Raw genomic sequence first — 72,089 nt, forward strand, 5'->3', positions numbered from 1 at the left:
CTTTTTAAGTCCCCGGTTGTTAACCGTTTTCTTAAGGGCATTACGCATACGTTCCCACCTGTGCCCTTCATAATGCCTCAGTGGGACTTGAATCTTGTATTGGCTTTTCTGATGTGCGCTCCCTTTGAGCCCCTTCATAACTGTCCCTTACGTCTTCTTACTCTCAAGATGGCTTTCCTGGTAGCTATCACCTCTGCCAGGAGAGTGAGTGAGCTCCAGGCTCTTTCTTCCAAACCTCCTTTCCTTTCTGTTCATCCAGACAAGGTGGTTCTGAGGACATGTTCTTCTTTCTTGCCAAAGGTTGTCACGCCCTTCCACATCGGGCAGACCATCACTTTGCCCACCTTTTTTCCGCCTCCGCATCCTTTAAGGGAAGAGGAGCGGCTCCACCGTCTGGACCCAAAACATGCGTTCGCATTCTATCTGCAGCGTACACAGCAGTTCCGGGTGGATGATCATCTCTTTGTTGGCTACGTGGGTGCCAAAAGAGGTTGGGCAGTGCACAAACGGACCATCTCCCGGTAGGTCGTTCTGTGCATCAAAGCCTGTTACTCCTTGGCCAAGAAGGAGCCTCCTGTGAGACTGCGTGCCCATTCGACCAGAGCAAATGCAGCCACTACTGCCTTGGGACGCGGTGTCCCCTTGCAGGATATTTGTCAGGCAGCGATGTGGGTCTTGCTGCACACGTTTACCAACCACTACTGCCTTGACAGTCAGGTCCGTAGAGAAAGCTTCTTTGGCCGTTCTGTGCTCCGTGACTTTCTGATGTAATTTTATTCGCAGACCCACCACCGGGGTTGGTATTGCTTGGGTATCTATTCTAAGGTAAGGAATCTATCACTAACGTGTCTCTTTCAGATGCACAAGTTACTACTTGTGTAACGATATATCTGTAAGAGACATGAGTTAGTGATAGATTCCTTACCGCCCCACCCATCCTCTCCGTTCTGCGAACTGATTACTAGGGTTAAGGTCATCCCCTTTTAGGGCCCTAGTTTTATGCACCAAAGGTCAGTTTCTCGCATGGCTCTGCGTTTCGGCGCGGAAAGTTGTGTACAGAACTGACGTCAGCGTGCATGGGTGGCGCCTAAGTAGCCTCCGTGACGTCATCCCGGCGTGCACGACGCCAGTGACGGGGGCGGAGCCGCACAGCGCCACCTACTGGCGCACAGGGGTACTGCTAAGCAGAAAACTTTCCGGATCCAGACTGACGCCTGGGGAATATTCTAAGATAAGGAATCTTATCACTAACTAATGTCTCTTACAGATATATCGTTACACAAGTAGCAACTTGTGCTTCTGGTGGCTTGTTTGAATTGCAGATTCCTCACCTTGTGGATAACCCCAGCCACCAGACTGCATCAGGAGATTTTTCTCAGCAGTTCCCTAGCATGCAGGCTAGTCGAGATATCAAGGCCAAACTTTTTGTAACTGAGCACTGCAGAAAAGTGCATAAGGCTCTTTGTCGGTCTAAGTTACTATCAAAGTCATTCTCAAGAAAGTTCTTCATCTCACTTCAAGTCATTTGGTAAGTCCCAACAAATCTAAAAAGTCAAAACTAATATTTCCCACCTGTCGAATGTTTCCCAGGTGTCAAACTGGATCTGGAAAAGTTGAAAGCAGAATCTCTGTATGCTTGTGCTGGTAGGTGTCGCTGTGCAGCTCCGCATGGGCGCCTTTTCGCTCCATAAATGATGTGCAGGGCCCATGTAGGCATCACTCCTGCGCATTAACGTCAGTTCCTTTCTTAATATGACCCTAGACAGATCCAGAGCTTCGCCTCGTCTCTTTGGCACAATGTACCTTTAAAAACTACAGGTTTTAAGCTGTATAAGGACTGTTGCAAATAATTGTTTGTGACAGATCCACATCATGTTTGCCTCTGGTGCCTGGGGATCAGGCCATGACTCTTAAGGCCTGCATTGACTGCACGTCTATGAATCTGAAGGCCATATGAGACGACAAAGCAAACTGTCACCAAGCACTGGAAGGCTCTGTGGCAAGACCAGTCCAAGTTGAGTGATTGGTTCCATTCCTGGTCCAGAAGTCGCAGTAGTTGTTCCAGACGTCGGTTATCCCTCTCCCCCCAACTCCAAGTCTTCGGTTAAGTCAGAGAAAAAACCATTCGAGAAATTCGAGCAGGACTTAGCTTCTTCTTGCGACTCAGAATTCTCATTTGAATGCGTGAGAACGTTGACATACCACTTCATCCAGCTCCCAGAGTCTATCAGCCTCGTAGCCCATCCTGCAAATTCTCCCAACATTATCAGAGATTCTGAGGTCACCTGCAACACTGAAGCAGATTGAAGAGTTCTGCAAGCTATGCTTTGGATCCTTACCAACCAATGTGCCCCCAGGAGCAGAGAACCCCTCAATCTGGGATGCCTCCGGCAGGTTCATCTTCGGTGCCAGCTGGACCCTCCAAATCCACCACTGTGCCTCCCACGGCTTTTTCACAACCCCACCTCTGGCGCAACACTCCATGCCAGTCTCCGTAGCATTGGCCCCAATACCAACTCCATCGAAACTGGAGGACGAAGTGACCATTGTGCTCTCTGGCTCAGAGTCGGCGTGGCTATGACCCAAACCAAGGCGGCATTGAATTTCTTTCAAAGTGCAGCCCCCTACTTGTCTTGCCACCTCCACAAGGAGGAACACATATGTTGCATTCCTTATGTTGTTCAAATTTAGACAATGATTATGATTAAGGTCATGGGATCCAGCAACCATATCACTAGGGAAATTGGTATTATGCCCATCAAGAAGCCAGTGGCCTTGACATTTTCCCTCAGTCTGGACTGCTTTCAGCCCCAAGAGCTGCCGCTGAGGAGAGTGCATCTTAGTCAACGTTCAGATGAAGGGCTGCTGAAGTTCATGACCTCCAGCTTCCTACCTTAGAGGTCAAAACCAATGTTTTATTGGATGTACTCCAGCCAGGTCAAACAGCTACTGATGCCTTCCTACCTTTCAATGGGGCACTTACAGATTTCGCTTTTAGTGGCCTGGGCCAAACCTTACTCTGACCCCCATTTAGTCACCAGATTACGAGACTCCACCACCCTGCCCCGGGCGACAGTGCATTTTTGTCTCAGCACCCCTCCCCTAAAAGCTTGGTGGTGCAGGTGTTTACCAATTGAATGAAGCTGAATGCCTTTCTGACTCCTCGCCCCGATAGGGGATCGAAATGCTTAGAGACCTTTGGGAAGAGGATATTTCCTTCCACCAGGTTGGTCCTCGGTTCCATGAATACCAGTTAACTGCTGGGCAGCTATTCTCATGCTTTTTGAGATTCAGTGACTCATGTCCTCCAAGGTGTCTGGAAGATCTCTGACCTATTCTGACACAATCCCTATAGGACTGTCATGATGCAGCAAAGCTCACAATTTGTTGTTGCTTGGATGTCACAGATTCCAATGGGCAAGCCATTAGCAGCAGCATTGCCATTCGTCCCTGCGGTCAATAAATATTTCAGGTGATGTCCAAGCATACCTTCTAGACATGCCCTTTTACTGGAGTCTTCTGTTAAGGGACAAGGCTGACTCCACTCTGGAGTGCTTCAAAGAAAGCAAGACTAAGAGCATGCTGCCTGGGCTTGCCTGCCCCGCTCGCCAACCACAGATTTGCTGTTCCTTTTGTGGTTTTGACAAGACACCTCCTTAGCAATTAAGCCTCAGCAATGTACCCAGCAGTTTTGCGGCCGAGGCAGCTGTGCCCCCTGCCTGCCCCTTTGGTCCAGGTCAGCGAGCCACTCAATCTACTGACCGTAACGCAGCCCATCATACCAAACTTTTAGTGTACTCTTAGTGCTGTTCAGCCACCCGATTAAAGGCAGGATCCAGCAGTTCATGACAGATTAGTAGACCATATCATTGGACAGGTGAGTCCTAGTGATAATTCAGAATGGTTATGCACTGCCCTTCCTGGCCACTTTACTGCACCTTCTCCAGTACATCTGACTGAGGATCACCAGTGCCCCTCGGGTGTTCACGAAAGTGATAGTGGTGGTGGCAGCACATCTTTGGATGCCAGCGGTGCGAGTCTTCCCCTATTGAAGGTAGCGTCAATTAATGCCTTTGACCTTCCACCAGAGGTGGTTGATGTCATTTTAGCAGCCAAGTGTCCTGCAACAAAACTATATACACCTGGTGCTGGGACAAATTTGTGCTTTGGGGCGACACACGTCAGATTGACCCCACTTCAGGCCAAGTTATCTGATGTTCTGATATTTTGTTTGGTCTCCCGCCCAGCAAGCCTTTGCTTTGGGCACAGTTAAAAGGGTACTTTTTGCCCTTTTGACGGTTGCCAGACCAGCACTCATTGTTTAAATCACCAGTCGTAATGCGTTTTTGAAACTTGTTTCCTCTCTTTTCTTTCGACATGCCACAGTGGGACCTTGATTTGATCCTCACATATTTGATGTGTACTCTCTTTGAACAGTTTCACAGCTGTCCTTTGTGACTTCTTACCCTTACGAAAGTGTTCCTCGTCACATAACACCAGTGCAGCGTGTAGCAGACTGTCTGTGCCAATCTGCTGTATACCACCTTCATCCCAGGCAAACTGGCTCTGCGGACACAAGCATCCTTCTTGCTCAAAGTTGTTACGCTGTTCAACGTCAGCCCAGTCATCACCCTGCAGGCATTCTTTGCTCTGCCTCACCCCTCTAAGTAGCAGGAGAGACATCATTGCTTGAAAATGTGATCGTGCCAAAGAGCACAGGGTGGCCAAACAGCTCTTTTGTGGAGTTCACTTGGAGGAAAACCGGCAAGGCTGGCCAGAATAGGATCATCCCCTGGATGAGCATCCAGAAGGTCTGCAAGCTCATTCCACCAGGGCTAATTCGGCTACCACTGCATTAGCACACAGAGTTCCTGTCCTGGACATCTTCAGGTGGCTGTGGATGTTGCTCCTTAAGTTCATGAAGCGCTGCTGTCTTCACAGCCAGATTTTCCAAGAAGGGCATTTTCACCTACTTGGTCTACATTTCTGGAGAGGAATGGGGTCAGTGTACTGCCACATGGCACCACCTACCATCACCTACCATCGTGCAGAGGTACTAATGAAAATGTTTCTGGATCCAGTCTGACTCCTGGGGAATATTCAACAGGTAAGGAATCTGCAGTTAGTGTCTTTCAGTAAGAGTGTTAACAAAGTTTAGTAACTTGTTCATTAGAGTACTTCACTATCTCCATCCCGATCTCCCACCACAGAACCAATCCCTCAGCTCTTCCAGATCCAGGCCAAATCCCCGAGCTACTGGCCATGCAGCAAAAAATCCAGGCCTATAAAGAGGCCATGTAGCATATCCTTGGTATCCTTTCAGCTCCCTCTTGCTCAACTCCAGGCCACAAGGATCTGAGGAGGAATTCAACTATTGTAAGTGGATCTGACTCTGACACTGAATGTGCCTTTCTAATCCGCTTAGACTTTGAGACTGATACCTACGTTGACTTTGTACCCAGCGCTGAGAACTTAGCTGGTTACCCGTACATTGAAGCCACCAACACCAGATGAGTATCCTATTGTACTATTGGAATCGGAAGCAAACCCACCTCAGCCTGTGTTTTGCCCAGCTTGACCTCAATCCCAGATTCAAAAGGTACACTTCCTTCGCTACAATGTTTCTTAGGCCCGTAGCCCCATGATGACGGTGATAGTGATGAGTCCAAGCTGTATGACGAGAAGAATTTATTTTTGGATCTTCAAGATGCCAATAGTCTAGACACATCTCTCAAAACTGGTCTTAACTTGCCACCTGAACCTTCCATGGAAGAATTGGCATCTTTTTCCATGGTTATCAGTAGAACTGTGGAAATCTTTGACCTCCTTGTGCCATCGGTGGAGGTCAAAACAAATGTCCTTACAGAAGTGCTGCAGCTAGACAGAATTCTTCAGGGCCTCGCCTCCTTTTTAACAAGGCCCTTACTGATACCTTATTGGGTACTTAGGCAAAACTAGATCTTGCTCCTCTGTCAACAGACAAATTGTGAAACGACATAAACTGAACCCAGAAGATCAATTTTTCATCCTCCAGCATCTCGCACCAGAGAGTCTTGTGGTATAAGAATCTGTTGCAGGGATTCTGCTCATGCACAGAACTATGCACAGGAAACCAGGACCTCAGTGAATTGTGGTGTACCAAAAACTCACCTCAGCACCCAGAACCCCTATCCGACCAGCATCAGTGTTCCATTCGTTATCCGTATTATCTCGGAGGTCCCAATGTATAGACAACCCAGAACAAGCGACTTAGAGTATTCTCAGGAATGGTGGGAATCAGAAATACCTGTTCGCTATTATTCATATATTTATTTATTTATTTGCTGGTTTATATAGCGCTGGGATCGACTCCAATTGGAGTATCTCTGCGCTTTTCAGGAGCCGGTAAAACAGAGTTATGAAAAAAGGAGCTAGATCTCATTTCTAAACAGTACAGTTTTCAGGAGTTTCCTGAAAGTGAGGTGTTCTTTACACTGTCTGAGAGATAGGGGGAGTTTATTCCACAGTGTAGGACCTGTAAATGATAATGCTTTGTTCCCATATCTAGCTTTATTTGCACGGGGAATCACTAAAAGAAGATTATGGCTAGACCTAAGTGATCGGAGTGGAGTGTAGGCAACAAATTTGTTTTGCAGATAGACGGGTCCATGTCCATTTAGACATTTATGGATCAGGCAGCATATCTTAAATTTCGTTCTCTGGCGGATCGAGAGCCAGTGCAATTGCTCCAGGAGGGGTTTGGAGGCAGTTCTAGGAGGGACATTGAGAACAAGGCGGGCTGCCGTGTTCTGAATGACCTGAAGCTTGGCCAATACGCCTTCGTTGGCAGAGAGCAGCAGGCCATTACAGTAATCGATCCGTCTTAAAACCAAAGTCTGAACCAGAGTTCTCCTAAAGGAGTCGGGTAGAAGAGGGAAAACTTTCCGTAACAGACTGATGGTATGGAAGCACATTCCTGAAGTGTAGTTAATATGCTCTCTGAAAAGCAGATCTTGATCCAAACGGATCCCTAAATTCTTCACGACCTGTTTAGGTTTGGGAACTATTCCTAGGTCGGGTGGCCACCAGTCAGGGGTCCAAAATATTTTAGCCTCACCAAACAGCATTACTTCAGTCTTGCTGACGTTACACTGAAGATAGTTAGAGGACATCCAGTGTGCCACCGCGTTCATGCCTGCAGAGAAGGAGCTTTTTACTTCAGCGGAGAGAGTCTTAAAAGGGAAGAGGAGCTGAGTATCATCAGCGTATGATACTGGGATAAAACCATACCTCCGCATCACTCTTGCCAGGGGCGCCACATAGATGTTGAAAAGAGTTGGGCTTAGACAAGAGCCCTGTGGCACCCCTTTTGAAATCTCGACCTCCGCTGAGCGATAGGTGTCCATGATAACTCTCTGGGAGCGATCGGAAAGAAAGCTCTTTAACCAGTCAATGGCTTTATCCTTGATACCGGCGTTCGACAACCGGTCAATAAGGATGGTATGTGACACGGTGTCGAACGCCACTGATAGGTGTAACAGGACCAGGATCACTGAGAAGCCCTTATCCTGGTACATATGTAGGTCATCAGTGACAGACAGCAGGGTGGACTCAGTGCTGTGTTTGGGCCTGAACCCTGACTGAGAGTAGTCCAGGGCGCCAGCAAGTTCGATGTAATTAGACAGATGGTGGTTAACATGCTTTTCAATCAGTTTCCCTAAAAACGGTAGTAGGGATATGGGCCTAAGATTGGCTAATTCGGTCCATGGAATAGAGGTATTTTTCCTAATGGGTCTGACAAGGGCTCGTTTCCATTCCCTAGGAACAGTACCTGAGCTAAGTGAGAGATACACCAGTCTTTCAAACGTGGGACAGAGCTGTTCAGTCAAGACAGGCATAATCCTAGCTGGAATAATATCGTCTGGACTGCCACTTTTAATCTGTGATATTAGCGAAAATGTTTCAAGTAAAGAAATAGGTGGGAAAGCATTCAGCATGTATTTTTCCTGTTTGGGTTCAGGTCCATCTCAAGCAGCGCTGTATCTATAGAGATACCTCTGTTGGCGCATACTATTTTGTCATGAATTAACTCTATTTTGTTAGTAAAAAAACAAGAAATTTCATCACATAGCTGTTGAGAAGCTAATTCAGAGGATTCACATGCTACAGGCTTAGTAAAGGTTTGTAAAATTTGATATAGGACCCTAGCAGAGTTCCCTGCAGCTGTAATTTGTGAAGTAATATAAGATTTGTGAGCAGTACGAATAGCTTTGTGGTAGATGGATAGTGAGTCCCAATATTTGATCTTATCCTCTGCCAAATGAGAGGTTCTCCACCTTTTTTCTAATTTTCTGGCATTAAGTTTTAATATCCTTAAGTGGTCAGAGAACCAAATTTCTTGCTTGTTGGCTGGTCTGGGTTTGAATAGTTTCAGGGGGGCAATCTTATCTATAGCTTCCTTGGTCGCTCTCTCAAAATTATTGATGGCAGTTTCAATGTTTCCTTGAGGAGAGAAAGAGGGAAAGTCAAACATTTTCTTAAAAGTGGTGTCAGTAATTTTGTGCCATTGTCTACGTATACTCGGTAGTAGAATTGGACGTGTGGGAATATGCTTTAAATAAGGCGTAAAAAATTCTACAATAAAGTGATCAGTCCAATTAACCTGTCTTGCAGGCGGACAGGAGACCGACGAGAAATTAGATATAATCAGGTCCAGGGTGTGACCTGCCTGATGTGTGGGCCCACCGTTACGTTTTAGGAGTCCTAGTGAGGACAGGTCAAGTAGTAAAGATTGTGCCTCGCTACAATCCAACTTATCACTATGTACATTAAAGTCCCCTACTAAGATAAAGTCGCTATCATTGTCGACATGTGGGGCAAGTAGCTCCATCAGCAAGCTAGAAAAGTTATTGCATGGTCTAGGAGGACGATATACAAGAGCACCCTTTTTGTTTTCTTTGGGGGACAATATTATTTTTAAAATTAATAATTCAAGTTCTGGAGTGCTTAATTCTTCTAAAACCAATATGCTGATTTCCTCTTTGTGCACAATAGCAATGCCACCGCCTATTTTCGTCGGGCGGTCTAATCTAACAATTTTATAGTTACTTGGAACTCCCAAGGTAATGGCAGGAGTAGAATGTGGTTTTAACCACGTTTCCGTGAAGTAACACAGATCAGGTTGTTGAGAGGAAATTAGATCCCAAACTTCGGCAGTGTGTTTAGACAATGACCTAATATTACACAAGATTCTTTTCCTCCCCCGAGGGGTATGATTGCTTCCAGCAACCATGTTGATAGCAAGATTGATAGGTTTAGGGCACTGACAGCTCTTCATATCCCGTGTATATAAAGTACACTGAGTGTGACAATGTAGACAAGAGAAAGGCCCTTCCACCTCAGGGAATTCATCACCCCTACAGCCCTTACATGGTCCTGGGTTATATCCCCGCAATACCTGTGAGCTGTAGGTTAACCACCTGTGAGGAGGGCTTAGCATATCTGGGATAGCAGTCTCCATGGCCCCTGGCCACGTACTGTCGCGGACGGGCGCAGACGGGCAGGTCTTTGGCTTGTCTTCGGCACCGTCAATGGCGCCCCCCTGCGCGCAACCGCTGCGCGCTTGGGCCGACGAGTGGCTAAATAGCCCCGTGAGGAGTGCTGCTAGAGCGCTAACCGCTCGACTGTCCCGGGGTTGCTGGGCGTGTCTTGCTCTTGTCTACCCCGCCCTCCGCACAACGGTATTGGATACCGAGTCGGACCAGGGCGGGTAGGCTGGAACACTGAACAAGACAGACACTAGCCCCTAAAGCTCCTAACAATTCGGTAAGATTGTCAGTGCACTTTCAATGATTGTATAACACTAGGCAGTTAATTTCGAAACAACACACCGTAAGTCAATTAGAAATAGGTGGACATTTTAAAATACGCCGCAAGTGACTTTAAAAATATTGATTCAAATCCACAGTGTCACAATTTAACCGGTAGCTGTTCAGAGTGCTCCGCTCTGAAAAGACATCACCTGGCACCAAGCGGGGTCGGGAGACACTGCCACTGTCTTCCCCTTACCGCAATCCACAACAAAGTAATCAGAGACACGGTAAAGTTTAAAAGGTTTATTTTATAAACTACGTGTCATAAGATGCAGTACTTTGGCTAACATAAGCAGACAAATGATTATAATTAAAACCATCAGCATTGTTACAATACCATAGAAAATGAAAGGAGAAATCATAGTATAAATGACAGTGGAACGCAGCCACCTTCCTTTCGCTAGCAAACTAATATTATTAGGCTAATAGAAGGTCTCTAGGCTTGAATGGGGAACCCCATACCGTAAAGATCAGCCTTAGGTGGATCACATCACAGGATCAGCTTTGCTCTGCGCCTGGAAATGTTCTTCTCCAGAATGTCTTTCTAACGCATGCAAACTGTAATATTAAAGGCTCTCGACATTCAGGTATTTGCAGCTGTGTGCATATTATGACTAGAGAGTGGGCCGGTCAAACTGGACTCAAAAACATACATTGTCTGGCGGCTCAGAGTGTTTTGCATACAATGTTCAGACCAAGGTTGCAGTGCACGTCTAGGGATGTGAACAACAGATAGTTCTCATGTGAAGAAAAGGCAAGCAAGCAGTTCTCAAATAATAAAATGTCTCAGCAGTGTTGTGTGCAAAAGCAGCAAAAGTGGCGAGATGGCTTTCTAAAAGCTAACGCGCTTATGCTAACATAGCAATGTGTGTATCTAAATCGCTACCTTCACTACACTCCCCCTTGATCGGACCACGAACAAATAGGGATACAAAAAGGAACGCAGAGTTCAAGTTCGACAGAGCAGAACCAAGTGCATGTTTTGGAAATCGAAATAAAGAGCAGGGAAAGTTCGAAAAAACCCGTAAAAACCCAAATGGAGGGAGGAAAAAAAAAAGAATGGGAAGTCAATACATCATGCAAAAAGCTCAACGAGCCCAGATGTAGGAACACACAAAAAAAATGTGTGGTTTGTGCAAGGGAAGCTGGACGATAATGAAGTTAATCCATAAACGTGTAAGCACAGTATGTAGCAACAGCTTCCAAAAGGAAGTCATTAGAACGAGTTGCAAAAGTGTCCGCCATCCAGTCTAACAAGGTGAACGAACATACATGAGAGCAGAGGTGCGCAGAGGTGCTGCTTCCTTCCATCGTTGCCCTAGGAGGGGCTGCCTGTCATCGTTGCTGTGTCTGGAGGCGCTGCAGAGGGGTAAAGGCACGACTCGGGACTCCGTATCCCAGGAGCCCGTGGTCAGTTGCACCTGTGCTCTTTCCCCGCCCACCCGCCTCGGATCATTGAAAAGACCTCGCGGAACCCGCTGACGCGGGTCCCGCTTCGCTGAGAGTCCTACCTGGCGCAGAGGTGTTGCTTCCTTCCATCGTTGCCCTAGGAGGGGCTGCCTGTCATCGTTGCTGTGTCTGGAGGCGCTGCAGAGGGGTAAAGGCACGACTCGGGACTCCGTATCCCAGGAGCCCGTGGTCAGTTGCACCTGTGCTCTTTCCCCGCCCACCCGCCTTAGTCTTGCAACGCCCTATTTAAGTGGAGACGATAACCGCTACGCGGCACGCGAGCGGGACGCGCCGGACGAAGCCCGGACAAAGGGCGGGCCGTCTGTGGCCGTCTGGGGCTGGCCAAGGCTGGGCTGGGCCATCCCTCTTTCAGTGAGTGTTAGAAGTAAGGTGACGGTGAACAGCTAACTGAACTGCGACGCCCGTGTGGCTCACTGAACAATAATACACGTTAGGAATTTATTAGATCTGCAATACATGGCTGGAAAGGGGAAGCGTGCCACAGCCCCTTCAACAGTGTCTGGTACCATGGACCAATTTATAACCAGAGCAGTCTCGGTAATAGAGCATGAAATCGCCATCACTGAGAGGCGCCTTTCTACTGATCCCATGCTCGCAAGACGCTCCTCATTAGGAATATTGGCCCAGTCTAAATCACCAACTAAATCACCAATCAAATCAAGGGTGAAGACTCGGAGGGATGCACCCCCGTCGGCCGACTCTGAAACGCATTCTAATGTATCAACATCTTCGGATAGGTCGCTTGTAGCTATTGCTTTGACTGATGGAGCATCTGCAGCGTCAGCAACGGCCTCACCCAACGCCAATCCTACTCCCCCTCAGACAAGAGCTGCGACCACATTTTCTAGACCTGTCAATTCTAAAAGGAAAAGGGGTGGAACCATGGAACGCACCAGGCAGGCGAAAATGCCAAAAATATGCAAGAATTCCGCTATCCCCGACACCTCACGTACCCAGGAACGCTTACATGGGGAGGACTCTAGTACAAGTACCCCTTTTTTGCTAGATAGTAGAGACATGATTTCCCAGCTAGAACAGGCTGTTCGATCCTTAATTTTGCCAATTCTAGAAAGGGTCAAATCAGTCATTGAAAAAGTTGATAGGCTGGAACAAACTATTTTGGACAATTTTTGTTCACTAAAGAATGTTGTCAAAATGTCTACTAGAGACAGCGTCAAAGCTAGCTGCCCCCATATTGAAAACTCTTCGACTAGTGTATCGCTCCCACCTGAAAAGCACACCTCATCAACCAACACTGACCTAGGCACTAGCTCTTTTAATTCTGTGACCAATATCCATCAGTTGCCAGGGCGGGAGGGAGGGACACGCAAGGAACCTATGAGTAATAACTCAAAGCATATTGTGGAAGGGAGAGAAGTTGTTAACCTTGGTACCCCCCGCAAAGCCTCCAAGTCCACCCCTAGCCCAAATTCATTTACCACCAGAGTCTCTCCCATATGTAGTAGTTTTAACTGGCGTCCCAGAATTATCCGCAGACAAAACTCAATCTTTCCAGGAACTAAGAAACAAAGTAAGTCATTGGCTAAACATAAATAGGCCAATTCCAAACAACCTGAATGGGAGAATATTATTTGTAAGAAGAGTGAATTGGGTAGGCTCAAGTGTTAAAAATGTAGCGGGTGATTGCATTATTGTTAACTTCGAAGATACTCGAATCCCGATGTTCATCATGGACCACACATCACATAGACTTAGTTCAGGGATAGAGACACACACCCTACACCATTTTTATGATACAGGTCCTCGATATTGACACTCACACCGCAAGACGAACTATACGTTTTCCAAAGTCCAAAGGGCAAATGAATGTGACGCTATTGGCGGCCATGACGTTGTCATCCCTGGTTCACCAGGGGTGCCTACTTCATCCAAGGTTTGTCTAACAGGCCCCCGCAGCGTGAGTGGGAAGTCGAGTGAACCAAGTCAGGCCGTCGCATACCAGGGTCCATTGTTGGGGAAAAGACCAGGCACTTTGTTATCGTGGAATCTAGCAGGTATGAAGACCAAACTAGGTTCCCCTGATTGGGTGGGATTTGTCAATAATTATGATGTCTGCATTCTGCAGGAAACATGGACCTGCGAGCCCCAGTTTCTGATGGGCTATCTGAACTTTTATGTTCCAGCGATTAAGGGCCCAAAAGGCCGACCCATGGGTGGATTAACCATCTGGGCTCGACAAGTTTTATTCTCTAGGGCAGTCACGATTGACACGGGCTCCCCAGACATCAAACTAGTGAGATTAACCTTCGGCTCAATGCACACAATAGACATTTATAATTTATATCTCCGCGGGACGAAAGGGAAAAGGTCACGGGTATTGGACACTCTGACTAGCCTTATTGAAATCAACTCGAGCAATAGGGATATGATTGTCGCGGGTGATTTTAATGTTAATGTTACATTTGAACCCCTTCTAGATCCGGACTCCGAATGGGGCCTTGACCCCGAAGAAGATCGGCTATGGGGAATACCAGTCCTGCCGCTTTGCCCAATTAAAAGGTGGTCTACGACAGCAGTGCAGGTAAATGCACTATGCTACGAGAAAGGCCTAAGGGCCTTAAACGGAAGGACCCCAGGAGAGAAGAATGGTGCATTCATCTTTGACAATGGACGTTCAGCTAGTAGGATCGATTACGTCCTTTGTTGCATGAGGTTGTGGAAGCACATTATCGACATGGTGGTTGTATTAAGAGCCGAGAGCGACCACAACCCTATTTGCGCTACCCATAGATGGTGGGGGGATTGTAGCATGGCGAGAGAGGAACATCAATCGGGTCACCCTGACCGTGTTCCTACTAATGATATGAGAAGACTCAAGTGGCCCCAGGTCAAGATTAATCTCGAGGCCATTGCTAACATCGATGACGAGCTCGCCCAGACTATTGTAAAACTGGAAGAAGTCCTGGTGACCAATCAAGCTAGTGACCAAGTTACCAGACTACATGAGTCCTTCTTTGAGGGACTACATAGTTTTTTCTATAAGCCAATAAGGAAGGGTTCCAAACCACTCTTCAAACGTTTAAGATGGTATGATGAGGAGTGCAGACGAGCCAGAGGCAATCTGGCGCAAGCTCTTTCTAGCAGGAGTAAGACTACTATTCAAATAGCTAGACACCATTATAAGAAGTGTCTCGCCCAAGCCAAAAAAAGATGGGATGAATCGTATTGGTCTGACCTGAAGGAGGCTTGCTACGCCAGGGACTCCAGATTGTTTTGGAATGTGATTAAATGGAATAGAGGCGGCACACCTGATAGCCCATCTAACCATGTCACCCAAGAGGACTGGATAGGTTATTTTAAACCGCAATACGCATGTAACCCCCTATACAAATCTCCAGGGTTGACATCGTATGAATTTTATTTGCATGGTCCCTTTAGCCCAAACGATGTTTTAGTAGCCCTGGCCTGTGTAGCTGCAGGGAGGGCACCGGGTTTGGACGGGGTCCCATCTGATCTCTTCCTTAACAATAAGCCCAGATGGAGCAAATACATCTCACTAGTGGCCAATGCTGTGGCTGAAGGGGCTCCCGTGCCCAAATCATGGGGGGGTGCAATTATAATTCCCATTTTCAAAAAGGGAGACAAATCCCTCCCAGGGAACTATAGACCTATTAGTCTAATAGACACAATCCAGAAGGTCATCGGGAGGATGGCCCTGAATGTGCTATTGGATTGGATCAAAGACAACAGGATACTCTCCTCCTTTCAAGCGGGTTTCCGCAAATTCACCAGTACGGTGGACCAGGTGTTCCGCTTTGTTCAACTGCACTGGAAAGTAGTAACATTAGGCAAAGGCAGTCTCTACGTCGCTTTTGTGGACTTAAGAGCTGCCTTTGACCTTGTCCCCTGAGAGCAGTTGTGGAGGACTCTCGAAAAGCTAGTACTTTCCTTGGAACTTTTGACCCTAATTAGGCGACTACATGAGCCGAATTTTGAAAGAATCCAGTGGGGAGGCCCGGGGGACATTACACCGGAGTTTCCGGTGGAGCGAGGTGTGCGCCAAGGGTGTGCCATGGCACCAACGCTCTTCTCCCTGTACATCAATGGAGTAGTCGACTATATGGCTCGAGTTAACACTGATGCCCCCAAGTTGGCTGGAGTGAGCACTCCAATATTGATGTTTGCTGACGATACTCTTATTGTATCTAAAACACCGAGTGGTATGCAAAGGGCATTGTCAGTTTTTGAAGATTTTTGCAGAAATCATGGCCTAGAGGTCAACGTGACCAAAACCAAACTTATGGCCTTTAATCCTCATCCAAGTTACAGAGCAGGAAAGTTTGTCATGAGTGGCCAGAAACTTGAGGAAGTAAAAAACTTCGTCTATTTGGGCATGCATGTGACACATGATAACAAATGGAATAGACACTTGGAAATGGCCACATTGAAATTCAGGCAGATCACTGGAACCCTGATTGGTGAACACAAAAAATCTTACACTAGGCCTATTAAACCATTGCTCCAAGTATATGAGGCAAAGGCTCTAAGCTCAGTGTTGTACGGGGCCGAGTTATGGGGTTTCGACACATCGTCATCTCTAACAGTCGTTGAAAATAAATTTTACCGTAACATAGTCGGCCTCCCGCAGAGCACGCCCTTGGTCCCATTACGGTACGATCTAGGTAGGAAGGCAATCAAGGACATAGCCAAACTCCGCCCGGTCCTTTACTGGAGGAGACTCTGGACTACTCCAGAGCTTCACTCATACGCTATGGGCCTAATGGATGTAATACAGGCCGACACGTTTCATAAGATTGGGTGGTTAAGGAACCTCCGGGAAACTATGATAGATTTGGGCATGGAGGGACTATGGAGCGATCCGGTGGCCACCGGGTTCCCTTCAAAGAGATCCCTGAAAATGCTATACTGGGAACAGGTAAACCATCGGGTCTGGAATGATTCTGCCTCACCTACAATGACCAGCCGTTTTTTGGAGGCAAAGGTTTCCCCAGCTCTCGAACTTACTGGGATTTGATCACCCAACCCAGAGATCGGAAACTTTATTTCCAATTAAGAGCAGGCTCGCTTCCACTCAGGGTTCTAACTAATCGGTGGGCTGGAGCAAGTGCAGGGACCTGTCCCGTTTGTGGCCTCCATGAGGAAACAATTGCCCATTTTCTGTTTGTTTGCCCCGTATACGCCAACCCTAGAAGGACATGGCTGTCCCCTTTGTGTAAAATCTTAGCCACAAGGAGCTCTGTTGTTGCCTTAAGACTTCTGTGTACAAATACTCTTCCAGTACTATCAATCGCCTTAGCCAAATACCTGGGATGGGCCTGGTCCTTAAGGCATAGGGCTCTTAGGGAACCCGCGGGAGCATCCACCGTAGGGACTCACGGGTAGTTAGCAGTACATCCCCCTCCATGAATAGAAGCATCACTTTGAATTGCATTTTTAAATTTGTTCCCATCTTTAGTCTTTTGCTATGTTTAATTCTCGTCTTAAACTGTAATTTTTCTGTTGATATGTTTGATTTTTTGTCTTAACTGGAATTTTTAGATATTTAAAGGACGATTTTATCTATTTTATAAGGATCAGATTATTGATAATTTTGTTTTTTGTATATGTTTGTGTCTTCTATGAATTTTTTTAAAATTCAAATAAAGACTATGATGATCATACATGTTCTTCGACCATTGGAGCCTTTAGCACCTTCAGAGGACAACTGGCGTGTTCTTCTAAATAACTTCGTGCCAAGAAGTCATACGCTGCCGTTCCGATGTCCCAGTTCCCAAGGACTCCATGTGCTGCTCCACAGGCCATAATCCTAACACCAGAACAGTCCAACTCATGAGCCACTAATGGACTAATTAGTCGATCATAATCCGGGGCAGGAGACACCAAGTTTGACAAGCACAGATCCAGAGCCCATTCGACAGGACAATCTAGGCAATGAAAGACAGGTTGTACGCATGTAAAGTAGGCAAACCAGAAGGATAATCCATAGGCTATGCTCAGGGTTGCCAGTGGTAAAGTGCCATAGTATTCAAGCATCCGGTTACGAAGATGGAGCAGCTGGAACAGGCTGTTGCGTGACACACAGTGTGCAGCCATTGCGCAGTACGCAGACCAACAGCAGCGAGGGCGAGAATCAATGAGAGCCCTCCAAAGACGCTGGAAAAAATAGAATGAAAAAAGGCCGGTATCACACCAAAAATAGTTTGGAAGGAGGTCACGAGGACGGAGCCCACAATTTTGAAAAAATGCACCAAGCAAGTTGTTGACGAGGCGTTAAATATAGTTTGAATCAGGGCACCAAAATGAAGTGGGAGATCAGTATTTAAAAGTGCCTGCACCTCGGTACGGGTGTTGGCTACATGAAGGACAAATGTTTCACGGGACGAAGTCAGAGCGACCTCTTTTTGAGACAATAGAGCCCTTATTCTGTTCATCTTGTTGAACTCTGCCTTCATGGTTGAAATGGAAGGCCAGATGGATACATCCAGCCGCCCATGCGGGGGTGGGAAAAGGACATTTTTACAGCAGACTACTCTCTGTGATACAGTCACAATGTAGGGAATTCCCACTAGCATACCGCAGCAAGCCTCGTTATTCAAAAGCAAATAACTACCGTTAGCTAGCAATTGTTGTTTCTCAGTTAGATTAAAAGGAAGGGATAATGATGAAGTATTCATATAGTCCCAGGGGACTTTCCCAGCTTTTAACGTTTGCAATGTCCATGCAAACTGCATTATAGAACGCAATTGATTCTGACCATGGTATAAAAAAGACACATCATCCTGCACGATATCAACAACAGATGAAACAATATTATCTAATGTGTAAATTCTGGAAGAAAGGGTGTTAATGCTATTATCTATAACAGCTAGCACTTTTTCCATGTTGGCCTGATCAATAGCTCTCAATCTGGAAGCAGCTTCAATTTGTGATAACTTCCAAACCTCGTTATAAATAGCATACACCCATCTCTTGGACCTGCCACCCTCAGGACCCTTAACAAAATCATTCAAATCTATTTTGTCATGTAATTTAGATAAATGAACTTTAACAGATGCCAAGGTGGAGTGTTACAGCCAAGACTGGCATAACTTCCCAAAGGAGCCGGTAGTAACAGAATGAGAAGATTCAAAGCGAGGGTCCACACGATCCTGTGTATACCCAGGCTTCAGACCTAAAAAACGATGTTGACAGGAATCTGAACTCGTCTGCCAAGTCAACCATCCCTCAGAGTGCAACTTAGAAATATTGAAGGACGAATTAGTAATGTACGACTGCAACGCATCAAGGGACAGATCTGTATGATTATCCCAATTTGGATAAGCACCCAGATCTGGAATAGAGGGGGAATTCAGTTTTTTAGAAGTAGCCAATCCAAAGCAGGTGGTCTGAAAAATAGTCGAATTCAAAAATAACATGTGGTTCGGGATGAGGCAGACACGATGCAAAGCTTCTGTTCCTTGTACCTGCCATGGTTTAGAACCCCAGACAGACTTAATATCAATAGTATCTTTCCACAGATCATAACCCCCTGATCGCTAAATCATCCATAAAGGATTTGGAATATAATAATTTAGTGTGTGTCAGCCTAACCTTCGAGCCAGACTCCGCTGCCATTTTAAAATAAAAGGCGGCAAGTTTTGAAACACTGAAATCAGTAAAATAGGCAAATTTGTTCACGAATGTGCTGGAGCTTCCTAACATTGGCGTTGGACAATGTTCCCATTGTGTATAATTCACAAAATTACGATATGTATTTGCTTTATGCAGGAAATGATTGCCATAATGTTGATAACAAAACAACTCCCCGTAGTTAGCAGTGTCTAAATACAAATCTTCAGCATCAAAAGCGGCATAATATTTCAAATCAGAAAACAGTGCTTCTATGGCCTGAACGTCCCAATCATCAGAGCGGATGTTTTTTTGACCCACATCACCCATAGAAACACGAAATACATTAGGTACATTGATAACCTCAGTCGGACCATGAATCTGAAATTTAACAGCATCCCACGCAATCCCATCTAACACAGACCAGGCAGTAATATTCACAAAAGTCTGGTGTCTTTTCATGATGTGTGAGGAGGAGTGAGGGGCCAAAGTTCCATCAATTAGTCTAATTGTAGATCTTTCTTTTAGGTAGTGTCCGTTCACAAGAAGAAAAAATACCACCACAAATCCGATGGACATAAATAAAAAAATACATATGAGCATCAGCCAAATGTAAGTCCAAGGGGGAATCAAAAAATGTCTTTTAAACCAAACAGCAAAAAAAAAAAAACTTTTGATGGGGCCCTGGAAGTCATAGAGTTAGTATCAAAGGAGAAACGTAACTGTGTAACTGCGGTTGATTGTAAAACGGGTAATGTTACATCTGCAGGATAAGCATACTCAGTATCTTCAGGTAGACCACCAGCCGGTGGTAGCAATAAAGGATCAGTAACTGTATGCATCTCGATGGCAACATCAGGCATGGTGGTAGAAGCCGGAGCCAAAACAGAATTTCTCAGCATCGCAGGGCAAGAGACTGCTGGAGTCATACTAAGAAGAATCGGCCACTCGCTGTAGTTTGACATTGTCAATTGAGATGCACCTGTTATCCTTGCGACCAGGAAGTGGAAGTAAAATGACTGTTCTTGTACCCTGCACGGCAAGCACTGGAACCGGGGCATGATAAGAAGGGCCGAACTCCTTCTTGTTCTCCACCTTCTCACGGACCAGGTCACCAACTCGAGGTAGCCAGCCGACTACCGGAATCTGAAGCGCAGCATCAGATGTGGAGGGCAAGTGTTCCTTCGCAAGACTATCTCTAGTCTCTTGTAGAGTCTGTAACACAGCACAATGATCATCTACATCAAAGGGTGCGGCAGACGCCGCCATGTCTAGACCATCAAGGTCCGGGACAAACATTTTTATGCCAAAGAGCATCATGTATGGGGACCGCCCTCCCAGAGACCTTCTAGGGAGATTATTAAGTGCACGTTGGACGTTATACAAATGGGCTAGCCAGTTCCGACCAGTGCCTAAAACCCTAGCTGTCAAGGATTGCTTTAAGTCACGGTTCATCCGCTCCACTACACTATTACCCTCAGGTCGGTATGGAGACGAAAATTTGACTTGGACCCCCAAATTTTTCATGGCTTCTTTGTACGTCTTAGAGGCGAACGCAGGGCCCGGATCAGAATGAAAGGTACCACACGCAAAACTTCCCACAAAGACACGCAAATCCCTGATGACAGTATAGGCATCAGCACTCCTTTGTGGCCATACCCACAGAAAACGTGTGCACGAATCCACTGCAACTAAGATATACTTGTACGCAGTATCAGAGGAGAATGGACCGCAGTGATCCAAATAAACACACCCAAGTGGTTTATTGGATATATACAACTGAGTTTGTGGTGGACGCGCAGCAGTTGAAGGTTTAATCTGCTGGCAAATGTCACAATCAATAATATACGTGCGAGCTTGTTTATATAACCCGCGCCACCAGTAACGTTGTAACAGAGAAACAGGTGCTGCAACGCTGGCATGGGCAGACGCCATACCCTCGTGAGCCGCTGATATCAGAGATGGTCTGCAGTCCGCGTTGGGAATCAATCTGTCACCAACGTCGTTAATTCTCACTAATGGAACTTTATCAGGACTTAAGTGATAATGGTAACGAGAAGGGAACCCTCTCGGGTAATTACTACCCTTCTCTGTAGCAGCAATAGCTGCCAAGATGTCATCATCGATCTTACTTTTGGATCCTGTAACTGCTGCTACTAAATATGTCGCCACTGCTGTTTTTTCTGCTTTGTCAGCTAAGCTGCTACCGACAGCGTGGACACCAACTCGCTGGTGCCCAAGAGTGTGAATTACATTCACGAGAGGCAGATGTTCTTTAAGTTCTGCCACTCGAACCCAAAGCATTGTATGCTTAATTGTGCTACCTTTGGAATCACGATATTCATTTTGAGACCAAAAGAATAGATTGTCGTTGTAGTACTGAACACAAGTCAACCTATCCAGTGAAGCTTTAGGTGTAGTGGGTTCTAGCAGAGCTTCACGATTGTTATTTTCAGCTCGTTTATGTGATTGTCGTATGAGTCTGTGGGGATAGCGTTTAGCCTGGAGATGTACTGTGTCACAATCTCCGGGCTAGATGCTATCGTGAAGCTCTGTTAGAACCCACTGCACCTAAAGCTTCACTGGATAGGTTGACTTTTGTCAACACCATTAGCACCCTATCCAATCAGATTCAAAAGATTGTGCGAAAACATTGGCACATTTTAAATGTTGGACATGTGAAACTACCTCCTCCTCTGTTCTCTTTTAAGAGAGGGACCAATTTGCGCGACACATTGGTCCACACGCGACCAAGGAATTAAGCTATTCCTCTATCTAACACTCTTTGGAATATGCCGCCCGTACATGGACATTTTCCCTGCGTCAGTTGTGCAGTGTGTCCTCAAACTAAACACACAACTGAAATCGAAATTGGGATTGCAAAACCTTGGAGACAAATCAGACACACAAATTGTAACAGTGAGAGAGTTATTTACTTAATCACGTGTCCATGCCAGAAGAAATATGTGCAAAAACAACAGTTGATGGACAGAATGCAGAACAATGTCCTCCATTCACCCCAGTACAGAGATCTGGGCCTAAATCAATCGTTTATTTGCTCACCATGCCGTTCCAGTTTGAACCCAGCCATATGCAAATCAGTCTTGACACTGTGCCTCATGGGAACAGCCCTGCCCGAACTGCCAAGCCAGGTCCTCCCTGGACTGGAAACAAGCATAAAGCTTAACTGTGAGAAGACTGACCTCCTCATCTCCGGTCCATCCACATCCGCATGGGACAACCTCTGGTGGTTGTCTGCCCTTGTGAGCCTGCCCTCACTGGCAGACCATGCACGCAGGTTTGGCATCATCCCAAATCATCCATCATCCTGCCCTGACAGATCTACTCCATTGCGTGCTAAAGCTGTCTACTGATCTAACCTAATCCATCACAATGGATAACCGCAGGATGCATTAAAATTGTCACAAACGCACTCATCCTCAGCAGACTGGACTACTGCAACAAACTCAACGCAGGGATATACAAAACGCCACTACACAAGTTCCAACACAGCCTGAAAGCTCCAGACACCTGTCTTCAGAAACCCACGTCCCAAACACAAGAGGCAACACATACAGAACATCCAATGTAGCACCGACAAGGAGAAAGTAAGCCTCAAACTACTCACACACACCTACAATTCACTACACATCATCAGGCACAAAGACATCCACAAGAGATTCAACCTCAACATCCCCAAGAGGAACTGCTGCTCTGCCAACCTTGCCCTTGCAGACTCGACCAGGATTGGAAAATCACGAGGATGAGGAAGAGCTGCCACCTACGTAGCCAGCAAAGCCATGGACGAGATGAAAGTCAACATCAAACAATCTCACACCCAGCACGCTTACATGCGGAACGACAAGGCATGGCTTTTTGGCTGAGGCGGAGCTGCACTCCCACTCCCCCACAGTGACTTGTGAGCCTCACGTGTGAGTAGGGCACATCATGCCCACACTTATTGTCGGATTGATCTGGGCACATACTCATCACCTACAGACTACCCCAGGTGAGTAGTGCCGTTACAATTCACATCTCTTTTTTGAATGAATGTCTGTCAAATTACCAAAAGAGGTGGGGATCAGTAATGTTACATGCCATTTTGGGTGTCAACTGTCTTGGAACATAAAAGGTAGTCTGTGTATACCCCTGAAGAAGTGTTGCTATGGAACAACAATTCCCATTCTGTTGGGTGCAGGGGGATACACAGTACCTGGGTCTCCAACTGGCTCCAACTCTTGCCTGTACAGTGAAGCTCAAATATTCAACACAGTTGGATGAGACGGCTAAGGCGCTGGACGCCTGCTCAAAACTGTGCCTCACATGGTTTGGATACATAGTGGGAGTGAAAATGTTGATTCTTCCACGCATTCCCTATGTATTTCAATTTGGACACATGGTGTCCCACCCCCGTGCACTCACACAATTGCAAGCCCTCGTTAATAAGTCTGTCAGGGAGGGCAAGCGGCCTTGCCTCTCACTTGTGCAGCTTACACGCCCGAAAATGCAAGGTGGCCTGGGATTGCCCCTCATTGGTGGCTACTACCAAGCCACATGCCTTTGATATATAGTGGAATGGAATAGGCTGCTATTGGAGAAGCACTGGAACTTCATGGACCAGTCGGTGGCGGGCAAAAACATCTGGATATAACTGTGGCTAGCCCATAAGCACTGGCCCTGGGGCTTGTACTCTTTGCCGGTTAGGGCGCCCACCCACAAGGTCTTGGACAGGGTGGCAATACGGAAGGGGTGGACCTCTTTGCCCTCACCGATGAACTCCAGCGTGAAGATCCCGGACTTGCCCCCGGGTCAGGAATCAGCGATATTCAATCGCTGGTGAGAACAGGGCTGCAAGAGCATAGGGTCTATCTTTGATCTAGAAGGGCTTGTGCCATATCTGCTGCCCCTACAGGATTATGATTTGCCCGCTGCTGATGTGTATTCATAACGCCAAATAACACACTGGGTCACGGGACTCGAGCTTGTTTACGTCATATGAGAAGTGGTTAGCGCGTAAGGAGGACAAACATCCCCTCATATCTGAGCTTTACAAAATACTTTTGACCAGTCCGAGTGGTCAGTGCACAAAAGCGCAGGTTTTGTGGGAAATGTAGCTGGGGAGGCCGATTTCCTCCAAGGAATGGGAACGTATCCTGCATCGCGCACACCACACTGCACACAGTGTAGCGGGGGCTGGAACCTCCTTCAAGGTTCGCTCTCATTGGTGTTGCACACCTGTGCAACTACATGTCTGGGATAAAAGCAAGCCAGATCGCTGCTGTCGGGGATGCTGAATGATTGGTACCCTCATGCACTTACTCTGGCATTGTCCAAAATAGAAAAGATATTGGGGTGAGTCCTTAGATAACATAGATACAGCGTGCGACATTGCAATGCCCGGCGCACCAGAGTAAACTCTCCTTGGCCTCTCACATCTGAAGGCCTTCCCACTAACATCCCTCAGGGGTAGGCAAATAGTCCCAGCGTTGCTGGCGGACAGGCAGGTTATCCTAGCACAGTGGGGTACAGTGGCAGTTCCAGGGCTCCTGTCCTGGTTACAACGTCTAAGGAACCTATTAGCTATGGAGCGTCTGTCTCGGGGTGCAGAGGGAAGGGTGAGAGATTGTGCAACTCTGTGTTGCCCCTTTGGGATTTGATTGTCCCGAGATATGAGGGAAGTCACATACCCAAAGTACTTGCAGGTCTGACGATTTCCACCGATGGGGCAATCATCTGCCGCCGCTCACCCAGTGGAGTGACGAGGGGGCTCCCTTCCACACATATTGTGTATGCTTACTAACATCTAGGGAGGCTGCAACCGGTGCGGAAGGTGGGGTTGTGGGGGGGTTATTGGGGGAGGGGTTTCTTTTCTCCCCTGTTCTTGATTGTTTCACTTGTCTGTTTTACATGTTTATTCTTTGGAAAATGGAAGACGTTCTTAGTGGCTTGTTTACTCTTCCGGTATGCGGCCGGCCTCCAGGTTGCGGCTTAAACACTGTGTAAATGCTCACAATGCTTGCCCGGCCGGCCTCCGGACGTAGGCAGCAAGCTGTGTTTGCCAAATATTTGTGCCTTTCTATAAAAATATGTAATCCTAAAATGGAATCTGCCTTCATTGTGCAAACCTATCTTCATATTGTATTATTGTGCTGTGATCAGAGTTTTGGCCTGACTGTCCATCATTGTCTGAAAAATAGCGGGGCGTGATATTTTTATCTCAAACACGATATTTCCCCCGCACATTTGAAAGGACATGGCTGGGCACACTCCACAATACTGTATCAGCATCAGGCCAGTAGGGGCCTCTTACCGTGAAGAAACCCATTGTAATCTATGAAACATGCCGCATACACATTACAGTAAGCCCGAGTACATTAGCGGCTCCTTAGCGTGCAGATTCTGATCGCATGTAACTAAACTGGCCGCATACACATTACAGTAAGCATAAGGACATTAGCGGCCCCTTAGCGTGCAGATTCTGATCGCATTTATTCAGCCTGAGTACATTAGCTGCCCCTTAGTGTGCAGATTATGATCGCATTGAATAAAACTGGCCACATACACATTACAGTAAGCCTAAGGACATTAGCGGCCCCTTAGCGTGCAGATTCTGATCGCATTCATTCAGCCTGAGTACATTAGCGGACCCTTAATGTTCAGATTATGATCGCATTTAATAAAACTGGCAGCATACACATTACAGTAAGCCTAAGGACATTAGCGGCCCCTTAGCGTGCAGATTTTTGTCGCTTTGTACAAAACTGCCTCTAACACACAGGAAGTAATGTATGCCTGCTTCCTGTCTCCCTTGGGTGTGACATTCACTTTCACTTTCTCTTTTGAGCATATTGTGGTTGATTTGGCTGAGTGAAGGAGGTGAATTACAAAAAGGGGGGACAAATTTGGGGCTATTTCCGTTCTCAGGGGAGCGGGAGGTCCAGCAGGAGAAGATGCCCCTGGGGTATACAAGCTCAAAAAGGAAGTTTCCGCTGTTCCTCAAAGTGGAAAGAAGGGAGAAGAGTCAGGTGGAAGGCTAGAACCAATTGTATCCACTTTGTATTGGAAATTGGTAATCCATTTGTCGGATAATAATGCCCTCACACACCCTTGCAGGTGTCATGCTTCATCATATGGGCTGCTCCTCGTCGGGCCGGCGGTGCAATGCCCGACGGGCTCCCTTTATAAGGGGCACTTTGTCGGAGATCTTCAATCCGACTGCCGTATGGTGAAGTGCGGGTGAGGGGGCCTAAGTGGTGTAGATGTGGCTAAGTGGTATAAAACAGGGTAAGAGTGCCAGCTGGGAATCAATTTTATTCTTGGGGCCTCCTTCCCTGATTAAAAACGTGAAAATGTGGCACTCAACGGAGTATAATGTCTCATGTGTGAGTGAACTAAAAAATGGTCAACATGTTTCTCGCTATGAGTGTGTGTACTCGCGATTCTTCAGGACCTTAGAAAAACACTATCTACAAAGGAAAAGAAATGATAACAGTATTCTAAACTGGATCGTGTCACGTCAGTTGGTGACTCTTAATAAAGTACCTGTCAGTGTCTGGTATTACCTGTAAAGGAAATGATGCCAGTTAGAGTAGAACACCGTTGACACATTGGTACAGGAAATTAGCCAAAACGTGACTCTTCAACCATGCTAAAGGTAAAAACTCTGGTGGTTTCCTAGAGCAAAATTTGCAGCTGGACAAATACATTGGTGATGTGTCCCAATGGTGAACTAGAAGTGGCTATTCACCTATGTGGACTATATAAAAATGCAGTAGGAAATATTCGAGAAAGGACTTACCCTATTTGGTATCAGTTAAGACAGCAGCAGTACTCGGTGGGTGTACATAGAGCTAGAATTTTCTCATAGAGTAGAACTGTACACGAAACCAAATAAGGATGTGGGTAAAACAACAATCAAAAACAGGCACTGAGTAAGGCAGTACAGTTATGGTCTAATAGGGAGCCCGTCGGGCATTGCACCGCCGGCCCGACGAGGAGCAGCCCATATGATGAAGCATGACACCTGCAAGGGTGTGTGAGGGCATTATTATCCGACAAATGGATTACCAATTTCCAATACAAAGTGGATACAATTGGTTCTAGCCTTCCACCTGACTCTTCTCCCTTCTTTCCACTTTGAGGAACAGCGGAAACTTCCTTTTTGAGTTAAGGAGGTGTCTTGTGGATTGTGCTGTTGGAGAGTGGATTTTGGAGTGTTGCTGTGCGCCAGTGGAAACACCGCTGGCAGGACATGCTGGCGCTGGAGGCCGACCTGCTGGACTACACAGGAGTCATGCCTGGCATCCAGGGTGGTAAGTACTAATTCCCTTTTTGTCCATGACTAATGTTACGTACATATATGAGTGACGTGTGTGACAAGAAGATATGATGTCTTTATGCTGTCTCAAGACCGTGACACTGTAACAACGTGGTTGGATTGGATTGGATATGGTTTTTGTAGAGCGCGATAGCTACCTGCAGGCATCCTAGCGCTTAGCCAAGTACAGGTGTGTGGGCGGGTCAATTTTATCTGCTGAAGAGAAAGGTTTTTAGTTTTTTCCGGAAGTGCCGAAGGTTGGGTTCTGAACGAATAGAGATTGGGAGGGAGTTCCAAAGCCTTGCCGCGTTTGTTGAGAACATTCTTCCTCCACTCCTTTCTCTTTTGAACCTGGGTCTGATGACTTGAAAGGTATGAGTCGACCTAAGCTGTCTGTTGGGGTGGTAGGGGGTAATCAGGGTATGGTTCAGGATTGCTCCTTTCCTCCAGTAGGCACGGTGGGCAATGCAAATGCTTTTAAAATTGATCCTATCTTTTACTGGCAGCCAATGGAGGGCTTTTAGTTCAGATTTCACTGATTGGCGGCGGGGAATGCGCAGACGCATGCCGGCAGCGCAGTTTTGAATCACCTGGAGTCTTTTCAAGGTTGATTCAGGGGCGCCTAGATAAAGGGCGTTTCCGAAATCCAGCCGGGAGAGGATTAGGCCCTGGACCATGATCTGTCTGGCCTTGTAGGGGAGAAGCGGTAGGATTTTTCGGATGAGTCTTATAATGCCCATGCAGGTGGCAGATAATTTGGTTGCCTGGTGTCCGAAGGATAATGTGCTGTCAAGCCAAATTCCTAAGTTCCTGATGGTGTTCCTGGTTGAGGGTGCTGGGCCTAGATCTAGTGGCCACAGAGACACAATGGATTTTTGAGGGGAGTTACCCAGTACCATAAGCTCTGTTTTGTCGCCGTTTAATTTCAGGTAAGACTGACTCATCCAGGTACTTACTGCTTCCATGCAGCCTCTAAGATCATTAGGACATGAAGAAGGATGATTTATGGTAACCACCAGTTGCGTGTCATCCGCGTAGGACACGACTTGGACGCCGAAAGGGCGAATTATTTCTGCGAGGGGGTGCATGTATATGTTAAACAGTGTGGGGCTCAGGGACGAACCCTGGGGAACCCCACAACTGAGTGGTTTACTGGGCAAGATGGTATCGCCTTCGCAGACTCGGAAGGAGCGTTCTGACAGAAACTTGCTAATAATACTTGCGCATGATGGCCTTGACTTTGGATTTGTATGACTCACTCTTCCCACTACAGTGTGTGCAACAGTAGGGAAGGTGTTGGGATAGTCAATCCAAATATCCATTATTGATGTGTGCCATGCAGTACAAGGTGGAGTGACGATTGGCGTTGCAATGACTGCGTAGATTAAGTTTGCCACTGGAAATTCCACATAAGAATGGAGATCCCCGGTGTTAACCATCCCAAAATACACATGCTTAATGTGAGCTTATACTCAGCAGGAAGGGTTGCAGGTTGTGTGGCGGTGTTTGCATGTTGAAGTATAGCAAGCGGCGTGTCTGTCGAAGAGCAATGTTCAGAGTTAGTGCTTGGAGATGGGGAGCAACGTTGCCTGTCAGAGGTGTAGCGGAAGGTTGCCACAGGCCATGTCTGCAAGGTAGGAACAGGAGCAGACTCACGATCTGGTCTCTCTAGGGCGGGGGAACACGGCATAGGCCAGCTGGCCTGATCGTCGGGTCCTTTGATGTGCCATGGAAAGAGAGTTGGAAGTTAAGGTATGTTGGCCCAGTGTTGCGGATGGCTGTGTGAGCCTGGGTTAACATCTTGAAGGTGACTCTAGCTTTGATGTGGAGACAGTGGAGTGTGCGCAGGTAGTGGGAGGTGTGACAGGGTCCTGGCAGTGTGAGGATCAGTCCTGTGGTTGCATTTGAGATGTCCTGCAGCTTGCGGATGTGGTTCATGTAAATTCTGTCATGGACTGTGGTGCCGTAGTAGGGTGAGCTGTTGCACAGAGCATGAGTGAGTGTCTATGTGTGTTTGCGTAGGAGTCATTTGACTGTCTGACATAGGAGGCAGAGTGTGTGGCAGCAGGATGATGAGACCGGATAGATCTTGCAATTATCTTGAACATCGGAGTCCATGATGGATTCCATGTTGCGTGCCTTGTCCGTGTTGGGGTGTGGGTTCCCCATGCCGTGTGAGGACCCTGTGTAATTACATGCGTGGGGGTTTTGGAGCATGATGGGTACTTATCTTTTGTTGTTGCTCACTTGTATGCAGCTGTTTGACGTTAATTTAGCAAGCTCTGCCATGGCTTCTCAATACTCGTGTTTGCTGGAGTTGTGTTAGTTGGATGTGTCGAGGAGGAGTTGTCAGTCGTATGCCTATGATACAATGTTGAGTCCATAGCTAATCCCGATTGTGGTGTGCGGAGCCATGTAGATGTCGAAGATTGTAGGGCTTAGTGGTTTATTGACTGTGCTCCAACTGTTATGCTATTGACATCCTTAATACATAGTTCATGCTGTACCACAACGGGCGACATGTTCTGTCATTCAGACACTCGGCTACCTCTGTGGGTGCATGCGCAGCACTATTGAGCATGCATTACATGTCCATCTTTTTGAGTCATCTTAGGCTGCTATCCTGCGCTGCACTCGTATTGATGTGTCTGTCTGTCTTTACATATACATCTGGTTATTAGCAGTGGTCTCAGTTGACTACATGTGGTGCTCTTTATGAGTTCATGTCCCTGCAATATCATACACAATATGGGGATCTGTACAAGCGGTGTTAGCATGTCATCTGCGGCATTTTGCGCATGCATTTTGCATGACACCTTCGCTTTTGCTTGACATTTCTGGCCACTTGGCTGAGATTCGCCTTGTTTGTTTCATACGCATTATGGCACATTTCAGTGGGTCTGATTGTTGACAGCCGTTGTCTTATTGTTGGTGTACTTTTGACGCTTTTCACAACAATTTCAATAAATTCTTTATTGGAACTATATTTCCCAGTAGCTTCTGTATTTCGACGCTTTGACACCTACGTATTTACGAGGCAGACGTCTATTTACAAATTATGACGTCATGCGACGCGCGACACGCACGGCGTCAGCAGTGTTCCACAGCTGTGGCCACTTTTCTTCGAGCTTAAATGCCGCGTATTTGCCTGTCCCGTTACCGCTTGGAGCAACCAGGAAGACCTCCCGGGGTAACGACGGACAGGTAAGCAGCTGGCTGGGGAGATACTCCTGTATAGTTTCTTTCAGTTTCCTATACTCAGTCCCCATTGGGTGGGCGCCTGAAGTTGTTTCTAGCACGTGCGTTTGGGTACAAGCAGTTTTTATGCTGTTTTCTCATTTGTCTCTTTATCCACTTTTTTATTCTATTGTGGCTTTTTACACCGCCCACATTGATTCTGGTAATGAGCAGAACATTGTTTAAAAGTACGTAATGACTAATATTGCCACTGTAGTTGGCCACTCTTATTACCCATTATATATTTTACACTCAAATTGGGTAGTATTATTACTGGATTTACCATCTCATTCATTCCCTTCCCACTGCCCACAATTTCTGACGTGGTCCTACAGTTGACAAAGTACATGATGCTATTTACCGTTTTTATAAGTGTTAGCCCACTTAGTGACTACCTTCCAGTCCATTGTTTTTATCAGAGTAGGGGTATTTCTACTGAGAACTATATTATAGCGGAGTATCAGTTCCTTTTTTTCGTTTTCTTTTTTCACAGAGCGTTGCCTCACACCCTGAGTTGTTACCAGAAGCGGTGGGTGGTATCCCCGATTTCATACGGGTAAGAAGGTCTATATTAGGCCTAGTTTATAGTAATTTTCACAGAGTTTGGTTGCTATTACTAACTGATAAGCTACTTTACATGTTGTGAATGTGAGCTTTTTTCTTCTTTTTTTCAACAGGTGATTTCCCAGTATCCCTGTAGTGTTTTCTACAAATAAGTACACAGGGATACAGATGCTTGTATCGCTCCTTTAACATTTTATATGTGATAATTTTCACTCACGGTTGTTTTGTTGCAGTAGTAACACACCTTGGTCCTGAAGAAAGCCTTGATCACAGTTTTGATCTAGTTTGGCTGAAACATGTAGACCGCACACTTCACCAGCGCGATCGTTAATTTGCTTAGACCGCGCTTGTACTGCTTTTTAAACCTTGACACCTAGAGATCTCTAATAAACATTTTTTCTCTAGGTAGCCAATTTTATTATACACTTTTTCCACACTACACTATATACTGTTCACTACACTATAGGTAGCTTCATCGATCTTTAGGAGATCTAGTTCCTCTTTTGCACATCTCAAAACATCCGCGAGCTCCTCCTTTAACACATGCAAGGAATTGTAGCTCCTTAACTGCACTAGGTTGCAGTTAAGAGGAGATCCCATATGATGAAGCATGCCACCTCAGTGGGTGATGGGATTTTGTCCTCTTTAAGAGGATTCCCTCTTTAGTGTTTTGTCCTGTTGTTCAATATCAGCCAGTTTTTGCATACCTTTTCCTTAGAAGACCCGCGGACTCATTGTGTTAATGATTAATAATGTCCAGCTACAGGGAAAGTTTGTAGATATTGTAGAACTAAAGGACATTATGCCAGGATGTGTAAAATTAGGAACAAATTTAGAGATTGGTGTCGCGGTAAATAATGAATGAATTACGTAGAGGAAATTTAGATGTGACTCAGAGTATGGAACAGAGGAAGAATTTGTTTTGGGGATATATGAGAAGAATGAAAATGTTAAATGTGATCTTTTTTGCGTACTTAATATAAGGGGTAAAGAAATAAAAATAATGGCAGATTCAGGTGCTACACATACCTTGATTGGTGATGAATGGATGAAAGAAATTCCTGATGCGAGATTGTCACCACCAGATATCGAATCAGTAGGGTATGGGAACAAACTGATTGAGGTCTTGGGATATTTTGTTTCAGACTTGAGTGTTAAAGGTAACACTATAGAGACAAAGGTTTATGTGGCCACGGAAGGATCTTGTTTGCTAGGTGGGCCTCAGCAGAGAGATCTAATGATCACTCTAAATCCCAAGCATCCAGATGAAGTGCTAGGGTATAATGATCGCCTTCTACATGTTGTAGACAATATGGCAACTGATTGGGAGAAGTTATTTCCTAAGGTTTTTTCCTCACAGCTAGGACTTTTGAAAAACTGTGCACACAAGATTATTTTAAAACAAGTAGCGATACCAAAGGTGCACAAAGCTAGAAATATACCCTTAGCCATGAGAGATGTGTTGAAAAAGTAATTAAAGTAATTGTGCACCATGATGTAGTAGAGGAAATTGAATCCTCTTAGTGGCTATCACCCGTAGTTGTACACAAACCCAATGGAAAAGTCAGATTATGTGTTGACATAAGAGACTTGATTGATTGTCTGTGGGTGGATCGGCATCCCTTACCTAATATAGGGGATATCTTTGCTATGTTGAAAGGAGCAACGGTATTTTCAACATTGGATCTATCCAGTGCATACCATACAATAGAACGGGACAAGGACAGCAAACAGTACACGTCATTCATCACTTCATCACTTCTGAAGAGGCTTGTAGATATAAGAGGATGCCATTTGGCCTGATCTCTGCATCTTCAGTCTTTCAAAGGGTCATGCATAGGCTGTTTAAGGAGCTTAAAAACATCCTGCATTTCCAAGACGATATTTTGGTATTTGAGGACACAGAAGAAGAACATACAGAAACTCTTTATAATGCCTTCAATACTTTGCAGGACAATGGCTTGACTCTAACCAAAGAAAAATGTAAATTTGGAATGGAATCAGTAGATTATTTGGGCCACAGTATTAGTAAAGATGGTGTTGTACCCAAATGTAGTCTTCTAAGAGCGATAGAAGAGGCAACTGAACTTCAAAATAAGGACCAGCTTAGATCATTTCTTGGGCTGGTACAATATGATGACATGTATTCCTTTGTTTTCAGACAAAACTGTCCATGTGAGAAATTTGATGAAGAAAAATCATTTTTTTGTGTGGGATGAGAGTTGAGTGTCCGAATTTAATGCTTTAAAGTTTGAAATCGCTTCGGCCCCTGCAGTGGTGATGATTGACACTAGATGCTATTCTGTCATTGTGTTGTATGCCAGTAATGTTGGCACAGGGGTGGTGTTAATTCAAAATTGTTGGAAAGTGTCCCTTTTTGCATGGTTACCCCCCACTTTTTGCCTGACACATGATGCCCTTTGACTTGTTGTACCCTTTGTACCCCCAATTAGCAAATCTCTGGTCACAGCTAAGTCCCTAGTAAAAGGTGCCATGGGTACCAAGGGCACTGTGACCAGGGGAGGCCTCTAAGGTTCTGCAGCACCTATTGTGCCTTCATTAGGGGCCCTGTACCATAACACCCAGACACAGCCATTGTAGGCTGCATGTTCTGGTGCAGAGAAAAGTGAAGAGTCAACATGGCACACATCCCTGTGTGCCATGCCTGCAGCCCACTGCCTGTGGCCTAGGTAAGCCTCCCCTCCAGCAAGGTACACTAGACCACAGGTGAGGGAACAGTTGCATGAGCACTGTACTCCTACAGTGTCTAAGTCCATCCTTAGACATTGTGGGGCAGATTTACAAGCCCCTTACGACACTTTTGTGGCACAGTTGCGTCACTTTTGTGATTCTGCGGCAGCGTAAACAATGCAGCCAATTTACATCGTGAAGCATCTAGGGAGATGGTCATGTTGTAAAGCCCTGCTCACAGTATACCTGCGTCAGGTATAAGGTATGCAGGGTAGGCGTTCCCATACAGGAGAGCCTCGTAGAAGCGATGCAGGGAAATCTACAAGATTTCACTGCGCCACTTCTAGGATGCCACTGTGTCAATACTCTACGCCTGCTTGAAGCAGGAATAAGGAGTGACGCAGTACAATGAGTATAGGCCTCTGCATGCATTGCTGGAGTTGCATCGTGCTTGCAACTCCAGCAATGCGTGACTTTTGGGCCAACAGATGCGTTAGAATTTCTGACGCATCTGTCAATCCTTCCACACCCACAGAATCTGAATCCAGTCGACTCTACACCCGACGCCCACAGCCCGAGTTCAAGTGGCCCAACATCACTAGGAGGTCTCCCTAGAGATCCTGACCAGGGATCTGTGGATCCCCGACCTCCACAAAGCTTCAAGCCTATGCCTCAACCTGAATGGTCCCCCCCGACCACGAGTAGAGCTGGTAAGAAGAATCCAACGTCAAAACACACCCCTGCACCCGACGCCCCACCGCCTTGGGTGGCCCAACTGACGGTTTCCAGACATCCCTCAAGAACCCAACTTATCTCTCTAACCGGTGGTTGCCTTCAGGAAGCCTCCCTGCCCAACCCTGCAGCATCTTTACTGAACCGGAGATCTCCATTAAAATCCGCAGGGCCCCCAAAGTCACCTAAGCACTCTGCACCCGGCCGCCCCTGTGCGGCTGGTGGTGCAGCTCCTGGCCCCTGAAGTACTGATCCTAACCTCAGGAGCTTTGCTCCCCTAGCCCGATGGCCTGCTCATAAGCAGTCCCAGACCAAAGGCCCCCTTAGCCCCATTGGCTAACATTGGACCCCTGCACTCTGCACCCAGCCGCCCCAGTGCCGCTGGTGGTGCAACTTGAGTGCCCAACTGGACCTAGGGGAACCTTATCCAAACCCCTAAAACTCCCACTCATAAGTTGTTTACTTACCTGAGAAACTTTAATCCTTTTTCTCCCATAGGAACAAATGTTAGGAGTTTTGTTCCTAAAAATGTTCTGTTGAGCTGAACTTTTGTATGAAAGAAAAGTAACTATATTGCAAACCTAAAAAAAGTCTTACATACCTTGTATTGTGGGAACCACAGTGTGGTATCTAGGCATACCACCCAGAATAGTCAATGTAATCCTAAAGTAATCCAAAGGTAATCCAAAAGTAATTATTGTGTAATTAAAACTGTTTTTTAAGCATTTACAAACCTGTAACTATTTCAAATTCAACCACAACTGCATTTCTTTGTAAAGTCTTGCATTTGAGAGTATATTTCACTTACCTGTGCCAATTCCTGCCTGGTTCAGAAATAAAACATAAGTATACCTTTTTTTATACTTACCTAATTGGTCTGGATTCTGTCTCTAAGTGTGTGCCATCAGTCTTGATTGAGTGAATTCAATAAATGCTTAACACATCCTCCTGATAAGCCTAACTGCTTGCCCACACCACCACAAAGAGAGCTGTTAGTACTTGTCTGATTTAGCCTTTGCTATACCTCTGGGTACTCCCTGGACTCTGTGCACACCATACCTTACTTTGGTATAGTATATACAAAGCTAGCTTCCTACAAAAATCACAAGGGTAAATTAGTTACAATCAATTTTGCATCAAGGCCACTATGGGGTGCGGAGGGTGAATACTCAACTTTGAAAAAAAGAAACTCTAGCATGCTGGTGGGGAATTGAATACTTTCGAAAATAGGTTTATGGGACGGAGTTTAGACTAAGATCAGACGATCGGCCATTGTTAGGCTTGATTACCACAAAGGGATGTGGTAAGGCAACACCTAGAATTGCTAGATGGCAATACAAATTGCAAGAATTTCATTTTAAAGTTGAGTACATTCCTGGGGTAAAAATATTTTGGCAGGCTGTTTATCAAGGCTTCCTCTGGCTGAAGAAGAAGTTATGGTTGAGGACAATGATGTGAAAAGGGTGGTATCAATTTGTGAAGTGTCTAAGGGATGTATTAAAGAGAGTTAATGTAAAACAGCTTGTGAAAAGGGTAGTGATTTTCAAAAGGTATTAAAACATCTAAAGTTGATTTGGCCAAGGAAAAAGGATTGGGAAGAACGACAGTTGCCTTTCTTGTATGCAGCTCATGAATTGCCTGACCAAGATAATATTTTGATGCGTGGAGAGCAGCTAATAGTGCTGGAAAGTTTGAGACAAATGGTATTGGATATGGCCCATAAGGGTCTTCCTGGTATGAGCAGAATGAAAAGAAGAGCTGGATGTGAATTTTGGTGGCCAGGCATTGATAGATGTATTCAAAGAAAAGTTAGTTCATGTGTTACCTGTGCCATCAGCGATAAGTCTGAGAAAACTGGAATGTATGAAAAGATGCCAGTGTCAAGACCAACTAGATTGTAGGGGAGGAAATCTCTACACACTGCAGGACCCATGTGTGTTGGTAAGAATCAAATGCATGCTTCAGTTTTGATTGATCAGATGTCCCACTGGGCAGAAGTCAAATTGGTACAACAGGCACTTCAAGGATAGTGATCCAATTTTTGAATGAGATGTTTGAGAGAAGGGTTTAAAAAATGTTTGGTAATGGATAATAGTGTGCAACTAATTTCAAATGGAATGAGGACATTCCTAGAAGGTCATGGAATTAAACATATCTGTACATCTTTTTACTATCCATAGAGTAATCGGATTGGGGGAAGGTGGATTAGAATGTCAAAGGAAGGGTTACAACTTGCTATAGATAATGGAAAGAATTGTCAGGAAATCATGAAGGAATTATTATGGAGTTTTAGGAGCACTCCTAGAAATGAAGGGTATATGTCTCCTTTTGAAAAAATGAGAGGAAGAAAAGTTGTGAGCAATTTGAGTCAAATGTGGATGGTGGAGTTATTAGACAAAGTAAAGGGTAATGTTACAAATCAAATCAGACAAAGATTGACTAATAAGGTTGAAAAGGATGTTATGGAATAAAATGGAAACAAACAATGGCAACCTTTTGGAAAGAATGATTGGGTGTGAGTGAGGAAAGGAAGGACGGTGAAGTCAGGTGAATCAAGATTTTCTGTGCTGAAGAAGATAGTTATAGAAGGTAATCAGGTTGTAGAATTGTCTAATGTGGAAACATTTGGAATATGAGCAAAGCAGTAAAGGTTTCCAGATGGTTATCGCCAAATGTTGACAAGAATCCAAGGGGTATGCAAGAGAATAAAAAATGGCACAGGGAAACTATTGTGTGCGGTAGTAATGTCAAATGGCAAGGGAGGGAGGAAGCTGGTTTGCGAAGTAGACAAAAACCTGTTTGGTGCAAGGATTATCATATGGGCTAGAACATGGAGTATATGCATGATTTGGGTGTGAAAGAGACATGTAGTATGTAACGTATAATGTACATATGATAGTGTTGAAATAGTTTAGGAGGATGTTTGAACATGATAAGGGAGAAATGTATATAGGTTAAGAAATATACATGATGTCATATGAAAATGTTGTTAGTATAAAAATGAATATTTGTGGCTCATTGTATATTTTGTTTGTGTTAATGGAGGGTAATGTGTTACATCCTAGCCAATCCGGTTGGATAGAATCTGAAGTATGAAACACCCCATATACCCAGATTCCTTACATTGACAGTTGGCCCAGGCTTTTCGTTTTGAAAGGATGTTAAATATGGACAAGGAAATAAATCTACTTTGAAGACTTCCAATAATTAATAAAGACAGGACCTTACACTCCCTTGATTGGAACCATGAGTTTTCAACCACTCAAAGGCATCCTGTGGCTGTCGGAGGGGCTTGGCCCTGCTCTCCACCTGTCTTAATTTTAATAGCCACACTACTGATCTATTGGCGCACTATACGTGGCAAACATGTGTTCCCATCCTATCCATTTTCCCTCATCCCTTTAATTCATAATCCAGATTCTCCACCAGAACAGTCGCACCCAAGGTTCCTTCAGTAGAACGGAGGCCAGCCACCATGTTTGATGGAGTTCTATAATGGGAAAGACTTGAGCTTGAGATAGGAGCTAATCAAGCACTTTGCCCTAACTAGGTGGTATACTTATAGACTCACACAAGCTCTGCACTTGGCGGGAAGCGACCAGGCAAAGAGGGCACTTCAGAGGGATGATACACATATTGAACCCTTGTTCTATAATAATGTCAGACGTAAGGACATTTCCTGCCTCTATCGCAGCATTCTGGTGCTCATTCCTCCTAAAAATACGCCTAAGTGGCCCAATGGGAAAAGGAGCTGGCTTCAGAGATACCAGAAGTCACATGGAAAGCTATTTGGGCGAGGGCTGCCAAATTGTCTATGTTATGAAGAAAATGTTTGCAAGCTGGTGACTCGTTGGTACCTCACCCGAGTACTCTTGCATAAGATGTTTGGTGGCTTTACTTTGTGCTGGAAAGGGTGTGGCGACAGGGGTAGTTTCTTGCACACATGGTGGTCCTGCCCCAATATTCAGCATTTTTAGGAGACAGTCCTTCAAATGATAGGAGACATCACAGGTACCACACTACCACGCGATCCGCTCCTTCTTCTGCTGGGAAGCCCTGGGGACCAGAGACTGTACCCCACATCCACCCCAATGGAGAAGCTATACTCTTACTTCCTTTCAGCTGCTTGGCTGTGCATTGCCCAAATGTGGAAGCTACCTCAGACGCCGGTACTCAACCTGTCGTGGGGCAAAATGTGGTCCATTTTCTCGATGGAAAAACTTACGGCCCTAGTCCAAGACTGAGTTGCCAAGTTTTACAAAATTGGTACAAGTTTACAAGTAAAAAGGCTGCTGTGTTCTGGAGGCTTAATTGGCAGCCAACTCTCTCAGGCAACTTATCTGCACTGACACCACCTTTTCTTCCCTACCTACATGTTGCACAAACTGACAAGCCAGTACTCCAATGTCCATCCCCATTGATGGAGGTGGATGAACCCTTGTAATACCATCTAAATGCATATGATCACAAAATACTGTAACGAAATGTGATATCAATGTGTGTGACTTTTTAATGTTAAAACTTTAAATAAAGTTGTTAAAAAATGTTTTTAAAAAGAATGTTGCCTGCCTGCCGAATTTAGATGCGGGTGGACCTTGGTTTAATCACAGCGGTGACTACTTCGTCTCAGCTGAGATTAAACCTCTAAGATGGCACTGTGGAGTAAGGACTGTTGGAGGCAGAGCTGTAAATCTGCCCACCTGATGTAGATGGGTGGTATTAGAGGTCAGTTTTCACTGCCAGGAAAACCCTGGCGGTAAGGGGCAGTCAAAACTGCTAAAAGCCCACCTTGCCATGGCAAGAGGACTCTCAGTCCAGATTGGAGCCTTTTATTTGTATTTTCAAAAAGAAAACCCGCTTTTGGATTTTGTTTTCTTAAACTACAAGAGAAAATAGTTTGGTTCATGGCACCTTCATGTTGACAGAGCCATGCACCAAACTTCACAAAGCATTGACAGGAGCCGATATGACGGTGGAACCTGCCAATTCTTTAAGAAATAACCACCTTCTTGGCAGTCATTTCTCAATTTAGAGGACGGCACATCCGTCAGGTCAACTGAATAATTTACTCTGTCTCCCTTGCAGAGAACCAAGCTGCCCAACACCATCAAAATCAGGCCCTAAGGCAGAAGACAGGAGAGCATAAATTGATTGTACTAGTATTCCCCCTACCCCGCATTTAGCCTGTCAAAATACAGTGTGGGATGCCTCAGCAGCACTTGAGTGCCCCTGTATAGCTATCTAAGTAATCTCCTGGAACTAGCCCAAAATCAGAAAAACAATCTGGGCACTTGGCTGGGCTATAATAGTGAGGAAGAGTTCAATCCGAAAGAACAACAGGGGCTGGAAGCTGCATACCACTTGGAGAGGTCTGGTGGAAATGTAATGGCCTCCTCACCTAAAAGCACTGTAGAAGTACTGTTAAACTCAGCACTCCATGAAACCACTCAAATCGAGCCTACACTAAATCTCAAACGCACACCCAATATATTTTTCAATCCTGACAAAAACAGTTAGGGGGCAACCCTTTAGACGAAGTTGAATACTATCAGTAGATGTTGGATGCTGCTGAAACGAGCTATGCTCATATAATACAAGTGCCACGCTCCAACAGATTTACTCCGCTTACTGGCAACTGAAATCTACTTGCAAGAGGAACAAAATGTACAAATGGTGAAACAAAAGCCACCAACTAAGACCACTTTCTCAAATGAGAAGCAGTTTGGATTTCAACAGCCTTGAAGAATGTGAAAGCTCTAAGGCCTCACATACTACATATCAATCTACAAAACAGATGTTCAAAAGGATGTTGAAAAACATAAAAGGTGTTAAAAGGGTGTAAATCAAACAGGAACCTAAATTAAAACCCTAACAAAAAAGTCAATGCTCTCAATGAGTGGCAGACAAGTTTCATGGAAAAACAGTGAGATATTGACACCCATGTACTCAAACTAAATGTGAAAGCTAAGATTAATACTTACAGGTACAACCAGCAATTACTTATACTGACCCACAAATGCAGAGATATCAAGAGTAGATCCATACAATCAATATTAGGATTATTGGAGTTCTGGAAGGATCAGAGACAAAGTGCTAAAACAAGATAAACTTTGTCAGTCAGTTGCTGATAGAAACTAGGTAGGGAAGTACTAGGGGATGTCAAAGTGATCCCAAAACTTTAAATTCCCAGAGCTTAGAGAGTCCCCATCATATCACCTAAAACTGATGCCAATCCTATAACTTATTGCTTATTTTCAAGACTTTAGAATAAAAGAATTAGTGCTTATTTTTGACAGAAAGAAAAGTTGTATTACAGCTCAGCATGTATTCACTTTCTTGATATTTCCAGATGTAACTTGGATGACTGCTAAGAGACAATGCAATCTTTGAGCCTTGATTCCCGAATTTAAGGCTCTGTCCATACCAATCTCGATTAAAGGCTTTAATCTGCAAAGCAATTGGCAAGGGGCTTTTCAAGATTTCGCTGAACCTAAAGAACCTCTTTAATTTATTACTTTACCGCAATCAGTAGGACTTGGCTATAAAAATTGATATTTAGATGACATATGAGAGTTCAATGGTGAATCTGCAAAGCATGTAGTAGCATCCAATAGCAAAAGGAAATGTGGGGCTTATCTGCTGACTAGACATGCCCCAGGGGATTAGGGAAGGGGTTCGGGTGCAAACGGGCAAGCACCAGGGTTGGCGGGCCAATCCCGGGGTAGCATCAGTGAAAAGAGGAGGGGAGTGAATATGAAAAAATAAGCAAGAAATCATAGGTCTTAGGGGCATATGTATCAAACGATTTTTTAATCGCAAACGCTGCGATTCGCAAAATAACAGCGTTTGCGATTAAAAAATCGGTAATCGAGATGTATGAGCCAAATCCCATCACAAAATTAAGGAATTGCTAATTTAGCGATTTCTTAATTTTGAGTAAGCATTTAAGAAATCGCAAATTGCGATTTCTTAAATGATATGTAAAAAGCACCCAAGTTGTGCGAATTATCCTTAAGAAATCACAAATTACCACCAACTTCCAGTTGGTGGTAATTTGCGATTTCCTTTCAAAAAGCACTTTTTTGAATTTTACAAAGTGCCACGTGGCGCTCATACATGCCCTTAGGGCATGTATGTGCGCCATATGCACACACATGCTCATTTCAGGGGTGCATCAGGGTGTCATCATGACACCCTTGAACCTTTGAAATTATTCTCAAATTGCGATTAGCAAATTGCGATTCGCTATTTGAGAATTACTTCCCATTCATTCCTATGGGTCTCCTGGCCCATAGAAATGAATGGACAGGTATTCCTTAATTGCGATTTCGCAATTTGCTAATCGCAATTAAGGAATTTTAAGAAATCGCAAAAAGTTTGCAATTTTTTTAATACATCCCGTTTTGCAATTCTCAAATAGCGATTCTTTAAAAATCGCTATTTGAGAATCGCAAATGGTGATGTTGATACATATGCCCCTTAGATATGAAGATGATGTTGATTATTTAGATGGGAATGTCGCAGATTATAATAGGTACGTTTATTGCACAAACAGAGGCACATCATCCCACACCTTAGGAACCTCCACTGGCTCCCCGTCCAGAAAATTCTACTGACATACGTCGACAAAGCCCTCCACGATGACAGACCAGCATTCATCATCCACCACCTGCCCTTCCACCAGCTATCCAGAGACCTTTGCTTCGCCTCCCTCACCCTCACACCGCACATCCACTGAACCAACAGTCAAGTCATGGAATGCCCCCCCCCCCCTCCACCTCCGGACATCACCCTCTCTGGCGAATTCTGGAAGAGACTCAAGACCTGGCTTTTCGACTGAGCCCAGCAACCTAGCGCCTGGATACCCTCATGGGAGATTAGCTCTACAAATTTTGACTGATTGTCAAAAGGCTACATGTCAAGATTAAACAAAAATGGGCCTATCAAGTACTAACTGAGTTAAAACATGGTAATGGCCGCTTGCAAGAATCGCCAAAAAAGATAGAGTTCTTTATAAACAGTTTGTAAACCAGTGGCAGTTATTCACTGTTGGAACACCAGCCAAGATTTGATCTGCCACAGATCCAGATCACAAAAAGCAAACAGTATATATGTTTGCAACATGCCTGGCAGTTAGATTTTACTGGGAGGAAGTATTAGGTACATTTTCATCAACTTCAGGATTATCAATAAATTATGACCCTGTTTTGTTCATGATAAGGTTTAACCAGGAAATATGTAATCAATTTATCTTCTTACACATACTGATTGCATGCCTACTTATTTTGTGTATTTGGAAAAGTGATAAGCACCTAGAGATAACTCTTTGGACGTAGAAAGTCATAGGCATCTTCAATTTTGAAGAAAAGCTGTGTTTAGACAAACCTACCATGGTACACTCACGAATGAGGTCATGTATAGCTACAGATACTCCAAGGGAATATAACAAATTCGGACCAGGTAACCCCAGGATGGAAGGAACTATTTTATAGTTTTGAAAAATCTTAATTTACTTTTATAGAAACTTGTCTTGGATACCTACATTTCTATTTTATTATTTACATAATCATCATTTTGCCTATCAAAAAATGAACAACATTTAAACGCACCTTGTTATTGAGCAAACCTACAGGTAGACACATGACCATGACATGACCATGACAAACAGCAGCTTTTGATTACGTAACCTTCCGACGGAAGAGGTCATAACTATTAGATTACAACAGCACCCTGTTACTTGATGACATAGGAACTATTCACAAACTGCAGTTTGAATTTTTACACCCTCCCACAGAAACTAATAGAGGAAGGGACTTAAAATAATATCCCATAGAAGCTAATGGTTAAATAATTTAACTTAATTTGACTTTTTAAAAGTATATATAAATGTAATGTTAACAAAAATTACATATACATACAAAATACATATTATTTATTTAAATGTAAAGATGAATGTAACTAATAAGTAAATTAAATTAATTCTATACATAATTTGAACTAATGTATGCTACATATTAAATAAATATAAACATTTCACTGTGTGTAAGATTTTTTATTTTCAATAAATCTTTAAAAAATTACTTTAATTTAATTTCATATATTTAAATGAATCACATTTTAAAATTCTAAATTTAGTCAAGTGTAGCATTTTTTGTTTTGTTCAGCATATAAAATAAGTATATAAAAATAATTTACAATGATTTAACCTAAACGTGTTTTTAATAATTTATTTTTTAAAGTTTAATCCACTTTATTTCACCATAGGGAGATGTCTGTCCAGTGGAGAAGAAAAAATACCAAAAAACACATAGCTGGCCCTTGAAAATTCTGTTGACTGAGCTCTCATTTTCAGGATGGTTCCAGATTATAAAATCTAATTCAAAATGTATTCACTGCTATTTTAAAAACTGTTCCTTTTTAATTATCATACCTGCACCCCATGAAGCATTCATGGACCAATTTTATATGCAATGCAACTTATGTCTTTAATCATCCCGAGCCTTCAAGAGACGTATCAGGATGTGTGTTCTCAGTAAAGTAAAATTTGAGTTCATTCTACTTTAAGTGGTGGAACTCTTGTGTCTTGTTATCATGTAAGTAATTTTTTCAAATTAGTGACTCAACTTTGGTCACATTACGGTTGAATAAGTGTGAAATTCTGCTTGTAGTGCCATTTCTGCCTCTTAATCGACAGATGTGACAAGCAGTCATGCGTAAGTCATGCACTCACATCGAAAACAATTATTATTTTTGACAGCCAATGAAAATTTTACAGCTTTGACTGTTCAAAGATGATACCATTTGATGAGATTGCCAACAAGCTCTAGTTAGTTAAATTTATGACAAATGTATTCATGATTGAGGCACAGCATCCATGGTACAGCACGATTATGTTATTTGCTCAATATATTTCAAGCATAAAATTCAATTTCTGAGGACTGTGATATAAAGTTTCCCAATCAAGAAAAAAGAAATCAGTAATTTTCCGCAACTCTCTACCTGGCAATCAGGTTTTGTTTCTATGAGACCAGGCGGACCCTGCGGATGTTAGTCATGCAAGGTAAGTAATTATTGCAATCCCTGGGTGGGTACTCAGATTATTCATCCTTACAAGCAATCTGTTTCAGTGAATCTGGAAGACATCCGCCTACTGTATTACATTATTTCGCTTAGGGCTTTATGCCCTTCTCGGTGTTGCAAAGTACTCCAGTTTGCATTGACATCTGGACGTCTTTCTAGAGTTTATGTTTGGATGAGCGTTACATGTAGTATGTCCTATGTGGGAAATGTCTAATGTTAAGTTCAGAGCTTGCTTCAAAGACAGTGCACTATCCATCGCAGTTCTTACGCATGTAATGATGCAGAGTTTGTGAGGAAAAATGCATCTGCACATATCTACTTACCAACTATATTTTTGTAGATCATAGTCTAGATCTTTTTAATATAATGTTCTAAAAAACATGTTTTTAATGCTTTATGGAATTTACAATGGTTTTCAATTCTTTTTCGAGCAGGCTTTGTGCAATAAAGTTTGGCAAATTTGACTGAGAAGGGGGTTCTGTTGCAGAGATTCTGCTCAGGAACAGAACCATGCTTGGGTACCATAGAACATCATCCTGTAGGGACTGAGTCACCATACAACCTCTGTATCTCAGAGCCGAGTCCAAGAAGCTATAGTGCTTCACTTGCACTCTTAACCTTTCCAGAGAAACAAGTGATTTGGCACCCCCAGAACACAACACACTCGACCATCTCAGGCATAGAGGTAATAGGAAAACACCCTTTCGCTCTCTCACTCGTACTTGTCCACAATAAGATGAAAAAGAGACACAAAGGAAGTTTACAATGTTTATTTAAACCATTGTGCTCTAAAATGCAGTATTCGCGCCACAATTAGAGAACAAATGCCTATCAAAAATATAATTACCATGGTTAGCAAACCATATACAATAAAAAGCCCTTGTCATGTCATGAAACCCCCCTCCCTTTTTACTGAAGCTAAATGATTATATATTATTGATCTCTGGGCATAGTGCAGACCCCGTACCTTAGCATACATAGGTGGATGTTCTACATCTCTGCTGACACAGCACTCCTGCTTCAGGACACCTTCGCTTAGTGTGTGTTTTTTCAGAACCCCTGTCCTCATATATATGAAAAGATATGTGTGCTCACAAACAGCAGCTGCATTCTCTTGTTATGTCTAGGTGCTAGTGTCTGGCCAGAAAGAATAAGAAGGGGCAATGTTGTTTGACCTTCTCTAGCATGCTCAGACTAAATCCAGGAAAATGATAAATTCGAAAACATGTGCAGGTTCTGTGTGAAAATACAATATGGTACAAAGGCAAGCATGTTATGTAGTAATGTGAGCAATGTAAAAGCGGTCTACAACGTGCACAATTAGGCTAACGTATAAAAAATGACAATGGGCCATGCAAGAAACACATGACACCCTCCCTTGGGCAGGGTAACAGCATGATAAAAAACACTAAATTATATAAATGTATTTAAAAGATAAATACACTCAAAGCATAGTTTGAAAAGTCTTATTCTAAAAACTAAAAAAGGAATTGTCAGTTTGGAAAAATTATATAATCATGGTGCCTCAGAGGAATCCATTGTGTCACTCGCCAATTCAAAGGACATGCACTCCATAAAGGAGTCAGACTCCGCAAAAGATGATTGATTAACAGCCAAAGTGTGAGAGGCTGGCTCAGTATATGATGTACACTTATGTAAGTGAACACCTTGCACTGATCCAGACAACTCTTATGGGAAAGTTCTCTAAGTGGTAGCTGTGGAGAGCAGAGTTTAGGCTTAGTCCAGAAGGAGTGTAAAGCAGCTTGTTTTACCAGAATATAATCTTATAGATATAGATTAAGTAAAAAAGAACCACACAGTGTATTTATAAAAATATGTATTTATTATAAGACACTCACTAACACATACAGATATCTCCTAGCCGCAGATATACACAATGCACACACTACTTTGTAATAGAAACAGGAAAGTAGCACAGAATACACTGGTCCCCAGGGGGAGACCAAACCATATACTAAAATAGTGGTATGCAAACCAAGACTTGAGTCAAGACAATACTCAGAGGATGTAGAAGTGCCGGGGACCCAAGGAACCACCCAAGGTGAGTATCTCGGAGCCCCACGGAGGTCGTGTGCAGTGTAGGAACACAACTGCGTTCGCCATACAAATCAACGTGTAAGTCACGGTTGCAATTTTAAAGAAAGAAGACTCTTCCCAGTGGACCCTGAAGAAACCCCGAGGAAGACCAGAGGTTGGAAAGCCACCCCACTCGTGGATACCCTTGGAACCAGGTTACCTAAACCAGGGAAGACGGGTGCATAGGTGTGAAGTGGTGTCGAAAACCGTCGTCGAACTCAATGGGAGACTTTAGGAAGATGCCGCTGCTGGAGAAGGTGAAAGTGTCCGGTGGAACCCAAAGGCAGATTCAAGGTGAACAGTACCTGCAAGCAGAGGGGACAGAGTCTAGGTCACTTGGGAATGACCAGGGGGCACGCAAGGCGAGGACCCACCGATGTTGGTTGCTGCAGGAAAGTTGATGGTGTCCGCAGGAAAGTTGATGGTGTCCTTAGAGCTGCAGCTGTGAGGACCAAGCTATGCTCTGGAAGACCAGGAGCCATTCACGAGCTATCCCACACCGAATGTGGAGAGTTGAAGGGTCGGTGACCGTTGTGATCACCAACAAGCTTTGGCAACTGCAACCAACTTGGAAAGCGAAAAAGGTACAGTGTCGGGACCAGCAAGGTCCAGGAGACTCACCACAAGTAGGGGAGTCAAGGCAGGCCCCAAGCAATCAGGGGAGCCCAAAGAATTCAATTGTGATCCTAAATAGGGCCCCCAGGCCGGAGGCGCTGGAGTCCCAAGAGGACCTCGAGCAGCTCACCAAAGAAGCAGGCCCACGGTGCAAGCAATGCAGTGTGGTCAAAGATTCTGGTCACTGGAGATGCTTAAGGTTGGGGCTACTTAGAGCCCAAAGATCTTGATGGAAGGAAGCCAACTAGCCTTTGCAACAGCAAGTTGAAGCGGTGCACAGGGGTTTGGTTCCTGTAGCTCAGACGAGGGATACTGAGCTCAAACTTGGTGAGAAAACAGGGCAGGCCTCAAGGGATGTTTATAACCACCACCTGTGTTGCTTAGCCTTTCGGAGTCAGTGGGAGCTCAGGATCAGCAGACTGGCCAGCTCAGTTGCAGTGCCTGCAGATGCAGGGCAGTGACTCCTTCAATTCAAGGGAGATATCTTCAGGCATCTTTGATGCTCACATGCCTTGGAAGGTGTCCTGTTTGGAGCACAGGTATGGACGTTGCAGTGGACAAGCAGGACGAAGAGATCAGGAGCAGCAGGAGTCTTCCCAGTTGCAGCCATGATACACAGAGCGAAGTCCAGAGTGCCTAGACGGTCAAAGTTGAAGTAGTGTTTAAATTGTATCGTGTCCCACGAATAATCAAGGGACCCACCCTCAGGTAAGCCCTTAAGAACCCTAAGGAAAGGGTTGGGATGATTCAGGGTTCCCTCCAAGGGGTGGGGTTGGACAGTGGGGCGGATACTCCCATGTCCTTTGTCCAGTTTCGGGCCAGGCTCCCTGAGGTGGTTTGAACTGGACTATGCTAGGATGGCACCAAATGTGCCCTTCCAGCAGACTGAGTGGTCCTGGCAAGAGCTCCCACCCCGCCCCAGTACCACTACACACAGTCTGGGAGTTGGTCACACCTCCCTGTGATAGGATACTTATTGTTTGCCTTCCCCTGCTTGAGCTTGGCTCAGCAGCAGGAGGGCAGAATCATGTCTCTGGTCTGCAGTAGCCATGTTGTGCTGTCCGGGTCTAGAAGACTGGTACCGGGAGCACTGGGGGCCTAACGGAGGGCCGTTACAGTGCTGAGAATCATATCCCCCACATCATTTATGGTGTTTGATACCAAAAATGACAGGTTTCGTTACAGACAAATTTTGAGATGGTCTTCGTGTAATGACGCGGTGCCCCTCTATGTGTTATATGGCTGTCTCACTTATAGTCATATAACTTAGAACCGAGCACCCTGCCTTCAGGATTGTAAGGGCCTGCGGTAGGGTGACTTATAAGGTTTAAGTGCAGCGCCACAGATATAGGGAACCTATATCTGTCGTAAGTGGTGTTAGCACCAGCTTACATAGGCTGCATTAGCAGTCCTGTAGTGACAGTTTGAATGGTCTTCCATTGGTGGCATAATATATGCTTCAGCCTATGGGGGACCTCTGGGGTACCTATGCCCTGGGTACCTTAGTACCATATACTAGGGACTGATAAGGGTACTCCAGTATCCAATCTGAGGTGTACTCACCATAACACTTGGGGTATGGTAAGGGGTAGAAAGCAGAGTGACTGGGGTCCTGATTAGCAGGATCCCAGTCTGACTAGTCAGAAACAGCATAGCACCAGGCAAAAAGTGGGGGTAACCCTAAAAACAGATCCTACTTTCCTACACCAAGAAACAAGTTCCAAAGAACAGACATCCTCTGTCCCAGCTGATGCTGGAATAATTACAGGGCAACCTGCATCCGTGTTAGCAGATTTTGTATTCTGTGATCCATGTGTCGATGCATATAATTCCTCAAAAGTGAGTGGCTCAAAACTCGCATTGTGGAGAAGCCGCAAACCCAAGGGACAGTCCTCAAAATGGATCGTTAAGGTACTCGTCAGTATTTCAATGTCCAAGTTATCGGTGAAGCCATGCAAATATCCAGTGCCCATTCAAAGGGGCACCAGAGACAGTGGAACATAGGTTGTACGCAGGTAAACCAGGCAGGCCAGAATGTTAAGGAACAGTCAAGATCCAGGTTTAGCAATAGAAATATTCCAAAAATCTGAAGCATACTCTCATGATAGTGTTGGAGTGGTTGTAGTTCAAGAGGGCCTGCAAAAAAGAACATCCATTGCGGACCAGCAGAAATAGAATGAGAATGCCGCAATTGTGGAAAAATAGCGGTGGAAATCGTCCTAATGCACGTGAAAAAGTGGAATGGATAAAAGCGGGTATTATTCCAAAGAGAGTTTTTGAACAACTGACGAGGCTGGAGTCGATGCCTTTAAAAAAGTGTGAGAGACCAGCTGTATTAGAGGCATTCAAAATTTGATGCACTAATTCACCAAAATGCAGAGGGAGGTTTGTATTTAACAATGAGTGTTTTTTCACAAGAAGTTCTAGCCACCTGCAATTCGAAGGTGTCACGGGCAGATATAAGAGCTACCTCCTGTTGGAACAATAATGCTTTGAGTCTGCTTAGCTTATTGAAGTCTGCCTTCAAAGTTGGAATGGAAGGCCTCAACGAGCTATCTACAAATCCATGCGGAGGGGGAAACAAGATGTTGCAACAGGTGACTAGTTGGGAAACTGTCAAAATATAGGGAACACCAGCTCGCATGCCACAGCAATATTGATCGCTAAGCATTTAATAACTCCCATTTGAAAGGAATGTAATAAGGGGAAAAATTTTGGGAACAGGTATTCCTTTTAAATAACAGGCTAAATTCGGCGCTGAAGCATTACATGCTTCGTGGATTTTAACATGTTTGCAAACAAGTGAATGTCCGACCGAAGAGTCGCATTCTTCTACACTAACGAAAACTTCCTTACTGGCATGTTCACTAGGGGTGGGCGGAATTTGCGAAATTAACTTTTGCAAATTATCGTGAAAATGTTTAAAAATTATCGCAAACAAGCGGAAATATCGCGAAGATGCGGAAGTTTTTTTCCGGCATGTTCGCGAGATTTTCTGCATGGTTGCGGGTCGCCAACTTACCCATGTGGTTGCTTGCGGGCGCGGCCATCTTGTTTTGAGTTGTCTCGCGGTGCATGATCGCGAAAAGAAAGATGTGATCGCGCGACGCATGAAGTCACTGCGGGCGCGAACTGTCGCGAGACAGCGCAAATGGCTAAAAACAATACAACATCTCATGGAGAACGCGACCGGATCAAGAAAACTTGTCGGCGAACGCAGGGATTCAGGTAAGGCGATTGCGCGCGCGTGAGAATGTATTATTTTACAGCGCGAGCAAGAAACAAATTATCGCCAAGCTGCGGAAACTGGAATTTTTTACATTTTCGCGCTCCCCGCGGAACGCGAAAATGTCAAATTATCACCATTTCCGCCAACGGAACGAAATTTTCGCCCAGGCCTAATGTTCACAACAATATGTATAGGGAAGTGACCATAATTAATGAATGAAGGTGCTCCCAAAGGATTCATATCTACCAACAGGAAAATGTTTCACGCAAGCGGTTAATAGAAATGTCGAGATAGAGAAAGAAATAACTCCATGCATCAACCACACAGCCAAAGGTGTTTCAGCTATAGTGAATGGCAGTTGTTCTAATTTCTCTAAGTGCAGCATTGTGTATGTTGCGTCTTTCATCACCATTATTTGTTGTTTGCATGTTAAATTAAAAAGACAGGAATAAATTACTGCAATTTAAATAGCGCCATGGTACGTGCCCATTTTTAAGGGTTTGAAGCGTCCAGCTAAACTGCATAATAGATCTAAGTTTACTTTACTCATGATACAGTGTTGACATGTCACTTTGCATTATATCAATAACAGACAATACAATATTAATTAAGTTTTGAAAATACGAGAACACAATGTATTAATACTATTATCCAAATTATCTTGGTCAATTTGTCTTAAATGTGCAGCAGCTTCCATCAGGGATAATTTCAAAATGTCATTATAGGTAGCATAAATATATCTTTTAGAATGTGGAGATTTGGGATCTAAAAGAGAACTGGATAAATGCATGTCTTTGGACCGGAGAGAAAGATATTGTTTCACTGCAGACAGTGTGGAATGTTCCGACCATTGTTAACACAACTTTCCCACCGAATTGGTAGTAATAATACTAGAATCTTGAATTTGAGAGTATCAGGTCTGTTTGAATTGAATCCAGGAGAGGAATTAGGAAAATGAGCATGACAACCATTAGTGTCTACTAGCCACAATAGCCAACCATTAGGACTTGAAAGTTTGGAATTGGATGTGCCACACTGCGCCATGCTATTGAGTTGTTCTTCGGTGTAGTCTGTCATACTTTTCCAATTATCAAAGCAGGCAATAGAGGGAATTGTTGGGGCATTAATTTCTTTAATATTTGCCAATCCCAGACATGTAGGATGCTGGATGGTGTCATTCAAGAAAATCATTTGTGTGGGAATCAAGCAGGCCAAAAATATACTTTCTGTTCCCTGAACCTACCAAGATTTTCTTCCCCAAATTGATTTCAAATCAATTATGTCCTTCCAGAAATCATAGCCTTTAAGGGCTAACTGGTTGACAAACGAAGCTGTATATATGAGCTTGGTCTCTGCAAGCATATATTTTTTTGGTGGGGTGGGAACTAGTTTGAAATAACATGAAGTTGGGTCCGCAGTGTCATATCCTGTAAAATACATTAACGTCTTTATGCGTTGTAGAGTTCCCCTGTGGGGGAGTCAGACAATGTTCCCACTGTGTACAATTAAATTGTAGATGTTGCTCTCTCGCTCTGTGTAGAAAGTGATGTCCATAATATTGATAACAGAACATATCAGCATAGTTAGCAGAGTTAAGGTATAGGTCTTCTAATTCAAAAACAGTATAACATTTCAATTTTGTAAGCATAGAATTTAACAGTTTCTACATCCCAATCATCTAAATGTAACCCAGGTACTATTACATCAGCCATAGAAACTTTGAACACATTGTATCTGCAGGATCTTGATAAAGCCGAATATATCATAAGAACCTTTATCCTAAACAATCCATCCCATTAGTCACTGAAACAGCTGAAATGTATACGAGGGACTAGTCTCTTTGCAGTTTATATGCAGAATAATGGTGGGCCAACACCCCATCGACCAGTTCCGTAGCAGAACATTCTGGGAGGGAGCGGCCATTAATTAATAGGAAAAAACGTCCACAAATCCAATCTACATGAGCAAAAAAAACAAGGCGAGTACGATCCAAACATATATGAAAGGCGGGACTAGATAAGTGCATTTCAACCATTAAATTTAAACACAAATCTGTGCTGGAGGCTGATGCAAAACAAAAGAACTGTCTGAAGAAGCATCATCTTGATCTATGTAGTACCCGGAGGTACTTATGTGAAAAACTGGAGGCTGGCATTCAACAGCAAGACTCAAAATTTAAACAAAGAGGGATCCACCAATGGTGGTTCAGCATAAATGAGATCTGCTGTAGAAGACACAGTAGTAGAAACAGTATGCAATTCGGACATGTTATCGGCAGAGGACTCAGCCCCTCCACCAGCCGAAGAGAATCAGCATTGGTGGTGCTCACGAGCTGCAAAGAAATATCTCTTGGAGGATCATGAACACCCCATGGCATAATATGTAGAATTGGCCGCATGGTTTAGTTTTAAATATTCTATGGAGGCAAAGCGTTTGTCTTTAGAATCAGCAAGTGGCGGCCAGATCACAATTCTTGTACCTTGTATTTCAAGGACTGGTACAGGAGCACTGTAGGATGGGCCAAACTCCTTTTTAATTGTCACTTTTTCACGAATCGGATCCCCAACTTTTGGAAGTCATCTAGGAAGTCCACATTCAGAGAGAGAGACTTGGGCAAGTATTTGCTGGATTTCGCGTCATAGAACTTTTGTAAATCCTGCAATACAGCACAATGGTTATCTACGTCAATGGTTGAGGCAGCCGTCACAATGTCTGGACCTTCAACTATTATTAAAAGTTCTATGTGCGTGCCAGTTAGGGGGGTTATGCACCTGTCCGTGTGGACTGTTCTTTGTCGGGATTACCAGTCACAAAATAAAGGTGCTCATGAATGAACATCGTAGCACTTTATGCCGCAAGAAAAACAACACCAAGTTGACACACCATTTTCTGGAAGCTAATCATAAGGATAATGACATAGCCTGGGTGGTTCTGGAGAAAGTAGCCACTAATAGCCCTGAAATTTCTGAGAAGTTACTCACATGAGAACAAAGATCTGTGTACCATCTGAAAACATAGATAAGGGGCCACAATGATGAGATACCATGGTTGCAATTGTAATAACACACACATTTGTTGCAAGAAGCTCCAAGCAGCCACGAGCCACCTCATGTGCCCCATGCCACCTCATGTGCCCCAGGACATAACACACCTGAGTAATATACACTCCATTGTGTGCCATTTAGTGAACACAACAAACCCCTCCTCCGTCCATTAGCAGCATGGGAGGTATGGACATAGTGGTGACATTGTGTATACATGCCCCGTAATCGGCACGCACATAGAACTTTTAATAATAGGGATTGCTGTTGGAATCCACAAATGCATGACCCCATTTCCATCAAGTGGGACACAGAGGTCCTTTAATGCTGAGTTTTGGATTTTAATAATCACTTTTAACTGGCTTGGAGACACGCAAGTCAGGGGAGCTATGTTTCTCATGGCCCATCCTGCACACGTGGTAGCGCCCGACTGGGAAAGCTTCCCTTAAGCGGGGCGCCACAATGACAAACATACAGCGAGCCCAGTTTTGATTGTACAACATGGAGGAGGGCGCTTTGAGATGGGGGCCAATTGTATGCTCATTCCGCAGCTGTTTGATATTGAAAGGAGGTTGCAACTTAATCTACAGAGGGCAACACTTTGAGCTGAATGTAACACTGGCATCACAGCTGCATGAAACTGAAAGGGCAGAGTTCCCTTGACCAATAGAAAGGTCGTATAGGGATATAAAAAAAACACTGACACCCTTACTCCCTTGTTCACCGGTAGGAAGGAGCAGACACCAGAAGTTTTATGGCGAGGAACTCACCTTGACGAAGTAAGAGGGATGTGGTGGGGGGTTTGATCCTCACTCTGCAGTACCCACTTGTTACAAGTACGAACAAGCAGATATTTCATTTTTTCCTCTCTTATATATATAGTGTGTGACTTCAGGAGTTCCTGAGCCCTTCCTCCATGGGGCCCAGCTGACCCATAGTTGGGGTAAGAGATTGTGAGCTGGCCTCGCAGTATAATGTATGTTTATATATTTTACACAAGTGCAGTGTCACTTACACATGTTTGTTCTTTTCTCACCTACTCCTACGGGACAGCCTATATCGAATTATATAGTACAAATGGATTATTTATCATGTCTGTGTTTCAGGTATCTAGGAGCCTAAGATTTAAGAGAGTCGACAATGATCAGTTCTACACTGATAGTGGTGTGCACATGGGCGTGTGCCACACAGGCATCCTGTGTTTTCATCCTGAACAATGCCATGGACTCGCATGAGCCATCAGGCAGAAACATGGTGACGATGTGAGTGGTGATGGGGTACTAGTTCCCCTTCTCCCCACATTGGTTTTTAATACCAAGTAGTATTCTGTTTAATTATAAAGGTCAGTTTGGCATATCACATTGGTTTTTAATTTGTCTATGTCACAGGTACATTCCTAGTAAGGAGTGCCTCCCTGACCTCCAGGCGCAGGCCGCTTTTCATCAAACCGGGTTTTTGAAGAGCAAGGGGAGTCCTGTCATGAAGTATGACACCTGGTAGTGTGTGAGGACATCCTGTCACATTTTTGTGTATATTCAGAGATAGGCTGGTGTGAGGTGTAGCATTAATTTAAATGGTTTCTCTGTGGCTCATTTGTGTTTAAAAAGCTTTTGATGTGCTAATTTTCTGCTGGTACTAGAAGTCCAGTCCCATTAATTTCTTCATAGGCTATGCACATTGCTTTAAATGTAATTCATCTAGTCGCTGGGAGTAAATGTACGGAGATGAGAGATGTAATGACATGGGTACTCACTGGAATATCCAGCAGCTGTCTGGTGGTGGCATTTATGATTTTCTGTAGGTCGTGTAGTTTTGTGGGTGGTGAAATAGTCCTTTGGCGTGGTCGAGATGGGACAGGACTGGTGCAATGGTAGCTTGAATCTTCTGTGAGAAGCCATATAAGACGATTCAATTATGGCACCTCAGTATGTGGAAGCACAATTTTGCTACTAGAGTATAGGAGTGTGGTATAGGAGCTAGATTGGGGTCTTTGATACCTCTAGGTTCCCTTCTTCGGCTGAGTTATGCATGGTAGGTCCATGTTCTTGGGACCAAAAAGTTGAGGGGTGATGATTCATCCAGTTGCCACATGGCAGAAGCTTGGGGTGGGTGGCAAACATCCAGTAGTCAGTTGTTGGCAGACATTTCTCCATGTAACAGGAGTCAAGATAAGATGAGCGTTGAAGTTTTAGAATGTTGACATTGAGTGACATTGGCATAATGTTAGCAGCTGAGATTAAATGATGAAACAATGTCAGACAGTGGACTAAGATACATGTTGTCCAAGAACGAGCAAAGATTGAGACCAGCTATGAAGACAAAGGGGAGGAAGTGAAATGGTAAGCATCCCATCCGTAAGGTAAGAAGTATGCTTTTCAGGACTTATTTTTGAATTCTCTTTAGGTTGTTTCAGAGCAGACTGTTAACTTCTATGAATGCTGGTATTTGCATGTCTGTATATCTTTCAATAATTTGCCTAAATATGGAAAATTGGCTACTGGTTAGAATTTATTTGGCTACAGTACATGTTTGTTTTTGCTATAGGCCTGATGTGTTTCATTCTTTGGAAGGTTGCTGTTGATAACTAATGACAGATTATGTCTCTTGCCGGGATGGCCCCAGAGCTTTCAAGAAAGATGTCCTTGATTACATAGTTTGGGCATTTCACTCCTTTACTTTTGGTACAGCACTCTTATCACCCTAGGCCTTCTTAAGGATATGTTCTCTAAACTATTTGATTGGGAATCTTCAACTTGTCTTCGCAGCTATGTGATTCTTTTCTTTTTCCTATTGTTTCAGCTTTTTCTCCTCTTGTTGAGTTCTGTACCATTAATCTTCTTTTTGATTTTGCTGCTTTTGCATCCTCCTTTCCTCATATCATGGATTCTTTTAAATGTTACCTTTGTTTCTCCATCCCAAATTACTTCCTCAGTTTAACCAGAGATTTGCTGTTCTGATTTTCTAGCTTTCTTCAGCCATCCTTGTCAGCACTACTCCTCTTTTCTCTATTATTTGTAGTTGATTTGTTTTATTTCCTATCTTCCCTTGGCCCAACTCCTAAAGCTAGTCAGCCATGGTTTAGATCAAAGGAGAGGGTGTGGTGTTAGTGCCAGAGCTGCCGACTTCGCAGCCGGGGATCCAAATATGAGTCTCGGCCTCAGCTCAATATCCTGTGATTCTGGGCAAAACGGCGCTGGATACCGTCACTGGTGATAAACCACACTCTACAAATCCTAGTATTATTTATTTATTTATCAAATAGCTATACAGTTTGCTCATAGTACTGCCAGGTGGACTTGGGCTGGAAACATTCCCCCTTTATGAATATATTCACATATTTCACTTTATCACCTTTATCTTTACTTTTAAGTGATCTTTATTTTCATCTCTCATTTTGACCTTTTCTCTGAACTGATATATACATTTTATAATCACTATCTTCTTTGGTATTTCCTAATATATATATTTTTTTAATTCAAGATCGCTAGTCTTTGCTGAGCTAATCCCTACTTTCCAAGACTTGCGTCATCCAATTATGTTCCCTTTTTTACTCCTATACATCGAAAGTCTAATTTCAGATTTCTAGATTTCCCCCTTCCTGCCTCCTTTTTTTAGCTGTGCCCACACTTTACAACTCCATCTTCTCCCCGTGCTTTTTCCTTTTCTGTTTTTTGATTAACACTTTTGTATTTTTCCAATTATTTTATTTCTTCTGGTATATTCCTCACTTGCCATCCTGTCCTCTTTTTGCAATTATGTCTAAAATATGTAAACATTTTCTGTTCTCGGCTTGCTTTCTACTTATGCACATTATCCGTTTTTAGGTCTTCCTACAAACAGCTCACCTGTTGCCAGAGCTCCTGTCATTAACACATCAAAAATATTATAAAGAATTGTTGTTGTTGTAATACTTTATTCGATAACAAGGTATCATAAAAGTAAATACAATGCATCATAAATCGAATTAAATTTAGTAAATACAATTACATCATAAAATTGACTAAAATTTGCTAAAAACAGTGCTCAATCGAACAAGCTTGGTTCGTTTTTGCCACGCTTTCCCCAGAAATTTTGCAACCCCACAGATTACCATCAGGGATGTAGTGTCCGTTGTCAGGATGCGAAAGGCCACTGAAGACTGCCTTGTCCCCAATTCTCTACAAACTGGGCTTAACCATCTTTTCCTGGCCCCTATGTACACCCTACAGGCAAACAGGAAGTGGCCCAATGATTCAGTTGGATTAGGGCACCCCGGACAAGCTGCTTGATGGTGCTTAAAATTTTTCCAACTACTGGTAAAAACATTCAGGGGTAGCGTGCCATACCTCATTTTAAGAAACAAGGATCTGTCTCTTGGTGTAGTAATAAAATCAAGGAATGGTTCCAGCTTTGGTACTGGCTTATAGATCAAAAATTGGTTGGTTAGTGCACCCCACTTGGGGTTTCCCAAGTCCCTTGCTTGTATCCTCTCCCAGTACAATTTTTTGATAGTGTCTTTCGGCGGGGGCAGCTGTGATAACCATTCTTCTTTTAACCCCAAATTGATCGCCAGGTCCCTTAAATTTTTCAGCCAAGGAATCACCCTAAAGCCATTCAGATCAATAAGTTCGTCAAGGACTGCGGCGTAGTTGCTAAGCTCCAGCGTCCTTCTAAGGCGGACCCAAAAAAGTAAAGGCCGGAGGCCGACAATGTCTTTAATTGAGCGGCGTCCCAGGTCGTGAAGTAATGGTTTAATGGGGGTAGAGACCGGAAGACCCACTAACTCTCTCATAAATTTATGCTCCGCTATAACTAGGTCAGTGACTCTTTCAGATCCCCACAGTTCAGAGCCATAAGTTGCAGTGGACAATGCCTTGCCCTCATAGACGGCTAGAACAGGGCTGATGGGTTTACTAGAGGTCAAGCGATGGTCTCTGGCAATTGCTCCTGTCACTCTTTTAAAGTTTAACAGCATCTTGGCAATGTGAGAGTCCCACTTCATTTTACAGTTTATCCTGACCCCTAGGTAATCAAATGCATCAACTTCCTCCAGTAAAGTGCCATTTAGTACAATATAAATTTTCTTAAATTTTTTGTTTCTAGACAAAACCATCAATTTTGTTTTGATAGTATTGATTGTAAGGCCGCGATCTTTACAAAAGGCACTAAACCTGTCTAGAAGTTTCTGGAGACCAGAGGGGGTTTTGGACATAAGGAGAGTGTTGTCTGCAAAGAGGAGGGTAGGTATTTTTTCCCCTGCCAGGGCGGGGGCATCCGCTGGGTCCTCCTTCAAATGGTCTGCCACCCCATTTATAAAGAGGGAGAACAAAGTGGGAGCCATCACACACCCCTGGCGGACCCCCCTCTGCACAGATATTCTCTCTGTCAGCTGACCTTCATTTACCCATCTGATTCTCGCATACGTGCCATCATGCAATCTTTTAATTAGTTCCAGGAGGTATCGCGGAAGGCCCATGTCGTGCAATACCTGCCACAATTTGACCCGGGGGACAAGATCGAAAGCGGTTTTAAGGTCAATGAAGGCCAAATACAAGGACCCCTTACCAATTAAAACAGTCTTCCAGTAAGTAGCTGTGAATCTAAATACTTGGTCCATAGTACCTATTTTCTGTCTAAAACCCGCTTGTAAGTGTGTTAAGATGTCCCCCTCTTCTACCCAGGCCCCCATTCTGGAGATAAGAACCCTGCCAACCACCTTTTGGATGACATCAATTAAACTTATTGGTCTGTAGTTGGTAGGGTCCTCTCTCGTCCCCTTCTTGTGAATTGCGACCACCTCCACTCCCTTCCAGGAGTCTGGAACTGTATGGCCCTTTAACAATAAATTAATCAAATGGAGGATAAGGTTGGCCCATACTATCCGGGCCAGCAGCCTTCCCACGAGCTATACTTTTAATAGCTGTCTGAACCTCTAGAAGTGTGAAATAAACAAGTGATTCAGGCTGCATAGCTACTAACTCGTGGTCTGGACGGACAGTTGAGGATTGCTCGGACCCTACCTCATTGCAGTAAAGATTTGAAAAATGCATAAACCATTGCTGCTCGGTTATGTTATTAGGGATAGAATCTGAACCCCTTTTAGTTAATTGGTTTATTAAGGCCCAAAAAATAGTAGAGTCTTTTAAAAAGGCCGCCTTCTTTAATTCCTGCCAATGGTTCTTCTCCCAAACCCATTTGACAGCTTCTATAGATTTTCTGTATTCTTGCCTAGCCAACCTTACGGCTACAGGATCTTTTTTCTGTAGTGCTGAGGAAATGGCCTTTCTCCGATCTCTACATTCTGTAGTGAACCATGGTTTACCTCTTTTAACTACATGTTTTATCCCACCCTTAGCCCCGATTGTTTTAAAATAAGAGCCTATATGTTCTATAAGTTCCTCATAGGAATTACTAAGGTCTGCACTATTCCTCTCGAAGAGCGTGGAATTAAGCAGAGCAAATTCTGCTGCCTTAGAGGCCACTTGGAGACCTATACCAGATAAAATATCCTCTTGACATGACACTTTATGCCATTTGAGCCTTCGATTGCAATTAGTAGGAATCACTGCTTTTGAAGCTAAATGAGCATTTATAGTATTTTCCCTTGCTTCCCATCTAATGTCTGCACAGAGTGGGTTGTGATCACTATCTGGCATCTGCTTAACCTTCATATCAACCAGATACCCCCATGAATGTATATCTAAGATAATGTAATCAATGCGTGAAGGCCCATTTAATCTGTTGAAGGTCATAGCCCCATTGGGGTCCGAAATAGTTCTCCCGTTTAGTGCCCGTAGATTAAATTCCATAGTTAGGGCATTGATCTGCAGTGCCCTCACCGTCCATCTCTTAATGGGACTCAGATTTAGAACAGGGATGAGAATTATAAAGAGAGGGGCCTTTGGGTCAGCTCTCTTCAGCCATTTACTTTCATTTGGTTTTTGTAGTTTGCCATTGCTTGGATGAGCTGCCTGTCAAAGTCACACCAATCTGGGGATGGTTGCTTTTTTATTTAAATTCCCATTAGATTTTGGTGATGAGATCAAGTAGTCCCTTTGTTAGACTGCAGAGGCAATGTGACACATAGCTTGAAACTGAATGCTTGTGCGTTCTTTGGTGTTTTTACTATGCTGGAAACATTTGAATTGCTGATTATGGCATTACTGCTCACTCCTCGGATGCCTACGCCTGTCTAAAAATAAAGACACAGGGGCCGATTCACCAAACTAATCTGAGACAAAATCCTAAACGTACTACTTTTGGTATTCACAGAAGGCATTTAGTAGTGGTAAAGTTAGTAGTCCTTACTTTACTACTACTAAATGCCTTCTGTGAATACCAAAAGTAGTAAGTTTAGGATTTTGTCTTAGTTAGTAGTAGTAGTAAAGTTAGTAGTCCTAACTTTACTACTACTAAATGCCTTCTGTGAATACCAAAAGTAGTAAGTTTAGGAGTTTGTCTCAGATTAGTCCTGTGAATTGGCACCACAGTGCTGTTCTCTAATTGCCTTTGTACGTTCATGTTTCTTAATTTGCTGCTATAATAACATTTTTAGGATGCCATAAAAAATAGGCTTTTGTCAAATGTATATGCTGTGCAATATTATGCTGTGTAAGTCTGTTATGTTTAGCACTTTAAACGCAAGCTTCATCTTCTGTCTGAATTTCATAAAACCTTTCCTTGAGGGTACAGCTTAGCTTTGCTAAAGCAGTCTGTTCAGCACAGAGGCCCTTTTGTAGTTAATTTTTATTAGAAGTTGGACTAGTAGTAATGGCAGCAACAGTTATAGTATTAGTAATAGTAATAATAGTAAGAAAAATCAATTACATGCAACTGAATTAATAAACCCTTCTTTTTCATGTTCTATACTGGATCTTTTATATTTCCTGCTATGAATAGTAAGCAATTAACAATTGACAGCATCAGATACGATAAACCACTTATCTGTAAACAAAAACTTGTGCTTTTTGAATAGCGGTCCATTTGTGCTTCTCATTGCCAATGTTAGCAAAAACTGTAGAAAATGCTTCAGTAGCGCAAGCTTTTAAAATTTAGACCAAAATGATAATGTACCATAGATAACCTACCACACCTACCTCCATATCTAGCTCACCATACACCACACATTACTCATCTACTTAAACTAACATATTTGACCTACCTACTATATCTACACACCTATCATGAATAAATAAATGAATTAAAAGAATAAATGAATGAACAAAAACTTGTAAAGCATAATGATACTCACCAAAGGGGTGTCCTGATGCTGACGCAGGGGCTGGCAAGTTAATTGCTTGAAAACAGTTAGAGTTTTTAAAATGTTTTTCCTAAAGCTAGCATGATTTGTAATGCGCTGAATTATTGCTTAGAGAGCATTCCAATGCTTTGCCACAAGTACTGAAAAAGATCTTCCACACAGCCTAGATCATCTGCATCCAGGTACTAAAATGAGATTGGTGGAGCCAGAGCCAAGAGCTCTAGTGGGGGAATAGCAGAATATAAGCCTTTGACGATAGGGACAGCAATTACCGGATAGAGCTTTGTGACAGAAGCAGAGTGCCTTAAAAATAATGGGGCACATTTATCAAGGTTTTGCATCGCTCTTGCACCAGGCAAGGGGATGCAAAGGTGGCGCAAAACCTAAATGAGATTTATCAAGCCCTGCAAGGCCACCATTGCATGGCCCTGATCGACTTGATAAATCAAAGGGGTAACGTAAGGCAGCGCAAATCGCTGCCTTGTGTTACTCAACGGCAGGGAGGCATGCCATGGGTGGAGCGTGGAAGTCTGCAGTAGTTAAAGCCTATAACTGGTACCTAAAGGAAGGCTCAAATAAACCGCATTACAGTAGTCAATCCAATAGACTGGATGACAGTTTTGCGATAAATAGATGGAAGAAGAGGAATACCTTTCTGCAGAACATGAAGATGGTAACAAAATGTGGTGTCCACTTCAGTGACATCTGGGGAACAGGAGAGAAGTATATAAAACGACTCCTAGATTGCATGCCGACATTGCCACCAGTAATAGAGCTTATCTCCTACAGCCACCAAGCAGAGGTCCAGAGAGAAGAGGGAACACGAAAAATAAGAACCTCCATCATTTCTTTGTTCAATTTCAAAGAATTGTAAAACATTCACTTCGCCACTTCACACATGCAAACTTGAAAATTAGCAGAGACATCCTTAAGACAATTGTTGGTAAAGGAGACTATAATTTGAGTGTCACCTGCATAAGACGTGATGGAAAAAACTAACTATTTGGCCAAAGCAATGTCAGGGGTGATAAAGAGATTGAACAAAGAATGGGCAGTGCTGATGCTGGAGCACAAAAGCTGTTGGCCCTGGCGCTGGTGCAGCTTGTGCCCTTAGCATCCCTTGAATCTCTCTCTCCATCTCTCACCTGGCCCCACCAAATCAGCTGTCTCTGTGACATCTGACCAGTTGCGGTTAGCTTGGAATCGGGGAACCTGGGGACCAGTACTCAAAGCAGGGTTCTCAAATACTACATTATAGAGCACCGAGAGATTATTTGCTCAGTATTTGCGTATTGCCTGTAACTGGGGCTGTATGCAATGAAAAAGGAAGAAAGTTATGAAGATAGCTGGTAAATTCTGGCCAACTTGGCTAACATGGATACTCGAGCAAACAGGTGCCTGCAAAAACTTTCTCTTTTGAGGATTTGGGAGCTCACATTCCCCATAGACAAGGACCAGGATCTTGTACTGATCAATATAATGGACATTTGAACTTCAACATAAGGAGTAAAGGAGCCGTAAGAAGGCCTCGGAGAGGTGGTCCGGTAAGAGCCTGGTGTGCTTGTGCTAGGCCCTGCAAAGATTTAGTCTTTCTAAGCTGTTAAGCACCACGGCAAACTCATCCTCAGAGGTCTTCTCCAGCCGGCATGAGTATATATGAGGTGAGGAGAGGTCAATGTGGTACCAAGGAGGGTGGAGATTGTGCAGTCCTGGTGGTGATTGGCACATAGGCTGGGGCCTGACAGCATCAGGGCTGGTTGTGGCTAGTGGTAGCAGTGTAAGCTTATTTACTTGGTCTTGGAATTGAGACAAAATTGAGTGGAGAGTGGGCAAACCGTACACTATTCCTTAAGAAGTTAATCAAACTGCATAAGTGGTCACTTTGTGTTTGAGTTTGATTAAGTTTCTAGCAGCTAACTAAAACCAAGAAACTAGTTCAACGGAAATCTGGGGGCGTGTGTGCTAAAGCAAAGAAGGCCAAGAAAGTGTTACAATCAACAACAAAGAATAATGTCATATCAATGAATGGTGATCAAGAAGGAATTGGCTTTGAAAAGATCGCTTTAGCAGAGAATAGTTCAAAGCAAGACAATCAAAAATAAGCAAACATGAATAAAATCTAACCTATTAATAATGCAATAAAAAAGGGTTATACCCATATACTGTGAGGAAACGGAAACTCAATTTCAGAAGTAGCCTGAATTATCCTATTAAAGACAGAATAGGAGAAATAATTTACAATCACACATGCCCCCGACTAGGAGTTATTTTTCCCCCAAGACTTGTCTTTATCTAAAAACTGTTCCTAGACCAGAGATCCGTAGAGCAGTGTAGTTGATAAGGGTTCAAATGACACCATACGAGTGCTGTAAGAGTAATCTGGGAGGAGAGGATAGGATAAGGAAGTTAACTATAATGAATTACACAATGCTAAAAACTGGGATGTCAGAGACTGACAAGAAAACATGTAAAGATTGTGTGAATGCATAGGATACATGTCGAAATTCAATTTCACTTAAATAAAAGTCTGGATCAACTGGATAATGAAACATCTCTGGAACAGACCCATAAGACAAGGTCAGGGATAGTGATATCAACTAACATATAAAATATGTACTTTCTAGAACAACTGGGATCTTCTACGAGGCTACCAGATGATAATCGGGTGGGGGAGAGATTAAGCAAGGTAAAGATGCACCAATGAAGATAGAAATCAAGCCAGATAAAACCATTATAACCTCCATACCGGGTGAAGAAATACAGTGAAAAGAGTTAGGGGACTAATCTTCACAATAGTGAAGGGTCAGGGAAATACCGAGTGAGCGACAAATCCTCATTAGAAACCTCTCAAACATGGTTAGAATCAAGGTTTCCAACTCATATGCCACCCTTCAATGGTGTCAGGGAAGTCTGAATTTCAGAAGCTAAACAACATCTAGCCCTTTACTAAAAGATCACATTATGCAAAAACCTGATCCATCTAACGATGAGTCAGCACTGAAACAGAACAGATTCTCATTTCCCTATAACATTGGCACATCAGCCATGTATAGCAGTGTTTATAGCAGTGCCCGATGGGAGGAAGGTAGATCACTCTCTTTGAGAGGCGAGGATATGTATGATAGCGGAATAAATCCAACCTTTGGTTCCTCACTGATGGTCGCCATTCAATACATTTTGGAATCAATCCTTTAATTCAAGTTAAAGACTCCGACCATAATATTGAGATCATGCCATTTATACTGAAACATGTTCAGAAGAGATTTGCAAAAACTCCTACTACACCTGTTAAAGGGGACAACAGTACCCAAACCCGTAGGGACTCAAATTATTAGATGGGAGGGAAATGAATGTCTCAAACAGAAAATATAGTCTACAAATGTAAGATCAGCAGGCTTGAAAAATCACTGATAATAACAGAGGGTGAAAAGGTCCTTAATGATAATGCTTAGGCTGATAATGTCACTCTAGTAAGGTTTACTAATTATTAGTCTTGAAAAACCATGGAGAAACCGGTGGATAAATGTGGCGGTGAGGGTGCAAAAGAAGTTTTTATCTATCCCTCATAAGAAACAACAAAGGAAGGGCTGTGTAAAGACGAAGAAAAGAAAGAACATGAAAATAACAAAAAAAAAAAGGTCAAAGGAGGTTCCACTTAGATCTTTCTGGAGAAAACCCAAAAGAGGGTCAGGACCGTATTTCACATGAAGGTCCTTAAAACCTAATCTCCAACCCACAGTGGTTTAAAGGAACCAATTGAAATAGATCTCGAGGAAGTAATACAAATAAAAGGAGCAGAGATGGGTAACAACAAGGCTAAGTGTAAAGAAAAAAGAACCAAGCAGACAACATATAGAGATTCAAGGCGAACAGCCAACTTGTCTTGAATTGATAGAAGTCCAATGTGATCTTGTGGAAAAGCTTAATTGGGTGACAGTGCCCTTGTATCTATGCCCCAGTGATAACCATCTCAAATCCGGCTAGCCAAACACTGTGTTGTACTTTTATTCAGGAGTAGTGGCAGATTTAGTTTTAAAAGGTACTGATGCCCTAAGATAGTTAAGCTTTGACATCTATGAACCTCAAGAAAACAACAATATATAAACCAGCACACAAATCAAAATGAGGCAAGTTGGATGAGAAAGATCAATTGGAAGCCAGCCCATCATGTTTCTATCATTACCCTAAGAGCAATCCTGATAGTATTCATCATGAGCCCGTGATTGAAAGAATGATAATACCGACAGCGGCTCATGGTAGCAAATATTTACAGAAGCCCGAATTAAAGAAACAGAGGGTTTAAAGGAACAGGATTGGAACTGGATCGCTGCAGCAATAAAGTCCGGGGCAACAGTCCCTACCTTCTATATCCTAATAACAATGGTACCAGCCCCCTGTCCGGGCAATAACAGGGCTTAAAAGAGACCAGCCACATGTTACAAACAAACTGAAAGAAAACAAATTATGGTAGCAGCTCTGAGGATGTAGTGCTTAAGGATCAGGCTATACAATAAGTAAGCAGAGCATTGTATCCTTGGTTGACCAATGGTAGGCATGATAACACTAGTGGCAGTGCAAAGGTATCAAGAGGGATAGAGTGTTTATGGAATGTCCCTCTGCACCAATATTCATTTTAGGAGACTTTAATCTAAAGATTCCTCCAGCTGTAAGTATGGATAAGCAGCAACTTGCAGAGGAAAGGGGCCTCGAAATTCCACGCCAAGCACGGTGCCAAGGGAAAAGAAACCTGCTGGGAAAGAAATTAGATCAGGCTTTAAAAAACCTTAGCATGACTAAGAAAAAGGGAGGACATTTAGCAAGTGACCGGCAAAAAACATCTTTGACAGTGGGAGAACTGCCTCATTCTGTGATTAGGTTGTAATATCATCGTTATATTTCTCTATGGTGATCGACTTGGCAGTAAGGGGACAGAGAACTGACACTGACAATTTGTTATCATGCAAGTAACAGAGATTATGGACTGACAGTAACTAAGTCCATTGCAAGAATCAAAGAAGGATAGTATGGTCAGTGAAATTAACCAACAAACTGAGAGGATGATTTGTGACCTGTCAACTGAACATGCCGCTCATTCGCCCCAAAAGAAAACTCAAGGACTATGCACATCTAATTGGCAGTAGGAGAACAGAGGTAGCGATCATAAGCTCCCTAATTGGCACAATCCTTGAAATAACAAAAAAGCTGATGGCAAACCCTGTTGGGGAGGAGACCGGGGTTGAGTATAACAACACTGTATAACGTAAAAGAAACAGATAATTATGGGGACCAGATAGAGTATTGAATGATAAAACAGCCGACAAGGGAAATGACCCGCAAGAAGGTCTGACTCCATTCCATCCTTAAGTGAAAAAGAAAAATTGATCAGCACTACAGAGAGCTGAAGGTCCTGATGGCCTTTTGGCACAGGTTTTACAGATAAACCCTAAACTGTGGGCCAAACACTTACACCTCTGTTTGAAGCAGTGGTCAAAGAACACAGAGTCCCAGGGACCTGGATGTGTAGTATAAGGGTTCCGATTCACAAAAACAGGTCATGAAATCTCCCAATTAACTACTGAATGATAGAAACATCTGCTGAAAGATCTGGAAGTAGGGGTTGAAAAGGAGAACATACTTCCTACGATACAGCTAGGACTTAGGAAGGAGCTCTCAACTGTAGATGGCTGCTTTACATTAAAATTGTTAGCTGAAAGATATATCCTAAAGAAAAAGCAGCAGCTGCATGCGACTGATATTGATTCATCATCAGCCTTTGATAGCATCAACCGTTCAAGACTGTGGATTTTTGTTTTAAATATTGGTATTCCCAGGGGGCTGTTGGCTCTGATAGTCCAACCACACGAGGGCTCCTGGACGCAAATAGAGCTGGTAGTAATGGAGTCCTGTTGAACATTTTTTTAAATACCCAATAGACTCAGACAGGGCTGCATACTTACCCCTCTGTTGAGGGTTTGGTTGTTTCTAATGAGGCTCATGCACGATGAAAACCCCTTTATATTTTACGCAGATGATACAATCATAATGGCTCTTGCACCAGTTGGCTAGCAGAGACAACTAGTTGCTTTTACTAACTACTGGGCCACAAATAAATTGGTGATTGGTAATTATGTGTCCAAAACAAAAATGCTGACTTTTTCAAGAAATTGGTTGAAAGCATATATTCAGAAACTGTGGTTAAATGGCCAATGGGTAGCGTCCATTATTGAATACAAGTACTTGGAAATGATCTTTAAGAGGAGTCTCAAGTTTAAAGCCACTTTAGGTTTCATGAACACCAAAGCGAAGCAGTGGCAGGTGTGCTGGCCAGACTAGGGTTTAAATTGGGCCATGACTCACTGGAGGCGTTAAGAGATACATACAATATCAAAATCGCAAATCTGTTGCTATGTCGCACTGAGATATTGGAAGAAAAAAGATATAAAATACACGTGGTTCGCACTACCCGGGGAACAGTAAACTCACAATTGCTATTAGATATGGGACTGCTGAATATGGAATTCAAATGCTATCAAGGACTAATGAATTTTTGGGAAAGAATAGACGATGTAGCAGAGGGCTCATTGAGGTATATAATTAAAACTTATCTCAAGTCAGGAACTTGTCTTCAATGTATAGATAGTCCAAGCAAATTTATGATGATAGTCAATCCAAATGAGATACTAAAACAGGGAGTAAGATTGATCGAAAACAGGAAGAGAATGTGTAAGCATCTAGTAAAATGTAATGATCGTGAAGACTGTGGACTAAGACTGCATCTTTCTTACATTCAGGAAATAGAGATGATTGGAAAAACACAGCCATTCCTAAAAAATATAAAAGAAAGGGGCATTAGAAGATGGATGCTGAAATTGGGAATGGGGTAAGTACCCCTGTGTTTCAACTGGTAGCTGGCTAAATTCGGAAATGGACATCTCGCTAAGGGGCTAGAAATATGCCCATTTTGCAAAACTTTTCAAGAAAATGGACCCTCACATTGATCCATCTAGTTGTATTCTTGCATAGACTTCCTGCAAAAAATAAGTGGTCGCCTACTTCATGTATTTAGATCAGAAAATATGTTTTGCTTACCACTGTTATGAAGTGTGATAATGTAACTCTGTGTTGTAGACTTGGTAATTTTTTTGATAATATTAATACAAGGATACAAGAAGTGTTTAAAAATGTTTTAATTATTTTGCTCTGGGAGCAGTAGAAGATGATGTATCCAAATTGAAGACCACTATATAAGACCTTAAACATATTACTTTTAATAAGTTAGCTCGACGTTTCAAATAAGGTCCTGAAAGATTATAGGCTAATTTTTTAACATAATAGTATGTAATACACTTTATTTAATTCTTCATGCTGATATGCAGTACTAATGCACTTTATGTTAATTATAGTTCCTGTCAAAGTTTATTGATACGATTCTGAAAAATTACGGGCTCAGTTTTAAACATAAAAAGAACATAATAGACAGCATATCATGATTCATGTTGCTATCAACTTAATTCCCTTTACATTATTTATTCCTTAAGTGATAAGATATTATTTCAAGCAAGGTTCCTAGCCAAGATTTGGTAGAAAGGTGGTACGTATACCCTATTAAAAAAGTTTTAAACTTGTCGGATATAATTTGGTTGTCAGCTATAATAGTCTTTGGGTCCTTAAGAATGGACATTATAAATGGCGTTTCCAAGTTTAATTATAGAGAATGTTAAACACTAAGGGCCGTAATACATGCTTCCATAGAGAAATGGTAGGTGCTGTTCATCCCTGCACTCCGTGGCAGGCACCAAGGGGTGCCTGCCATGGGTTGCAGGGATCAACAGGGGGGCTGAGGGGGCCATAGGAAACCCCTCAGCCCACAACTGGAGGCCGCACAAACAAGGGGGCTCCCAAACACGCTTTCCGACATGGTTTCCATGTCAGACAGGCTGACATTGAAACCATGACAGAAACCAAGCATGGCCGATGGGCTTCTTGAGCCCGTCAAAAGCCAGTCGGAATGACCGACCGGTTTAGTTTCCGACCACCAGCATTGTAATGCGGCGTTCGGAAAGTAAACCAAGATGCTGATTACGATGTGGCCCAGAAGGCTCTGACCATCGTAATCGGACCCCTAAGGATCCTAAGAGGATATTTGTTCTTAGGAGAATATTGCTAATTTTATAGTGTATTGATGACATGCTCTTTTTAGAAAATGTGAATGTTTTTTAAATAACTGATTGAGTACTGTGAATTTTGTAAAATGTTTTTGAAGTTTGTCTTGCCAATTCTGCATAATATCAAACTAAGTAAATCTAGCATACCTTGACTTGAGCCTTCAGCAGACTTCCACACTTAAAACGTTAACAAAATAATTTGGTCGTTGTTTTTGATATTTTTGATACTCAGAGCAGCATGTTGTGTTGGATACTTAATCCATCATTTGGAACGGCTGAAAATGCAATAAATGTGCAGCAATTTCATGAACACATATTTGTCACTTTCTACATAGGCCCCCAACACGAGTGGCTCAGCAAATGGCGCAGGGGTCGCAATTATACATTTGTCGAGTTTACCACACCAAGTAAATCCTCGGTGCAATTAAGTATGACTCCAGAGTTAAATTTGACAGGACAACTCTACCAATATTTAATGTGTGAAAAATGCCTGGAAAATATTGGGACGTGGATATTGGTGCAGGAACCACCAATCCCTGCATGTTATGCCCATTCTGAAGGCAGAACTCTGAATAGGCAAGACCTATAGCATCTATTAAACTCATATGCCCAGGCTAACAGATTTTAACAGTAGGTTAAGTGATGTAATCCAAAAGAAGTCCAAAGGTAGCCATGTAGTAGGTTGTAGGTACGAGGTTTATTAAGCTTGGTTACAGGATGGTAAGTAGGATGATAGGTTCAGCAGTTCATTAGTTGAGCAGTTAAGAAGTTAAGCCCCACCAGGAGCAGCATCCTTGCTGCTCAGCCCACACACTCCAACTGTCCCTCTCTCCACGCCATCAGGCACTCCAGCATTCCACCACCTCATCAGGCATTCTAACATTCCATACACACATCACATTCATACTGGCTGAGCAGCAGGGAACAGATAGCTAAGGGAAAGGATGTAAAGCAACATTACAAGTTGCAAAACAAAGCATAGTGGCCGCCATTGAGCCATTTGTTATGGCAGCCTTAGAGTAAAGAGACACTGCTGACTTACTGTCATGAAGCAATGCTTCATTACTTGGTGTTCCAAAGCATGGTTTGCCTTGGAAGTTTGGGAATGCCCACAAACATGGACATTTCTCTGCATTTCATGATCCTTCCCCCTTCCAGTCTGTAAAAGGTCATACCTTTACTCCAGCCAAAGGCCTGCACAGCTCCCCTTCCAAGGTGGGAAGAGGAACGGATCACCCCCGGATTTGGTGGGTGTCACGTGGTAGGAAATGACTTTCGGCACAAGGGAAAATATTTTCCCCTTGTATGTAAAAAAAAAAAATATATATATGAAAAGTATTTGCACAGGGTACCCTATTCCCATTGTGAGGACCTCTCCACTATGTAGAACTCCGCACAGCGAAAGTATGATATCAAAAGGTCGGAAAAGTACATTCAGATAATAATGGAGATCTCCAGCCGTATTTTTCCGTGTTTTTGTGACTAGACCACAAGGGTTCAAATAACTCGGCACATGAATACGAAAAACTAGAGCTAAATCATGTGAATTCTGGAAGTTATTTATCATTCGTTTATGGAAAAAGTTAAAACAAGGGAAATACTGCTGATCCAGAATGTGGTGACGTCATTAATGCATTACAGCATTAACTCTGATTCAAATGAGGAGGGACCTGACTGATTTACTGAAAATTTGACTTAAAAAGTACTTCTGCTGGCCACTAGATGCCGCTATTAGAATGTTAAATTCCAAATGTTTCTCGTGTTTGGATTATCCAGAAAATATACCCCACATATTTGTATCAGAATTTGTTTGTAAATTACGGTAAGAAATGAAACAACGTTTCTCTAACATAAACAAGGTAAAAGTCATCAGGGTCATAGTCAGAAAAGGGCCCACATTAAGAAGGCACATAACGCAAAGTTTTGATATTAACGTGAAAATAGCTATTCATGTTTTTATTTGTTTTGTACTAAGGTATTTTCGAAGGGGAAATGTAGAAAAATATGTTCTAATCAGTGTTCCATTTACTATTACAATCTTTCCACAGTTAAATGCAGCATTCTTGTTTCGCTTGTGCAAATATCATTTATGAAAATGCCTCTTAGTAACTGTTAAGTACATCATTGGGAAGCCAGTTTGCTGAAGTGCTGGGAAGGGCCGAGGTTGCAGG

The sequence above is a fragment of the Triturus cristatus genome, chromosome 3_1, assembly GCF_964204655.1.
Source record: "Triturus cristatus chromosome 3_1, aTriCri1.1, whole genome shotgun sequence".
NCBI lineage: Eukaryota > Metazoa > Chordata > Amphibia > Caudata > Salamandridae > Triturus > Triturus cristatus.